The following is a 72,089-nucleotide window of genomic DNA, read 5'->3' as shown; positions in this document are numbered from 1 at the left end:
CAAGAAAGTTTGAGGTCTTCATTTTGAGATCAGTGATCTAGTCCTAAAGATGAACTATAGGACTTAGTACCATAGAGAAAAACAAGGCAAATTTGAACCAAATTGGGAAGGAAATTATGTTGTTACTACATCATTTGGGTCTGGAGTATATCAGCTTGTGACTCTAGAGGGTGAACCACTACCCATGTCCATCAACAACATGCATCTTTGCAAGTACTACACTTGATTCTATCTAAAAGTCTTGAGAAAAATATCAAAAAAATTGAAAAAAGTCCTTTAAAAAAATAAAAAAAATGGCAAAAAGTCCTGAAAAATATTTAAAAAAAAAGTCATGAAAAAGGAAAAAGAAAAAAAGTGAAAAAAGTCATGAAAAAATGGATGCCTTGATGAAAACCTGGCAAATAGGTGCTTTGGGCAAGTACCATGGTGAAAACCTGGCAAATAGGCGCCATGTGTAATCAGTTATTGCTCCTCCATCTATCGAGATTCCATCTAGTTTTTTCCCCCTCTTTTTGTCATTCCCTAATCATAATTCCAAGACATTTTTAGCTCCTTGACCATGGCTCATGAACTAGTTAATATTCATTGTTATCTTACCTAACGCATCACCAGTCTGTACATACTCTGTCATTGGCCTTTGTAAATAGTTTGTGTCTTGTCTAGGGGCATATTGCCTACATGGCATGAGTTTGAATTTGAACTAGGAGCATATCCCTAATAATAATTTATCCATTGAACCTATCGATAACGGATTGGAGCTAACACTTTTATATGCTTTTATGATCCTAAAAAAACCCTAAATATTCAAAAATGATCCTAAAAAAATCCTAAACATTCAAATATGATCCTAAAAAAAATTCTAAAAACCATAAAATATCCTTAAAAAAAGCACTAAAAATCATAAAATGTCTTGAAAAAATATTAAAAATCATAAAATATCTTGAAATAATCACTAAAAATTGTAAAATGTCCTGAAAAAAACTAGTCACACAAAAACATCAAATATCCCAAAAACCCTAAAAATCACAAAACCCATAAAAAATGTGTAATAAACCTTGTACATAATCATCACTTTTGCATAAATTTTTTTTCTTTCATAGAATAAAACTCAAAGCACTGCACTTGCATGACAATCACACCTATCTAAGCAATGTGAACCAACAATCAATCCAACTTGTCACTATGAACCTATCAACTAAATCAATAATCGCAACCATCACATTATCAACCTATCAAAAACTATTTGAAGACATCAAACACTAAAAAGCATGTAATAATGGACAAGAATAGCTATTGGTTCATGTTGTTTAGTGAGTGATTTATTTTTGCTTTGTTTTTTCTTCGATCATGTTCCTATGCCACTCGATTATATAAATTGATCTATGAGAGTGGCCAAGATGGTTCATGGTCATCTTTTATTTTCTATCTGTTAAATGTACCTTTGAGAGTTTGGGGCATGTATATATGCCTCAGGAAGGACAAGGTCATTTTCTATCTACATCATGCTTGTTTACACAGAAGGTTTGCATTTGCGCTCTAGCCCTTTATGCCAATATGTGTTGCATTCCATTTGCCATATCAAAATAAAGCTCCATTTGACATATAGTGCACTTTACAAAAGAAAAAGTCTTCTCATCATACTACCAATTCCTCATCTCATCTCCTCTCGCTTTTGTGTCTTCTTCATCCGCTAACTTTGATACATCAAAAGCATTGTTGTCCTACATTCCTACATATGTCAAAATTCCAAAATGATCCAAAGCAATACATTTTTGCATAAACATGGCATTTATATTATCTTCACATTTCATTTACATTCATTTTACATGTCATTTTCATTTTATTTGCATTTATTTTACATTTCATTTACATTCATTCCATATCCTTTACATTGCATTAGGCATTCATTCATGAGAAAAACATGTGGCAAAAATATAACTTGGCATTTCCTATGCATCACATGTGATAAATCAACACATGATGTCATCATACAAAAGTCCATATAAAAAAGCATAAATGCATCCATATAAAACATCTAAATCATATGCATAATCCATCCCATATAGCCATCATAACATAAGTACATCTCATAAATGTCTCACAAAAGTATCAGAGTACATGACCATGGTTTGCATCAATACTAATTACTCATAGGCGTGAACCATGAAAGAGCATAACAAAAACCAAAAACCAAAATAGAGAAGCCCCTTTATACATGAGTATGTCAGTGTCATCCTGTATTATCCCTTGCCTCATGACCTCTGTCCAGCCTTAAGGATGATCCCTTTGCTCTCTGTGGTGGCCTCATAGACCCCATCACCTTGACACTGCTCTATGTCCTATGTGTCCGATGGGAGTGAGATCTTGATGCACAAAAACTCTTTACACTCTACCCTATCACACCACTCTCTCATACTAATCCCTCTAGTACTATGCTTCCATGTGTACCCTACTCATCATTGTCGCCATCTCCTAGAAGTTTGCATTTATGATGCTGCTAATGAACTCCTAAGACTCTTTCACTACCATCTCTACCTTGCGCACCATGACATCTCTCTCAGCCATAGCTCAATCTCTATTTTCTATAACTACATCTCTCTCCTATCACAACATCCCTTTCTACCACAACTTGATCCAATTGAATTTGTAGACCTCTGATCACCTCCATCAACTCTAACTGGCTAGGCCCTACTTTTACTGGTACTAATATTCTCCAAGTGTACTCCACTAGATCCCCCTCCACATCCATCATAGCTGCCTCCCCACCTGTGTCATCCTCATCACCTCCTTCACCACCATCATCCGTAGCCTCCCAATAGTCATCCTCATCCTCTCCCTCATCACCACCTCCAAAATTATCCCCACCCCCACTATCTCCACCCTCCTCCTCATCATCTCTCTCATCCTATCCCTCAATGTCCTCCTCAACATCCTCATCATCACCCCTTGCATCATCCTCAAATCCTCATCTCGCCCCTCCTCATCATTTCCCTCATCTCCTCCTGCCTCATCTCCCCCCTCCTCATGACCACCTTCATCACCTTCATCTCCTCCCTCCTCATCCTCTCAACCATCCTCCTCCTCATAATCCTCCTCATTCTACTCTGTCTAAGACCTCACTCATGGTACTAGTACTACTGGATATGTCAAACACCTAGGATGACGCTATGCAAACCATCTATCATATGATGTCATTATACTTGCATCCACTACATCTACTACTACTTCTCATATCCTTGGCTATAACTCCTCTAACTGTGCATATGACACCTATGTCCTGTAGGTGCTCCCCACTCTCGAACCTCTACTCTAAACTGTGTAAATAATGCTAGGCCCATCGATACATCATGTATCTCAAAAAACTATTTGCATACCCCCTCTAGTAGGTACATCTCTATCACTAAGTGCCCAATCACTATGCACCCTATGAGGTAGGACTCCTACTTGTAGTACAATAGGTGAATATCATCATCATCCCATCTAGGGAAATCCCTATAAAGTCTCTAGATGAACTATATCATAGTGTCTAGCTGATGTCAGAAGTACCTTGCATATCCTAGTGGTCCTCGTGCTAGTACACCTCTATAACTGTATGCACATGGCATGTCCTCTACTAGCTCCCTCTCAACAAGTGGCCAGAATACTACAATGTGCTTGTAAACCCAAATTTGTAGCGATGTACCCTCAGTACTAAATGACAAACAACATCTGTATGCCACCTAATGTAGATAGTAATACAACATCCCTAACATGCACGGCCCCCAGGAAAACATAGTCCCCTCCCTCACCATCTGCTCTAACACCTGACCCCATCTGATGGGAAATCCATGTCCTCGCCTATCTAGTATCAATAAACCACTAATCACCTATAAAATCACCACTATCAATTGCTCATGGTGTGACACTAATAGGTCCCATCTAATCTCATAATCATAGATGCCTACCTTTGCATCTCCACATCCAAACAATCGGTGTAAGGCTGCTCGTCCAATTGCTAGGTCATATACTTCTAACTTGTTAGAAATGCTTTAGAATAACTGAGAGGGGGGGTGAGTCAATTATTCAAGGTCCAAATGTCCAAATCAAACCTTTCAACTAGTAAAGTGTACATATTAAACTATTTATTCATCCAAGCTTTAACTTTCCTATTCAACAAGTTACTGTAAATCAACATGCAAGAATAACACATAAAAGATCAAAACATAACACAGTGATTTATGTGTAAACCCAATTTGGGAAAACCACCACTAACATGCTACTCAATTCTCACTCTTTTTAAGTTAGTGCCCTATGAAATGCCTACCCTATTAAAGGCTACAACACATAGTAAAATGTGACCTAGTTAGAGGATTTAACCACTTTGTTAGAAGTGGGCCTGGTTAGAGGACTTTAGAACATTCACTTGGAATGTCACCCTATTAAAGGATTTACAAATAGCTATTAAACCAACCTAAGTCCATAGGATTTTCTTTTACCCTAACTAATACAATTGCTAGAGAGTAACAATAAGGGGTTTTTGACCTGATTTCAACATACAACTTAACTTGCAGATTTCAGATCACCATTTAGCTCATAACATTGCCTGGCTTTCAGTCTCTGCAACTCTGATAACTTGTCCTCTTTTGAAGCTTTCTCTCCTTGAGTCTCCATGTTCAATGTACCAATGCAATCATCTCTCTTTGACCACTTATCAAAGCAGAGTCTCTATACTCTGGTCTTCCTTCTCCTAGATGCCTTCTTCTTGACACCCTTCAACCTCTTCACAATTTGGCACACCAACAACTCTTGCTTCTTGGTCTGTGACTTCTTAAATAGAAGTCTGGAATTTCTTTTTCCTACTCAATTCTTCTCTCCTTTAATTTCAATTCGTATGGATTAGGTAGGATTCATTGAATCTAACCCATATTTTGTTACTTCTAGAAACATCATGAAGAACCCTCTTGAATTTGATCAAAAATGGTTTACATAGAATTTTGTGCCATTAGCTCATCATCCTTATCCTCTGACTAGTTCAAAAAATTCAAGGTAACATACTTGTCTACTCAGATTTGGTGAATCTTTGACATTTCCAATAATGTAGCAGCTCGACACTATTAAAATTCTGGTGCTTGGCACATACTGTATTACTCGACATCAACTACATTTTACTGATGCTCAGTACCTATTGTGAATTTACTTGAAATCCACCAAGTTTTTTGTTTACTTGGCTCCTTCTATATCACTTAACACTTGAACTTCACTCGATAGCTGAAGTTCACTTGGCACACACTATATTTTGTATTTTCTTGGCTCTAATTGAGAATTCGCTTGGCTTGAACTAGCTTGCTCGACACTTACTAAAGAACTTAGTTAAGCTTTGTAGTTAACCTTATTCCAATTTATACTTCTAGTGTTTATAAGTGTGACCAACCTCTGTATCTTCAAGTATGTTATCAATACATCATTTAACCATTGTCTTAACTGATCTTTTTACTTCTTTACAAAGCCATAACTCAACCTTTCCTTTAGGTGCTTTTGTTATATTTTGTTGATTAAATCCTCTTCATCAATCAACTAAGTGATAGTACTTGGATCTTATAAGAAATTGTCATTCCTAAAAATTGTAGGTTTGACATCAATGAAAAAACAATGATTGAAAACATTCTTTTAACAAAAATTTCCCTCTTTTAATCAATCTTCTTCTCACAATGATCTTTTCAATCATATTTCCAACATAACTCTCCATGAATATGGCTCCTAAGGATGTGCCATATGTCCTGTAAAGTCACACTTGCCTCCCATGTCGAGAGATGGAATGAACCAGTCTTTGAATGCCATCTCTCTATCAAAGCTATTAGTAGAGCCTTGTTCTCCCTCACCTCTGGCATGAATGTAACATGATATAAACCAAGCTCAACCAAGATTCTTGCTCACGACTATCATTTGGTGATTTAACACAAGACTCTATGACCTATTTCCCCTTGTTCCTAATAGGGACAACTCCTCCTACATAATCATATAGCCTATGTCAACCTCCCATGGTTTTGCATCTAATTTACCCTACTTTCAACCAAAGTTTGACTTATTTTGACTCTATTTTGACTAAGTTTGACTTTTCTAAGCATTTTTGACTACATTGAATTATGTTTTGAACTCTTTCTAGAGTTTTGAACATGTTTACCAAGTTTCAAGTCATTTCAAGCTCATTTGCATCATTTTGCCCCTATCCCTATCTAGCTATCAACCTTTTTCCTCCATCTGAGCTAAGTTTGACTAGGTTTGAATTTTTTCTAACCATCCTATCCTTAGTTAACCTATGTTTTCAAATATTTCTAGGGTTTTGGACATGTGGTCCAGGTTTTGGGTCATTTTGAGTCCATTTGCACCCTTTCGGGCCCTTTACACTGTTCTTTGTTAGCATCTACCCAAGTTTAACCTACATCTACCCTAAGTTTGACCAAATTTTTACCACTTGAACCACCTTTGGTTGCATCTTAACATGTTTTTGACATCCCCCTAGGGTTATCCTAGTCCACCCCAAGTTTCATCCTAGACCATCCGAACCCCATTTAGACTCCCAGAGCATCTTAGGGCACAGTTGGGGCTTTCAATTGCACCCAATGTGCACTTGGTGATACCAAGTGCACCCAATGCACACTTGGGCATGCCAAGTGCATCCATGGTGTAGTTGGATGCATTTTGAGTACAGTTGGGGCATTTCGATGCCCTAACCTAGCCCCAAGACCCCCGTTTGACCCCGTTTGACCCTAATAGACTCCAAGGTTCCTAAAAGGTAGGAAAAAGCATGGAAAAGCATGAAAAATAATAAAAATTACAAATATGGACTCAATGTACTCATCAAAGGTCTAGCATCTGCCCATAGTGGAAGGTACACACTAATTCACCATGGTGTTGCTCCCTGGGTAGTCAGTCCATTCTCCTTGCTCCAAAGCTCTTTTCTTCCAAAAGTGAAGGTGAAAATGACTTTCAAAACCCTCTCCAAGCCCTTTTATAGTGTGTTTCTACCTAGATGGATGTGCAGGAGGCCTTTTCTGTGTTGGTTGTGATCCCCTTTTGCACTCTGGAGCCCATAACTTTCACATTTTAGCTCCAATTTTTGATCTGTTAATTGTTATGGTTTGGTTTTCTCTTTTTTGATGAAATCAACCTATCATATGCCTATTTTGGTCAATTTATCAAGGGGGCATAAATATATACCACCATTACAGGGGCATTCTTTTATGGCTTTTTTGTTAGCATTCTTTGACACAATGCTTTAAATCACGTTGTATCCAAGAGGGGCAAAATGTAGATGCTCAAAAATGGTTCACATCTATGGTTTCATCACTTCTTCATACTAATTCATCCCATTTTCTCAATCCATTAATTTTGATCTTTTGGCCAACTTGATCATATCTCAACAGTGTCTGTCATCATTAGCATCCTCTTTTACATCAATTTCATGTCATTTCAAAATCATTTCAAATCAACTCAAAACCATTTCAAATCAACTCAAAATAATTTCAAATCAACTTGGAATCACTTAGAATTAGTCATAATCAACCCAAAACATGTTAGATATTGTAAATCAATCATCATTTGTCTGATCCTAAGCATTGTTATGGCTTTCAGTGCCTTGGAAACCTATCAATCTATCAAATCTTATCAATCTAACCTGAGTAGTGTCATGGCTCTTAGTGTTAGCTAAAATTCTTATTCATATCATCCAATCTTTGACATTTTTGAGTCTCTTAGTGTCAGATCATAGTATTTTCAACCATTTAATAACATTGACAATGTTTGTCGATGTTATTATGATCAACCTTGTCAATCAATTTTGATCCTGTAGAATTTTACAAATTCAGTTAAATGTTATGTATCTTTAATTCATGTCATGTGTCATTGGCATGCTATCAATTTTGATCAATCAATCAATTTGACCATGGCTTTGGTCTATCTATCATCACCCTAGTCAATCTCCATTATCGTCACATTTCAGCAAAGGATACTGTCGGACTTATTTAATCAAATTAGCCTCTTAGATACTCATGAGCATCCTTAGGTAATGCTTTTGTGAAGATATCAACTATTTTCTCTTTTGTGTTAACATATTCCATCTTCACCTCTTTATCTTGAACTAACTCTCTCAAGTAATGATACTTGATTACATTGTTCTTAGTCTTTGTATGCATCACAAGATTCTTTGATATATTTATAGCACTTGTATTATCACAATAAAGTATCATGGTTTCAGTGATTTCCTCCTTCATACCTTTGAGTAGTTGTTTGATTCATACGATGTTTGTACAATTTACTACAACAACAATACATTTAGCTTCAACACTAGGTTGAGAGATGCAATTCTATTTCTTGTTAGTCCATGTAACCAACCTTTTTCCTAAGAAAAATGCTCCTCCACTAGTGCTCTTTCTGTCATCAATATTTCTAGCCCAATTAGCATCAGTGTAGGCTCTCAATTCAAATTTCTCATTTTTCTTGTAGTATAGACCATAGTCTTCTATTCTTTTTAGATATCTCATTATTCTCTTAATAGCCATCAAATGATTCTCCCTGGGATTAGTAGAGAATCTTTAAATTATCCCAACAAATAATGAAATATCAAATCTACTATGTACTACATATTGTAATTTTCCAAGCATAGACATATATAATATTTGATTCACCTTAGTTGAATCATCATTGTTTGATAATTTATGGCCTGTCACCATAGGTGTGCTTACTGGCTTTGAATCCTCCAATCCAAAAGTTTTTAGTATCTCCTTTACATACTTTGACTAAGTGATGTAGATATTGTTTTTCATTTGATGTACTTGCAAACCCACAAAGAACTTGATCTCTCCAAACATAGACATCTCAAATTCTTTCTTTATTTCATTTGCAAAAGGCTTACGTAAAGTATCTTGACCTCCAAATATGATATCATCAACAAAAATTTTAGATAGTAAAATAACTTTGCCTTTCTCTATCTTCAAGTACAAATGATTTTTATCATTAGTCCTCTCAAATCCAATCCTCACAAGATAATTATGAAGCCTTTCATACCATGCTCTTGGTGCTTGCTTCAAACCATATAAATCTTTGTGTAGTCTACATACCATGTTTTTGTTATTAGTATCAAAAAATCCCTTTAGCTATTCTATATAAACCTCTTCCTCCAATATACCATTTAGAAATGCAGACTTAACATCCATTTGATTGAAACCTTTATATGCAAAGTAAGCAAACGAAGTTCTTACTCCTTCCAGTCTTGCAATAGGGGGGAATGTTTCTTCATAGTCTATCCCTTCTTCTTATCCATATCCTTTACAAACTAATCTTGCCTTGTTCCTTGTGACTTCAATATTTTCATCTAACTTATTTTTGTATACCCACTTGGCGTCAATCACATTTTTATGTTTTGGTTTAGGAACTAGAGACCATGTCTTATTTTTCTCAATTTGTTCAATCTCTTCTTTCATGTATTTACTCCAGTCCACATCTTCTAATACATCTCTCACTATTTTAGGTTCTTGCATGCTCAGAAACATGTATCATTTCTCAACCTGTTCCTTGTCATTGGTCTAGAATCTATATCTCCAATGATTTGTGCAATAGGGTGATGTCTATTGACATGCTTAGACAATCTTGGTTTTGCACTATTTTGCTCATTTGGTCTCTCAACTTTTGAATCACTATGTACATCTCTATCAGGTAGTTCAACATCATTTTCATGTACACTAATCTTTGAATTAGAATGTACCTCAACTTCATTCTGTAACTCGACACCTAAATGTAGCTCAATTCCTAAATGCAACTCAGCATTCATAGTTTGTGACTCGACAGTTACTAAAACTTTTTGTGGATTTGCAAATTGATTTACCACATCTTCATCCATAGGCATACCTTCATAAAAGTATAAATATGATTTTTATTCTTCCTGGTTCCTTAATAGGTTCAGCCTTATGTACTTCTATATATTCATCAAATTTTTCATTTTTGCACTTTTCACAACTTTGTTAGTGTTAGTATTTAAACACTGATAAGCTTTACTTCTTGTGGAATAGCCAAAGAATATACCTTCTTCACTTTTTGCATCTAATTTACCATTTCTAAAATTCTTAAGAATATAACACTTGCATCCAAATAACTTAAAATATTTTACATTGGGTGGGTATCCATACTATTGTTCAAAAGGTGTTGAATGAGTACCTTTCTTGACTTACACATGGTTCAAGGTATAGACAATTGTACTTACAACTTCTCTCCAGTATTTCAAAGCAACATTTTTCTCCATCATGAGTGTCCTAGCATAGTCCATTACAGACCTGTTCCTCCTTTCAACAATTCCATTTTGTGGAGGGCTTCTAGGAGCAAATGTCTATCTTTTTATTCCTCTTTCATTAAAAAACATCTCAAACTCATTTGATGTCAATTCTCCTCCTCTATTAGATCTCAAACATTTTAGACTTTTACTTGTTTCCTTCTCAACTCTTGCTAAGTACCACTTAAACATTTGGAAAGCATCAAATTTTTGTTTCAGAAACATAATTGTCATCAGTCTAGAATAATCATCAACAAATAGCATAATGTACTTATGCCCTTTGTAGATTTGTACTTCAATTATGCTAGTTTGTGGTGACTAATAAGGAAAGTACTAGCAGGGATTCAAGAAGGGATTCAACACCTCATGTATCTTTGTTTTTCAATGTATATTTTCCCTGAGTTTTAATTTGAATTATTGAAGTTGTGCATCAATCTTCTATCCTTTTCTATCTATTTTTCTATTATGTAACTATTTATTTCATATTAATGTTTGTTTAAATGTATTCTTCTTTCAAAGAAGTGATGCATTAGAAGTGATTCAAAAGATGTTGAGAAATGATTTCATTGAGGGGCCATCTAGATACTAGTAAAATATGTCATATTATCCATATTTCAAATAAACATATTTGGTATTACAAAGGAAAAGAAACTAACCAAGGCACTGACAAAGTATTATGTTTGAGATGTTCTAGATTGGTGTTAATGAAGTAGTGGAGAAGAACAATTTGATGTAGAGATCAGTGGGTTTTCTCATTAGTACTATTAAATAAGGACAAGATCTTTAAATTAACAAGATACTAGGCTTTCCTTAACCAATTCTCTAATTCCATATAAAAGATCTTTAAATGATGAATCCTCACTCCACACCTACTTTTCTCTACATATTAAACATCCCCACTCTTTGTTCATTATGATGTCAACATTTACTTGGTTTTGATCATTCACACTTAGAATGCCTACAAGAGCTCTCTAACCTTAGGCCCTAGATGATATCTAATTTTGTTCTCAAACTCCCATTTATCCTATCAATGGGAACAACTCCTCTCTATATTACAATGACCAAATAGCTTATGGAACATTGACCTAAACCAAAATTTAATCTTGTTACAACCATCAATGTCTCTATCCACCAACACTATAGGAACAAGCATTTTCTATCCCCTTTCACTAAATAACTTCCATTCCAACTCACTTTAGAAGCAATTATGAACTTTCAAAAGGCTTTGTTCCTATTCTTCATATACAAGATTTATTATAGACAACTTCCTGATCAAACTAAAAAAATTTACCTTCTTATTGTCCTCTTTGATAGGCTCATGGTAATGATGGAATAGATAGAAACATTACTAATAAATGGAACACAAACTATAAATGTTTGAATAGATAGACTAATGACTTGATATTTATAGTTGGACTATGGAAATCAATGAAATTAAAATACAACTTAACCTTAAAAATGGAGGCAACTCATTTTCTTTCAAAGTGGACAAAATAATGTCAAAGTCCATACATAATTGTACCACAAGAGATATACCAAGTAGAAACTTCACACCAAGCCTATTCACATCCTTAAATTCAACATCATCACCTCATTCAAAACCCATGTAAATTACTACTATCAATAAATAAAATTGAGAGGAAGTTCATCTAAGAAGAAAAAATTGATCCAAAAATACTACAATTAAATTTGGTTCTAAGAAGATTGCCCTCAAGAATTCTGAGGGGAAAAAAAATGTACGTATCCAAGTTAATACAAAAGGGAAAAATACATCTTGAAGATTGATAATGATCAACATGCAAAAAATTATTTTTTATAAGTTATGACAATTTATTGAAAATTGACAATTTAAACATCTTGATTTACCCCATAATTCAAGATCTAGCCTTGCAACACAATAATCCTCTTATCTGGCATACAAACCTTTTTTGAAAAGCTTCCCCTTGATATCTACTATCTCAGAGACTTGCAGGGAATCTCGTTCTGAGTAGTATCTCCTCTTCTTAGAAGGAATTGACCACAAGATAGTTTGAGTCTTCATTACTCAACATGTGTAACTTCATCATAAGTTACACAAGGTTCTATCTCCCTTGAGTGTAATTTATCATAATCCTTAAGTATTGGAAATTTGTTTAGCTCTACCCTTGAGATTTGTGACAAGGGCTTAACCACCTCATGTGTACTATAAGTTGAGTGGTTGTATCTGGCATTGATAGATCAATCTTTTGCTACAATAACAACCCCACTCTAACAAGTGGTATCAGAGCTTAGCCACATGTTTGAATCCTTAGACCCTCTAGTAACACTATGGGGGAGATTATTGGAAATTTGTTTAGCACTCTCCTCAGGATTTGTGACAAGGGCTTAACTACCTCCTATGTACTATAAGTTGAGTGGTTATATCAGGCTTTGATAGATCTGTCTTTTGATGCAAGGATAACTCCACTCTAACATTAAGAACTTTTAATCTTAGATTGATAGTCAGGTAAGATCTGTGCACCCTTTTTGTAGTCTCACTAATGAACAATAACCCTAGAAAAATGGATTCTATCATCTTATGATAGAAAGAAAACTTCTAGCTATGATGGCTATGAAGGCACTTGTAAAAAAATGACAATTTAGTCTCTATAATGACACTTAAATTAGATAATTTAGTCTATGCAACTAATACTAGTCACTTTAAAACATGAAACATCATTACTATGCATGCTGCAACAATCCACAAAGATTCCAATCTTCTCATCACCATCCTAGGGTAAGAATGATCATTCAGAAAACTACAGAGAGTGGATCTTTAATATAAAAGTCTCATGACTATTAGTGGGGTCTCCATATTTTTTTGTTGACCTATCTTGAAGTAGTTTTAAGGAGATTAGAAATATTTAAAAATAGTCAAACTATTCATAAGAGAAATATTATAGCTAGTTGCGAAAAACATACATTATATAATATTCTTCATCTTCAACACATTAAGCACATACAAAGAGTTGGTATGATAATGTTTTCAACATAGGTGTATTTAAAAAGAGTTGGTTTGATTCAACCCACAATTGTGTTAAGCACATAACCTACACATGTATTAAGTAGAGAGACAAAACTACTCCAGAACCTAATTGATACTTCCATACAATTTAGACTTAAAACAAACAACATAGTTACATTCTACAATTATATTTTTGGCAAATGAGCTGTGGATGAAAATCATATAACTATTGTATTTTCCTTTCTATTGCATGTTAAGAATTACAAGATCAATGAGATATGAACTTGCTTGTAAATGATAAGATAACTGATGCAAAAACAACAAAATTGTGAAGTCTATATAAAAGCTCTAATACTAAGGTAAACATCTTTTAGGCCTTGAGAAGGATAGATTAAATTTCATTAAATATGAATAAAAGACCATGTAAATAAGCAAATTTCATTAAAAGAGATGATTAAAATTTGTGAAATTGTAGAATTGAAAGAAACATTCAAATGAAGAAAGCACTCATTTCCCAAATTATTTTTTGTTGTCAAAATTGTATAATACTCCAAAATTCTAGTTAAATATTCTATCATCCCAATTTGACCTTTTAACCTCATAGGCAAGGAAACTTGTAGTGTTGGCAGGAACACTTCTAGCCATGGCAGGCTCAAAGCCCCTGTACAAACCTTTGATCCCTTCAGATGCAACAATTTTCTTAAATGCATTGATTGAGCTAGATTACTTTGGCTAGTGGTAATTATCAACCTATATAACATTTCACAACATCATTTGGATATACAACCAACTAGAAAGTAGCACCAACAAGCCCACCTGATGTAAGGAGAGAATTTTGGCTCAATCCAGAAGTATCTCATTCTCCAGCCAAATATTGCTTTATTCCATTATAGAAACCAAACATAACTACATTTATAGGTATTTCTTATGATAAATTAGGAGTGAGATCCTTAAATAGTCCTAAAATCCCCACCTTAGACTTTAAAATATGTTTGGCTACACTGATTGCTCCATTATATTTGATGGATGCTGCTACGTTGTGGATGCACCTATTTTATAGGAATTTGGAAGGGCTCAATATAAATATTATATGCTAACATTCAAGGGAAAATAAATGATTTACCAATAATATATTATTAGGTGCATCAATAGGGGTCAAATTTAGTACAAATGAATTGTACTAAACTGTTAAGGTTTAATCCATGATTCCATGCAATGGAAGGTTGATTCCAATGGGTTTGAACTTTGAAATAAATCTCAAGATTTATATGCACCATGATGGATTCTTAACAATGTAGATTTATTTCCCATTGTATAAAGAAAACCTCAATAGTTTAGCTCAATGCTTGAAGCTTGCTGATGTACTCCATCATTTATCATAAAGAAAGGTGAAGTTTACACCAATCACATCACACTACAACTACACTAGTCCATGTGATGCATGATTGTTGATTGTAAAATGTAGCCAATTGAGCTACAATTATATTCAAACCTAGAAACATAGAAGTGTACAAAGAAATTGCCAAATGTATAAATTAGAAAAAAATCCTTTACCTATTGTTGTCCCAGTAGTAGCAACTGTAGAAGCTTCTCTAGTGGAAAGAGCACTTTGAGCTTGCAATCTACACTTCATTAGCTCATTTGGGCATGCTTGCATTGACATATAAATACCCACCCCTACTCAAAAAATTACCTATTGTTCTATAGCAAGGGGAGCCCCAGGTGCTATTCTAACTAAGTCTTCCATATGCCCTATTGCAGTAAAGAGAACTACATTTAGTGCTTCCTTTGTAGCTAATCAAGCTCCCATTCCTTTGTATAGGCCTTGAGGGCCCTCTACTATAATTATTTGTCAGACAACATCCATGGCCTCAACATACCATGAAGGTTGCTTGGAGGAGGTTATCTTCAGGGCTACTAATTAGTAAAAAATCATAAATAAAATATTATAACTAGATGACAATCATAATTAGGATAAATATTCATAGAAGTCTTCCAACTATTTCCTTTTCAAATTAACATAATATGTTGGGTTAGTAGTTTTACATTTTAAGAACAAAGAAATTTTGCTTATTAGTGAAGCTGCAACTCTAGCCTAAAAAGTGGGCAGGCATCAAGGCTCCAAGACCTTAAGATCATGAGTCTTTATGCTAGGTTTTGGGATTCAAAAAAAGAGTTATCGAGTAATAATCTTGAATAAGAGATGCATAGAAAATGTGTATACTATTAGGGAGAAACAATACAATTTGGAGCATGCTATGCAAGAGTAATGGTAATTTATTTATCTAATTCAGTTGTAGAGCCCAAGTAAGACTTAGAATTGTGCCTATCGGAGGGATGCTCCAAGATCAGTCTATGAAATCCTGGCAATATGTGGTTTTATATTTGATAAGTGGTATGTTTTATAGTGTTCTCTCAATAACTCAATAATCGATTGCTATCCATAGAAAACTTAATATTTAAGAAAAGGTGACAACTCATCTACAAGTATTAACTATAGAAAAATTACATAATGTCAGGAGATAGGAACAATGTCAATAGATTTTACTAGAGGCTTTACATGATTTCTTGTGACACCTTTGAATAGAGTATTATTCGTATGGGCTCATATCATTTATATGGGCTGCTGCAAGTTCCATTTTTAGGGAAGCACTTCAATATGCTTTTTCAGAAACCTAAAAAATAAAAGACATATATTGAATTTAATAAATTTATCAAAAATAGAATAAATTAAATTAGAGGTCACATGTAAAGATACAAATCATTTTCCTTTCACCAATTAAATCTAATCTATTTTCATTATAAATTAGATCACGTGTCAGATACAAACCATGGTCTCTTACATAGTTTTTTTTCCAAGAGAAACATTTCTAAATGCTTTGCATATGCTTAAGCATACTTAACATTAAAATAGAAATACTACAAGTTGATATCTTTTTATCAATTCTTGGTGTGCATTAAGGCTCTACCATTATATAACAAAAATTAAAATCTTCCTTTATCAGGAATAAACTACTCCCTAACAACAAAAAGACATCATTACATTTTTGGTAGCAATGGGATTTTCATTTATGAATATAGGAAATGTAGTTTTTGACATGTGATGTTGCAATATAATGTTCCCTTTCTATCTACAACACACAATGTTTGGGTAGGCTTTTGTCTCGCTTCTTTCCCATTCTCTAGTAATAACAAGCCTTCCTTTCTTTTTTTGAAGTTGAGATTGAAAGATAAGTTTATGTCATATAGTTCAATTTTTTCTCTAGCATGTAGAAATAATCTAGAAAGGCTATTTTAGAATTTTTTTGTTCTCCTTGGAATGGATAGACTAATCAATAAATTTTTAAATGTTCCTTCTATGTTATTTACATTAATAACATTTCTAGCTAAAAAATAGTTCTTTCACAAAATTTGTTTCCTGTACTATTTCCATGTTTCCAAAAACATTTTCTCATTGATGGCCATCATGGATATTATTTTTGGTGTTTATGGACATCCTCTTCCAATATATGCATGCAAATATCACAATAGAAAATTATTCTTTAACTATGCAATTGAAGAGGAGGGACAATAATTTATCTGAATGCAAATGTTTGAATTATATTCTTGTTTGCATGAAACTAGGTTGTAGTGATTATAGGGAATTCAAAAAGTGGTCAAGATATCTCATTGGAATTACTTGTTGTGGCCAAAGAAGTGCACTTTTCTTCAAGGTCTTTGGATGTCATAAAGGGAATACAAAAAATACAGGCTAATCTTCCAAATTTCTATCTAAAACCTATGGTACATGATTCTTAGCTTTTCCAGTCATTCAGATAGAAATGGATGTAATATATGTGGTGGAATGAAACAAAAGCCTAATATACAAATTAAATTTAGAGAGTTACCAACACTGATTAGTTGGTGATATTTTCCAAAGTAAGTCAAATTGTGATATTGATCTCAAGATTCAATTGTTTAGTTTTTTGAGTCAAACTCATTGACATGTATTTCATGAGTAGTGGTTCACATGAACCCATGTCTCATGAGAATGAATGCAAAACTCACCACTCATTAGATCTATTGCTTCGCCTATGTAAGCATCACTTGGATCCAATAAGAGCTATGTGTTCCATTCATTCTCTTTAGAGATGGGTTCATGTGAACCACTAATCATGAAACATGGGTGAATGATTTTAACTAAAAATATTACACAATTGAATCTTGATAGCAATATCAAAAGTTACCAACATGTTGATACAAATCCTTTTTCTACCATATCTCTCAAACACCATGGAAAAATATAATGTACAATCAACATACTTGGTGTTGAATAGCCTACTGATGTGTTCTTGCTCATGATCTAGGTGAAATATCTTAATGACAATGGACTTGTGGCTTTTCAGGATGGTTCCTTTGTTATTGCAGACTATATTATACATTGTACCTATTAAGATAGGTTGGTCTAGTTTCTAAATTTCTTCCATGGCACTTTTCATCATGCACTATTTTATTGTTATTTCAAAAGATTTGGGAAGTACATTATGTCCTTTGTCTATTTTCTCTATGATTACCTGTATTGTTTAGATTACTTAAAGTTACACCCAAAGTTGTGCTCACAATATCTCTTTTTTATAGGTATTTTTAATCTTTCTCATTTCTTGATACAAAGGGAAATGTTATGGTGGATGATGATCATGTAGGACCATTATTGACATAGGGAGACTAAAGGAAACTAGGGCCAAAGGCACACCTAGCTACCAAAGCCACCTGCAAGAGTAAACACAGTGGAAAAACAACATAGAGAATAACAACCAAAGGAGATAGAAGGGAAAAAGACTTATTGATTCATCAAATCATCAACATACATGCCCAGCTATAAGGCATTCCAAGTTATGACCAACAATGCAATTCACACTTTGATCTTCAAGGATCATCTTCACATTCTAACTCTCCACACAAAAATATCCCTTCTCTAACTCCTACTTACTCCTCTTGAATGAACAATAATCCTAAGACTCTACCCAAGACCTCTATAAATACTTGCATGGTCACAAGTTGGCCTATTACAAATTACCATCTAAATAAACCCTTACATTAAATGCATGCACAACCACAAGTTGGATAGCAACAATTATTAAACACAAATACCAAATTAAGTATGCATAAAGTTTGCCCAAGCTAGAACCAAACACAGACAAATCATTCAAAGAAGGACCAAGGAAAATACTATCACGTGGTAATGCTCAACATACACTGGAACTTGGCATGAATAGAAACTCAACAAGTACAAAAAATGTGACACCAACTAGGAACTTGACACCAACAAGGAACTTGACACATATTAGGCACTCACTACTATATTTGGGGTCAAATTGTGATGACAAGATATTGTAAGTGCAATAACCAACCATCTACCAAGTGACATATACAAGAATTGGCTCTTTTTGGATGGACGTCAAACTTTTGGTGTCCTAAATTACAATGACAAGGGCTTTTATTAGAATTACAATGTATAAAGTTGTCATATATTGAAGCCAAACAGGTCAATACACCCTCACAATTGTGATAACTATACCATGGAGGCTCTATCACACATGAGACATTTATGTGATGACTATATTATGGGTCCAACAACTAGCCATGGAACTTATCCATCATAATAGAGATATATTTTTGGTAGCAATGTTGTGGAACCAACGGCTAGGCATCAAAATTGCAATGATAATGTAATAGAAATAAAATGGAATATGTGATGTTGGAGAGAGTTCTTTCCTAACAAATCTATTTCTAAAACTCAACTTTGGTTATGAACGTTATTAGGAGATTGCAATGCTCTTACCTCTATAACTAGTTTTCCTATTATTTTTATCTTTTGGGAGAGATTGGATGATTCTTGTGACTGTCAAACAAGAATCATTTGATTTCTCCAAAAGGAGAAACATAAGAGGAAAACTAGTTATAGGAGTAAGAGCATTGTAGTCCCTTGATAATGTTCATAACCAAAGTTGAATTTTAGAAATAGATTTGTTAGGAAAGAACTCTCTCCAATATCACAAATTCCATTTTTTTCTATTATGATTGCAAAATTTAAATTTACTAGATTGATCTTGCAAGCTGGGAGCAACTGATTGTTCATTTTACTATACCTGATTTGATGACAATTTTATAGGAATTTGTGATCAACCCAACTAATCATTACCTAGATCAATGAATCATAGTGACAAAGGCATAAAATCTATGACTAAAGCCCCTAAGAAAAGAGATTCAAATGATAAATCATTTGAGTGGGTACTAAAAAAAAGGGAGGAAAGGAGAAGATATGATCATGGCCATGATAGTGAAAATAAAAACTATGGACATGTTGGAATGAATTTAGAGAAATATAATAGAATTTCTACAAAAGGTTCTGATTAGAGGAATGAGATTTATGAAGGCACTGAACACAATGATATTATATATGATGCAGAGGGAAAATACAAGAACAAAGATATGGAAGAGAATTTTTCTGATGGTAGAATTGGTAAGCATCATATGTGTGTAAACATTCAAGATAATACAGAGCCTAGAAGGGTTGAGACGATGGAAGAAAGAAGTAATTGGGGTAGAGATGCTGAGGATGATGGGTACAAAGTAAAAGGAAGACAATAATAAATATGATTGTTAAGTCAACAATTATAAAAACATAATAGTCAGAGAATGTTTGCACAAGCATTCAAGCTTCTTGAGATATTATGTTGTACAATTTTTTGGTATATTTGTATGAGCCTACAATATTTGTTTTTTGCTATATTTCAAAATAGATTTCTATTTGCAAATTGGCCAAACAATAATTCTAGGCTTGCCATTTTGAAAATAATTAGAAGGTTGTTTGATTAATATCAACAATGTACTTCACTTGAAACTTCATTTTTACCTTAACATCATCATGCAATGAGAAATTCTATTTAAAAATATTTCTTAAGTTATTCAAAGCTAACTTCTTGTTGGTTCATGGTGGATTAGAATGTATCTAAAAGGAAATAGCGAATTTGCCAAGGTTTTGTGTCAAACTACTCGTTACTTGTTACATATAATGTCTTAAAATAGTTAAGTGCTACCTAACTATGTCCAAGGTGTCTACACGTTGGAGACATACTCCACCTACCAGGCTGCCTACATACCCATATCCATGGGATCAAGACACTTGAATTACTCACTCTAACGAATATGGAGTTATGGTTTCTAATTATTTTGATGTAGTTGTATTCTTATAACCACTGGTGACCTTTAATCACCTAATACAACTCTTCGACATCATACACCAACTCGGGTGAATTAGGTGATTTTCTATAATTAAATTATGGTAATACCTTGGTGAAACTTTTGTGTTGTAGTTTATAGTTAATGTAAGGTTAACCTATATACATCCTAACTCACTCCTTATATAGTTATGTTTAAAAGCTTGTGACAATAATCATTGTGACAAAAGCTTGTTTAAAAGTGCTAATTCATTTTATTAAATGTAAGGTTGATTACATGAACATCCTTACGTGTATAATCAAGGTAAGTTACTTGGAATGTCATGAGATCAATCTTTAAAGTACCTAGAATGTCCTCATCACCTCCTACATAAAATGAATATAGGATGACAAAATTCCTCCTAAGAAATAATGGTTCAAGTGAAATAAACACATTAAAAATGAGAGAGAAAAAGAGGAATTTACTTACCAATAGGCATTTCCATTGCATCTGTGGCCATGCTACTTGTTGAGTGATTTTTATTGTTTTTCTGTTGTATCAAGTTCTCTCTATTTATATACATACATTCATACATACATATACACATATATATCCATATACATATGTGTGTGCGTGTGCGTGTGTGTGTATATATACATACATGCATATACAAAGATCACAAGGGAACATCAACAAAATCCTAGATCTCCACTGATCTCCACCAACATTCAGAGCTCCCCACTATTGTTTGGAGCTCTCCAACCTCTTTCATCCATAGCTCTCCACATATATACATATACATATATATACATATACATATACATATACATACATACATGCATGCACATACATACATACATATATACATACATACATGAAAACACCAATGCACTTTCTAAGAGTTTACAACTGTTCAACAAAATTAATGTTTTAAAAGAAATTGTTGTTGAAATAGTACATAAATTTCTTGACGTGAGAGGTCCACAAGTGAGGGTGTTGTCCAATCTTGAAAACTTGAATGCTGAAATTGATTTTGATAAGGATATTATGCGAGGCACTAGATAGAATCTAGGAAAGTGTTGTAGTAGGTACTATGACATTGGAAACACCAGTTAAATTGGTCTAGTTGATGATTAACTGAGTTGATTACTTCATTATTATATGATCCAATGGTAATGTTAGTTATTATTTTGATATACATGAAAACATTATTATTATTCATTATTATATATACATACATACGTTAAAAAAATAATGCACTTTCTAAGAGTTTACAATTGTGCAATATAATGCACATATCCAGATATCATTAACAATGATGATAATAATATAAACAAATGACCATATAGAAGAAATTGTGTACAAAAAGAGAACAAGGGAAAGGAAAGTCAAAGAACAAATAATATATATTAAATTGATGATATATAACTTTAGAAAGAGACAATCAATAGAAACAATGATCATACAAATTAACACAAACATCAGTAATTAAAATGAATATACTAGTGAAAATAATTTTGGATACCTGATAAGATGATAAAGGAATAATAAAGTAAAGACATCATTAGTACGAGTCAAACAATATATAGCAACTTAGTCATTTGTGAGAAATACATCTGCATATACAAAGATCACAAGGGCACATCAACAAAATCCTAGATCTCCACTGATCTCCACCAACATTCAGAGCTCCCCACTATTGTTTGGAGCTCTCCACCCTCTTTCATTTGTAGCTCTCCACATATATACATATAAATATACATATATATACATACATGCATGCACATACATACATACATATATACATACGTACATGAAAACACTAATGTGATTTCTAAGAGTTTACAACTATTCAACAAAATTAACGTTTTACAAGAAATTGTTGTTGAAACAATACATAAATTTCTTGACGTGAGAGGTCCAAAAGTGAGGGTGTTGACCAATCTTGAAAACTTGAATGCTAAAATTGATTTTGATAAGGATATTATGGGAGGCACTAGATAGAATCTAGGAAAGTGTTGCAGTAGGTACTATGACATTGGAAACACCAGTTAAATTGGTCTAGTTGATGATTAACTGAGTTGATTACTTCATTATTATATGATCCAATGGTAAGGTTAGTTATTATTTCGACATACATGAAAACATTATTATTATTATTCATTATTATATATACATACATACATTAAAAAAATAATGCACTTTTTAAGAGTTTAAAATTGTGCAATATAATGCACATATCCAGATATCATTAACAATGATGATAATAATATAAACAAATGACCATATAGAAGAAATTGTGTACAGAAAGAGAACAAGGGAAAGGAAAGTCAAAGAACAAATAATAGATATCAAATTGATGATATATAACTTTAGAAAGAGACAATCAATAGAAACAATGATCATACAAATTAACACAAACATTAGTAATTAAAATGAATATACTAGTGAAAATAATTTTGGATACCTGATAAGATGATAAAGGAATAAGAAAGTAAAGACATCATTAGTACGAGTCAAACAATATATAGCAACTTAGTCATTTGTGAGAAATACATCTTTGTTATCATTAGCAACTTATAATTGAGGATTTTTGGCAATGATGATTATATGCTACTATGGGTATCTAGTCTGCATATTGGAGTTATACGGTAGTCAAAAAACATCATTTTAGAAAGCATAAAAAGGAGACATGTTTGAAACATTAGTATCAACATTACATAACAATGAAGATTTAGCTTCAACATCAAGCAACCACATGAAGGTAGCACTGAGTATGAAATTTTTTTATGAGTCATGGATACCACTATATCACCCATTGATGGAAGGAAGTGACAATTCAAGGAATGACATTGTACAAGTGTTATATAATAAGGAAAACAAAAGCAATGGAAATCTAATGATTAATTCTTTATTAGATAATGACAATAATGACTTAGCAAGTAGCTCATCAAACTATGTGCATTATCATGATGAACAATATTTTCTTCATCAGAGAGAAAAAAGACAAATTTCTTGAACACATGGTTCTACCAAAAGAAAAAAAAAAAAAAAATAGCCAAGGTTGCTTTGTTTTATTAATAAAAAAAAATTATTTTTTCTAATTGGAAAACAGTCTTTAGTTTTACAAAGATTAAAATTATATTTCCTAAATTATTTGTAGGCCCTAATTTGAGATGCACCATAGTACACATCAGACATTGCAGGGAATAGATTTGACTACTTCAACCTTGGGTCAAGGGATTCTTTGTACCATTTTTGTCTAGTCATCAAAATTAGTTCACTAAGGAGCTATTAATCTACAAGTAGTCAATCTAAAAAAATGATTTTTAAAAATAATCAATAGTCAAGATCCAATTACATGAAGAAATAACATGCACCCAAATAAATATAAATACAATCAAAACTTGGAAATTGTAAAGCTAACAAAAGGGGAAAAAAGAAAGCAATAGAGAAAAAAATGATTTTAAGCTAATCATCAAAGAGGCATGTCAAGTATACAGATGTATTCTATAAAATTTTGATCATGACATTGGTATAGTTGCTAGAGAAGGGAAAAAAAAATTGGTGAAGAAAAGTAGAAAAATAAAAAGATATGATGTGGGAAGCAAGTGCCCAAAAAAATGACATCACCCTTACCCTCTATTGTTGTCATAAGGACTCCATGTAGACTATCGCTGCATGATCAATTTTGTAGCACCCATTTCTACAAATAATTTGATGAATAGTCCATAAGATGGAAAACTATGTGAAGATTGAAATTGTCATAATTAAGCCAAATAAATGTGGATCTAAAAACACAAAAAAGTTTAAGTATAATACATTCTAAGATGTAGGGGTTTTACATCATAATTTACTTTCTAAAGTATAATGAAGACTATACTAGCAATTGTTCTTTGATCTGCCTTTTGATGTATACAGAGGCTGTAAACAAAATATCGATATTCTTCTAGAAAAAGAAAAGTATAAAGGTTTTTAACTTCAAAAACCCCATTCCCAACTATTTTCTATGAATCATATGTTTTGAGATGGTATATTAAAAAATAAATTGTAGAAAGAAATTAGATGAACCTAGATCCCACCAAGCCATGTAATATTGAGCATTAACAAAATATAAATCAGCTTCAAAATAATCCATATGCAAGGGTACTGTAGAAACTGGATAAGAATCTAGTATCCACAAAATGATATGTGAGGAATGGAAATAAATGTGAAGTTTCTTATCTAACAACACTTCTTAGTGACAACTCATCAATTGAGCCATTTAGACAAGGCACGTGAACTATTTAATAGAATGCTACTATAATATTTGTTAAAAAGATTGTCTAGCTTTCTTTCAAAAGTCAAACATTAGTGGGCATCACATTGGAACTAGAGGACATCATGCTCAAGTGGAATGTAGAAAGCTTGTAGAGGCACCATAGTGAAGGGAGGCATGAAGCATTTGTTGCAATGTGTCAATAGAGAGGTCATCCCATGAGATGGACAAAAAATGGAGTGATAATTACATAGAATACAATGATCGTAGAATATGCACAATATGGAAGCATAGAAAAGCACATGAATAATTGGACAAGAGGCCTCAAGAGACTATTTTTTTTGGAAAATTGATTTGTTTTATGAGTAATATTCATACAAAATGAGGCTTGCAGAAATACCATGGAAAATTGTATTTGATCCTACTAGATGGGAACAACTGATTGTTGGTTTTATTATACCTAATTTGATGTTAGTTCTATAGGAATTTGTAATCAACCTAGCTAGTTAGCAACTAGACACAATTTACTAGGTTATGGCTGGTTTCTTTCTAAAAATATCTACTATGATGTGTTTTTGTAAAATTTCTTATGAACTTTGCCCTTTTTTCTTGGTTTGTGTTATTTTTGTGGAGGATCTTGAGGTAAGTCACTTAGTACAGGTTAAGTGAGTTTTTTTATTTTGATTCTGGAATATGTATGCAACTAGATCAATTTTTCTATTATGTTAACATGTAATAAGCACCTTAAAAAAGATATTTAAATATACATATATAGAAGGAAATATAACGAGCTACCTATTTAGAAGGAAACAAAACAAAAATTTACGTAGCCCTTGAAGAAAATAGATGAGCTAAGGAATGAGAACAAAATTGCAGAGCAAGGGCAAGACACAAGAAAAAAATTGTAGAGAAAGGGCATGAAGATTATAAGGGCATGACATGGTAACAAAGTCATAGATCAAGGGCATGACAACAATATTATAGAGCAAGGGCATGGAAATGAAATGTAGAGATCATAATGGAATGACAACCAAATCATAGAGCAAGGGTATGACAATGAACTACAGAGATCACAACAATGAAATTGTGGACCAAGGGCATGACAATGTACATAGCTCTCCACCCTCATTTTGAGTCGTCAATTGGCTTTCCTACACAACTATCCATAATCAAAACAAATGTGGAATGATTTATGTCATGTTTTCTTTATTTTTTTTCTATAGTAATGGGGCATTGCAATGAAAATGACAATATGGGGGATAATTGCAAAAAAACTATGAAAATCAACACAAATTACACTGCCATCATAAATTACCATCACAATTTGACCCCAAATGTTGTAGTGACTACAACTCGGTAGAAACATGAAAACATGTAGGATAGAAATGCAACCCAGGATGCTCCTACATCAATTATATGACCATATTTTTCTATATTTGTTAGCTTCATTTCTTTCATTTGTTGGAGTTCCATGCAACGATTTTACAGATTAAAATCTTTGAATGTTCATTGTATGATCCTTATAATAGGTTCAGTTATTGGGAATACTAGATTGATTCCATTCTTATCCCTTATGAGAAATTGAGTGTACATTATCTCCATACACTAATCCTAAATTCTTCTACATGTATGCTTCTTAAATTTCATAACCATATTTTTTCGCTTATTACAGATCACAACTTTTCTATTCTTTGAGTCACAATCAAAGTGGATAGCACAAATATTGTTAAGAAAGGTATTTCTGCCATCAATAAAGGACATAATCAAATCTATGGAGGACTTTTACAAGCTTAAGGAAATTGCTAGCATGCCCAAACATTATACTCATGATATTTTTGTCTTTGAGGTCACTCTCCAAACCTTGATTTTTTATTTTTTTTCACAATTTTTACAATGTGCATTGATTTTTTCCTACATTAATGTCTCCTCAAAAACTAATCTAGTTTAGTTTTCACCGTAAAGTATAGAGAAATATTTTATTGAAATGACTTTAAAATTCTAAGATGTTAGCTTTCAATATTGTGTTGAGCAATATGTTATATGATAAAATTTCTCTTTGCAATGCAATCAATGCATTTTCACATGATGATCATGGCATTTTGCACTAAACATAGTTTCTTGATAAAATAGAAAGCAACATGTGATACATTCACTCAATTGACTATAATCCTAGTTAATTCTATCATGAGTATCTATACATGGTCATTGCATATTTTTTAAAATGCTAGAATTCACAATAGAAGATACTTTGACATACAACTGCCCATATCCCACATCACTAGTAATAACTTTAAGTATAATGAATACATTTAATCTATAATATAAAAGTGTCTCTTTCCTTTCTACCACAATTCTTCCACATCTAACCCCCATAGAATATATTGAGTTTCCTATCTTAGTGAAGAAGAAATATAAATTTGTAAAGATTTGAGAGTAATTTAAACAACTAATTAACCATCAATGAGAAGGATTAAGAAAAAGAATTATAAGGTCTATCTATCATCTCAAATAATATATATACTTCCAATTCTTACATATGAATCACCAACCTCTCCAAAATTTATGTTGATTGGTGGCTGAAATCCTAGTTCAGATAAATTGCATAACATTAGTATTCCTCTTTAGTCACAAATTTGAATCTTTTTGAAATCATAGAAGTTACTAGAAGATGCTCCTAAAGGTTGATTGTCACCATTGATTGATGGCACCCGCTAATTTGCAATGACTTCCTTAGATTACCATTTACTTCCAACTTCTTCATGTCAGCCTCTTTGTAAATGTTGCTATTTTGAAATTCATCAAATTTATGTTATTCATGGTGCACAAGAATGTTATAACTTTTTCTTGAGTGCTTCTTTGAAGCCATTTGTTGATGTTAGACATGGAACAATCAATACTTTTATTGATTGCAGTACCATGTATATTTTGGTATTGATTATACATGGTATTCCCAATTCTGTTCTCCTCTCTGCAAATAGGTACACATTTCATGTTTATGGAAATGATCTAAGATAACTATTAATAGTGAATATACGTGTCAAGCTAATTTAGTGAAGTGTTACAAGATCAAGTGTTAAACCTTCTGTACATAGGTACACTTCTATATGGATACAATATTGTTCATATTTCTCTCGTATCTAGAGGTTTTGTGGCATAACTTACCAATCACGTAATTTTCTATTAATATTTTATCAAAAAATCCTATAACACTTGACCCATGAATTAGCTTACAATTTGTTTTAGCACTTGATCTTGTAACACTACAATGAATTATCTCATTATGCATCATTATTAGTGATTAAGTACATCTAAACCTTCAAAAAAATTTAGTCTTAAAAACAAGATGGAGTTTGTGACCCATGCATTTTAAAGATTATTTAGGTTCTTTATAAAAATAATTATATCCTACTCTACCTTTGGGAATACTTAATGTAACACATATGAATAGAGCTAGATCACTTCTTCTACTAGTGTGGTGTTGTTATAAACCTTGTTTGTCTACCTTAGCCATTTTGACAATTAGGAGTTAGGAGCATTGGGGTGTTTTAGAAAGTGTTGGAGAAATTATACATCATCACTCTAAGGTCTAGTGAGGTCTAGGATGTGTGTTCACAAGATTGGCAACTTAGTTGCATGTTTTGACAACTTTTGTCAAAAGTTGACAATGTTGTCATTTTGTAGATATGACAACTTTGAGGTGGTTAAGATTTTTTTTGAAATCCAACATTTACAACCACTTTGGTCAAAACTACTTAGAGGATGCAATAGAAGCTTGATAAACCTTTATGTGAGAGAGAAGAACCTATTGTAGAAAAACAACATTTTGATTAATAAAAATATGTTTATATTTTGTAATTTCAATAGTCTTTTTGAGTTGTACAGATTTGTATGGATTCATCTTGGGTTTTGAGCCATACCAAAATTCTCCATAGTAAATTCCCTAAATAATGAAACTAGTTAGAGACCTTGAAATGTTGGGAAATGAAAGTTAGAGATTCTTGAACACTCCTTTCCATTTGAAGGCCCTAACTAGGGTTTTGAGAGAAAAATCCTTATTCCTAGAGAGATTCCACCATGGCAAAATTTTGAACCTTAGTGGAAAGGAAAGTCTGAGGATGTGATTTAATATTTTTGGGGTCTTGGACAAGGAAGGTTTTGCTGATGGGAGAAACAATTAAACCCCTGGGTAGGCATCTCAATGTGACTGCCCAAAAATTTAGTAAATGAATCATAACTTGGCCCTGGGATGGAATGAAGACTTGAAACATAGGATTTGGTTGTTTTTCATGCCCCTACACATGCTCCAATTGGTTTGATGATGATTGATAAGGAACCTGAGACACTTGCCTTGTAAATGGAGACCTAGTTGTTATTAGGCCTAGGATAGGTTTTGTTGCAATTTTAAGGGTTGGGTGATTGGCCATATATCCCAATTTGAAGGATGTTTAAAATTGATCATTTAGGACTTAATAGAGTAGTTAAAAATCACTTTGGAAGATTCCAAGTTGATTTAAGTCCAAATCTCTTTGTTTGCGTCTTGTAGCCCTATTAGGCCAAGAAGGCTAGAAAGTGCCTTAACAAGTATTTGGTGCAAGAGATGACTTACATACCATTAATAAAAGGTGTAGAGTCCTATTTGGGAACCTTATTCCATTTTTTAGAGAGGGGATTCAACTTGTGGTGAATTGTACCTTGAAGGGTACTTGTTGACTATTCAAAGTCTAGCCTATTCTATGTGACCTTGTGACCACTGCTCCTATTAGTAAATATGGACAAATCATGTAAGTAACCCCATGAAAGAGTAATAAATATGACACCCACGTCACTTCATATGCTACTTACACCCAAACTCTAATCATAAACAAAGTGTTGACCAGATTCTTTTTTTGGGCTGCATGACCCCACATTTTACGGGACAGTTTAAAGAACTTTGAAGCCAACATGAATTAGTTTTTTATAGAGGTATCTTATATAGAATTCATCATATCTTGAAAATATTTCTAAAGTAAGCCTTTGAAAGAATTCCATAGAGTAGAGTCTTTGATTGAAAGTTGAAGAAAGTCCTACGCCGCCTCTTGACCATAGATAGTTTGTGATAGGAATCTTCTATCTAGATGACTGCATTTATGGTAATACACTTTAATAAGTAAATTCAAAAATCCAATTTACCAAAACCCTTACTTCACTTTCCACAATGAGACATGATGGAATTATCTACAATGTAAGTGTGTGCCTTCTACAAAGTCATTTCCATTTTGGGACATGATGGAAGCTTCCAAGCCTTATATCGCAATATGCCTTTAAGGTATTTTGAGAATCTAGAGGCGCCAGTTTGAGTATGTACAGACATTATTATTAGCATTGGAAAAACCCTTTAACTAGAGGCTTTTCTTAAAAATTCTATTAAATTTTCTTAAGTTCCTCTGGATTTAAATTGGTAGCAAGGATGCTCTTTGATTTTTTTAAGCATCTTATTTGATCATTTTCTTACTTGTCAGTTAATTTTATGCTGTTGTTTGATCTTGTGTTTTTATCATTTAATGTATCACAATCTCCCACTTTTCATTAGATGAGAGGGAAATTTCCTATCACCTTATAATGCGACTGGTATTATTAATTTGCATGTAGTAGTTGCCCTTATACCCTACATATGTGGAGACATGAGTGCTAAATTTTGAATGATAACAATCTGTTTGAACCAACAAAATCCAATCAAAACATAAGCTATCTAGAGAGCTCTAACAAAAATATATCTAAATTGGATCAGTCATACTCTACATGACTCGACATGGGAAAAATATTATAAGGAGTCTAGCAAAACTAAAAAAACTAGTACTTTGAAAAAGATAAATCATTTACTTTTTAAAATAATGACTAGAAGAGAGTTTTTTGAAAATTTCAAATATTTCTTTGGCTTTCAACTTTAATAATGTGACTTCCTGTTGAACCAAGCCTTAACCTGACTCAACTTGCATTGAGTAATGAGTAAAAAACTCTGGATATCCTTTTGATTACTCATCATAATTTTCTACTCTTATATAAATTGAGCTGAATAGAGTAGTAACATAGTGATGTCTAAAATATATTTATGGACTATGGATTTCTATCAATGATGCATCGAGTTATAGTTCCAAATACCTAGGAATAAATGCAAATAAACCTTGGAGTGGATGCCATGCACCGAACTGCTACAACAGTAAACAAATGTGATCAAGACAATAATGGAAAACCTAAAAATGTCAGAGTAATAGCACAAAATTCACTTTGATCGATGTAGGTGGGTAAAAGTATAAAATTGTGTCACCTTTTAGGCTAACTTATCAGAATGACTGAATTTGAGTATTTCTATCTAAAAATCAACTTTTTTTAAAACATATGATCTAGATAAATTTATTATGGCTAAGTTAAAAATTGTCTCACAATTTTCCAATTAGAAATGTCTATTAAATGCATGTTTTATACTAGTTTGTATCCAATTACTAAAGAAATAAAATTATTTCAGAAAAGTGGCATTTCAATAAATCTTACTATTTTTTATGATAATTTTCTAATAACATATAAACACCATTTTATAGAGCTCAAAGTCAACAATATTATCATATAAAGTTTATAGTGTTTTAATTAGATATAGTATATTGTAATTAAAAAATTCTACAAGAATCTATTTTAACACTCAAAAAGATGTCAATTTTGAGAAAGAATTTTTTTTTAAATCATATCAAAAAAATCTAAAAATTATATGAAGTTCTAGAGGAGAGAGTCCTTTTCTAAAATGTATAATTATTCTCTTGGTTAGAATAGATTTATTTTGAAAAATGTGGTGGGAGATGAAAATAATCAATTTCAGGCGAGTTGAAATTCCAATCATTATAAAAGAGAAAATATAGGTCTAAAGCCAATTTTTAATTTTTATTGTTCTAGATATATATGATATCTATAACATAATCTATGATCAAAGGGAAATACGTTTATTTCCATATAGTTTTGTGGTGGGAACTAGACCCCTAATTTTCAACATTTTTTAGCAGCTAGAAAATTATCTATAATAATTAGGAAAATATATCAATTCTTATTCCAAATAATTATTAAAAATTATAATTGTAAACTTCATCCATTTCTACACATTTCATTACTTGACTTCATTTTCAAATTCAAAATAATCATAACAATTTTATGTCATTGAAGGTGAAAAATTGTAATTTTGTTAGCCTTTTCCTTTACAAAAGGGTGACACAAGTTTGTGCTTTTACCCATGTAAGTTTAATAACATCAACCTAAAAAATATTTTAGATTTTTTGGTTTGATTTCAGTATATTAAGCTCCTAAGAAATTTCATAGGTGGGGTTTGATTTCAAATAATTGTAGTAAGGTATGCAGAAGGGTAGGTTACCTAGTAGGATATTGTGTTACAAAAATTCTCTCTTGTTTAGAGAGGTATCCATCTAGAGCTGCAATATTTAAATCCACAACAAATAAAAATATTTAAAAAGGATAAAATATTTTTAATCCAAAGAGCTTTGTCTTATAATGAATAGAAGGAAATCTAGAATTACTACAAATTAAAAATAACCCCTTGAGAATTATATTTAGAAAACTCTTTTAACATTCAATTAAGCAATCATTTTCCATTGAGTTTACAAATAGAAAATTGATACATAAAATGATTGTTCTATTTTTAAAGAACTTCCATCTTTGAAGCCACAAAAGCAAACAACAATTCTAAGTGTACAGATACAAAATCTACCTTTATTCACCATACAAGACTAAGAGACGACATTGTGGATGAAGCTTTCTTAGGTGAACTTCTAGATGATTTTCCATCTCCTCTATTTCCATTGCAGTCTGAATGTTTTCATCTAATGTGACTACTTTAGTTGAACCAAAATCTTTTAATTAACTCATATAAAAATAAGTTCTCAAATTTCAATAAACCTAGTACAGAAAAAGAGAAAGATCATTTTTAAAATTATAACAATCATGAGGAAAATGGCTTAACAAATTATGAAACCCTAGGTTTGCTACTAGAACATCTGAGAAGAGGGTTATTCACCGATATCGTCAAAGATGATTCAAACATAAATGAAGATAGTAAGGGGGAAAATGATCTACTTTTATATTTGAATATAAGAATGCCCATTTTCTTTTTGACCTATGCAAGTTGAATTTCTAATGGAATAAGACACCCTACCTTATACCATAGGCACCTCCTACAAATAATGCATGCATCATCAGCTTCTACATGCGTGCATTTATATTTATGGAAATTTATGTATGTCCATAGATTATAAATTTGTATGTATAGATGCATGCAAATATGCTTTTGTGTGTGAGGAAACATAACATGCAGTGCATAAAGAAACATTAAGTGCAGTGAATGAAGAAATTTAAAGTACAACACATGAAGAAATGTGATATAGATTCTAGATTTAAACATTCTTCATAAAAAAAATTCAGTCTTGAGTAAGGTAAAATATCATCTTCTTAGTTTCACATTTACTCTAAAAGTAATTGTAGACCATCAACTATGTGTTACAAAATCTAAATTTTTTATTGTAATCAGTAATTAGATTACTTTACAGAATGTTGTTGCTTAGCTTCTGGATTCAACTATGAAAATTTTTGTTTGCATCGACATTGTTCCTTAGATTTTGGATTCAAATGGGTAAATTATTGTTTGCATCAGCTTCTTGGAACACTCTCCATGACCTACCATCAAGTTGAGAGAGTTGTAGGAGTAAAATTGTGAATTGCTAGAGTGCTCTATGCACTATCATAAAGTTCTCAATTTGTTTGCATTCCTAATAGACTAAAAATTACTAAAGGAATATAATGGCACATGCATAGAGGAATTAAGGTATTAATTAGAAAAAGGATAAATTATAATTTATTTATGATTTTTTAATCCAATTTATTCATAAACATTAATCTGGCCAAGGTAAAATACCATATATGCTCAAAATCACCGGCACAATTTTCAATAGATTACAATTTGAACTTACCATATAGATTAGAGTTTCTAGACTTTTCATGACATGCACAATTTGAAATATATAGAAGAAACCTAAGGTCCAATAGATGTTCAATGGTTATAATTCACAAGACAAGAAAAAGAGGACATTTCAATAATAGAGACAGTCTTTTGGCATTTCATCAAGATATTTATGGTGTGGTAGGGACCCAAATTAAATTTAATGTAATAGCTTATAATGTAATTCTAATTTATTAATAATGATCACATGACTTAATGTTCTACAATCAACATTTAGATTGTCTTCCTAGTCTTATCTTTTCATTGAATCTTTTGAATGTTTAGATTGGTAACACTTTCTTAAATTTTTTATTTTATTAAAGAGTATCATCTTTGCTCGTTTTTTGGAAATTTGAATGGATTTCTTGATTCATTGATTTTTATTAGTGAGCTTCATGTTTTGAATATTTTTTAGTGGCACTCTTTCTTTGTGGACACACATTATCAATTATAAGTATGTTTCATGTTCTTAATTGCATTTCTGCTCTCCTTTGTATGCAAAAAATGATTACTAGATTTGGTGAAAGATTTTTGGTATCTTGTTGCATCAATAGATGACAATATTAAGCTTGATATATATTTTCTACAACCATTTTCATGTCACATTGCATGTTCTTCTATTTATAACTGCCTCTATGATTTTGTAGTAGAAATGAAGTAGGGAATTCATTAAATAGTCACATGAAGCATAAAGACAATTGATGACATAATTATAATGTATCTAAATTTGGGTACTAGTAATTCCTCTTGAACATTTGTCTTTTATTGGTGTTTGGTCATTTAAGAATGTCAGTGCCATAATTATGTGTTATATTCCATAAGGTAAATTGTCATGAATATTTTTAGCATGACATTTCTAATAATAAGAATGAATTCTAACTTGTATTCTATTTCCACTTAACCATGACATTTATGTAGGAATCCTAATATTAGTAGTTAAAATGGTGCAATATGCCTAGATATTTTAAAAGATCAGTGGAGTCCAACACTTATGCTAAATATTGCACTACATTCTTTGCAAGCTTTAATTTTAGCACCAAAACCTAGTGATCCTCAAGATGTTGTGGTAGCACAATAAGTAGTGTCAAAATATGTTTATAACATTTTAGTTGTTAATATACCTTGTTTATTTTTCATCTATGTTGCATTCTTTATAGGTTTTTTTTCTCTGTTGTTTCTCATATTTGTAGTACTTAAAAGACTACCCAACTTTTGTGGATATCTCACACAGTTATCTACACATGAGAGTTTTATTGTTGAGTTGGTGCTTAATTTGAGGTTTATGTATTAGTTTATTGGTTTTGGTGTTCATTTATATAATCTAATTTGGTGACCATTTCCTTAATGAAAGCTATTATATGTTGTGGTTTTCTAAGAGAAAGGGTTTTCCACAATAATTTTGGTGTTTACATCTTGGTGGTTGCTCTATTTTTTATTAATGTGGTTTGACAATAGTAAAAGTTTAAAATACTAATTAACCCCCAACACCTCCAATATGACATAGTTTATTGAATTCAAGTAGAACACATTGGCTTTATTGGTCACAATGAGGTATGATTTATACTAATGATTCTCATTGTAACCAAAAGTAATGATGTTTTTTTTATTTTTATAAAATTTTCAAGCTCATCAAATGAACTAATTTGAATTACTTAAAAGAGTTCTTTCTTGATCATCATTAGATTTTAGTTACATAAAAAAATCCTCAATTTGCATTAACTTTGTAAGAGTGGCTAATGCTAATTCTTGCTTGCAAATTTGCAATTTAGGTGTTTATCGAAGATGGTACAAAACTTGTTCGAGATGCATTTCAAATTGCAAAAGAGAAATCTCCTTGTCCCATCTTTATAGATGATTTTGATGCAATTGGAACCAAACATTTTGATAGGTATTGGGATTTTTAATTTTCATTCTTGTTGGTAAGCTCACAATGCTAAATAGTCTAAATAGTGAAATTGTATTGGGTTTTAGGCTTAAATCTGTCAAGGGGTTTTCTTATTGTGCATTAGTTTGCAACATTTACAAATAAACATATTTTATGTTCTAAGAAATTTAAGATCATTTGTGTATGACCTCAAGATGAACTGAAATATTAAAATGTCTCTTTAATATGAGTTTCAACTGCAAGATTTTCTAATCATAGGTCTATGTACAGTTATTCAAGATGGCCTTCTTTTTCACTTGTACTTGAATAATTGCTTCATTAAAATATTTATGAGTTACCTAAAAACAATAAATATAGACAAGTTGCATACTATTACTCTCTAAATATAGCCCATTTGAATCAAATTTATGGTTTTCTATTGGATAAAATACCTATTTCCTAAAGAAAGAGATATGATTCCCCTCCAAGCAAAGGATCCCAACTCTTGGGTAGTAGTGTGATTGTCTTCCAATGGTATTTCTTTGATCATGGTAAAATTAGGGTCATCCCCTTTGAGGTCAGTTGGATTAAGATCCATTAGCATGGACTCTAGTTTCATTTGCATCCTCAAGCTCAATAGATCCTTCATATTTTCTCAGGGTAATCTATTATATATCCATCTTTCTTGGTAATTCAGGTTGTTGTATATCAATCTACCATTTTGGTTTCTTGCATACTCCTTGATTTTCATTTGGATTTATGATTTTAAATTGGGGACTTTGCACTAGTAGAAGCACAAATATGCTTTGTTATTGGCAATGCAATTTTTGGAATATGACTTGGCCATGAAAAGTTTTACAACACACTAGATTCTAACCATAAGAAGCATCATATATGAGAATCTAAGCACATATAGTTGTGCTTATGCCTTGTTTGACATTTATGCAACATAAAATATAAATAGTCAGGCATCACTATATTTTTTGAACTTTAGTTTCTTAGGTTGTAATCCTCAACTTAAACAACAAATAAATTTCATCAAAGAATAAAATTTCAGCTTTCTAGATTTTTATGGCTGCATAATTTGTTTAATTTGTTTAAGATATATAGAGTTACATCTCTTCTGATATTAGCACACTTATTTCACTTTAATCCCTTGTAGCATGATCCAATGAAACACATAAAATATATGATTATCGAGATCTTTGTATGTCCTAGCTTCTACAACCACATAAGTAAATTGTTTTAGTTTCCTTGAATAAGAATTGAAAGACATATTTTATATGTTTATGTATGAAAATGTGAAGAGTATCTATTTGTGTTTATCCAACATTTTGGATAGTTAATGTCTAGATATTCTAAGGTTACTTGAATTGATTTTAACTATTGAGTGTGAGTCTAGGCATTGCTTGTTTAAGGGGATGCTTGTTTAATAATTTGGCTAGTTTACTAGAAATAAAAATGTTTCTTAGATGCATGCCCATACTAAAAATATTTTTGCAATGGCTTCTATTTGAAATAATGGTCATAAATCTTTTGCTAATTGCATCACGCCTAATAAATTAATTTATTACATCATGTTGAACTCTTAACACCCTCTAATACCATGTCATGCAAGTAGAAACCATTGCTTGCAAATAATTTTTTTTGTAGTTTTCACATTATCTTAGTGGATACTAGGGAAATTTATTTTCCAATACATGAATTTTCTCCCTTAGAGGCAATTTTTATCAACTTTATGCTCTTGTCCAATTATCTTTGCAGGAACCCTTAAAGCCATTAGAATACCTTCACTTAGACAATTGCCTTGGTGTACTACAAACATGTTTAACCTTATTTGAGATATTAATAGTAGTGACAAGATGCATATTAATGATTCAAACTTGAATTAAAATTTAATTTTGTAAATGACCCTTGAAATTTCATATAGATCAGGGAGATTTTCTTAAGAATAACATGCTTGTCAAAGAAAAACAGACAAGCCATAATTTTGGAATGATCTAATCTTGTCCCAATAACGTACGATGATAAAAAAAATTCAAAGTACAATTCTAGGCTTGTGTGATGTAGAAACTTTGACGTAGGAATTAATAGTAAAAAAAAATAGTTAAACAATAGATTTTTAAATTTAAAACCCATTACCCTAGTTCCCTTTTCCTCTAGCTGATTTAAGTTTGACAAACTAGAATTATTTTTTGAAATAAAAGGAGCCCTAAAAATATCATCTTAATTGGATGTTTCCTTGTTGCCCCCATTTCAAGAAATACAATTCCATAACCTTTTTGGGTGCTATATTGAGAATGAAATGTAATAAATAATAATTTATTATGTATTCTTTAAAGGTAGTTAGCTCAGTCAAAGAGCACCTACTTTACAAGTAGAAGGATGTTGGTTTGATTCCATTATGCTCTATTGTGACCAAATAAACTACCAAATATGAGACTAAATATGCTACTAAATGTGTGACCAAATATACTATTAAATATGTTACTAAATACACTACCAAATATGTGACCAAATAAATTATTAAATATGCTACTAAATACACTACAAAATATGTGATTAGATATGCAACAAAATATACAAATGTGTGACTAAAGCAACTATCAAATATACTACTAAATACACCACTAAATATGTGATTAAAAAGATGATCAAAATTAGTGATCAAATAAGTGACTAAAATCATTTGGTAGTGTTATAAATGACTAGATATTAACTACTATTAATCACATGACTAATTTTAGTCACATATAGACAAATTTTAGTAGTTCTTTTAGTCACATATTGTTGTTTTTGTACTAATGCATTGTCAATATATTTCTATGAATATCAAGATTTAATTGTGTGATTTTGAGTCAAACTCGATGACCCATGTTTCATGAGTAGTGATTCAACATGAATCCATCTCTCATGAGAATAAATTTAACACTTAGCACTCATTGGATCTAGGAGATGCTCACAGGGGTGAAGCACCGAAACTTCTTGGGAGGTCACCCATCCTAGTACTACTCCAGCCTAAGCGCGCTTAACTATAGAGTTTCCTCCATAGTTAAACCCAAAGCTTGCAACCCCATTTGCATTCATAGTTGAAGTATCTAAAATCAACCATGCAACTTCCTTCCCTTTACTAATTTCAACAACTATTCAAATTATGGTGGGGGCTTCTTTAGTGAGATGATCAGTGTGTTATCTTCATCATCATCATCATCCTCACCACCAAGCCTCAATTTTCTTCTTGACTTCCTAGGCTTGGTGGCAAAAATCATGGAGTAGAAGACCTTTTAGATTTTCTTCATTCCTATCTTTTCTTTCTTCTCTAGGGGTTCATATTCACTTTCCTCTTCTTCTTCTTCTTCTATATCATCACCTTTATCCTCAGTAAGCATGAGATGGGCATCTGTCTTCCCAAATGTCATCTCAAGCTTTTCTATCCTTTTCTTTCCTCTCTTTAAAATTTGAGGAATTTGTATGTCAAGTGATATTCTAGTTTTGGCTTCTTCATAGGTTCCAAAATAGGTAGCCTTAGGATCCACTAGTTCATTGATAAGAGCTTCAACGATATCTTTTGTATCATCAATGTTAACTTCACATTCTAATTATTTTACCCATGCAATCCTAGGCCTGACTACTTGAATATGAAGTTTGTCACAACCAATTAGGAAACAAATGTCTTTCTCATAAACAAAAATCAATTGCTTGGGGATCCTAAACCTATTTGTTATCTTCTTCTTGAATTTTTTAAACTATGTATCCATGATGCCATCAAAATTCTCACCCATTTCACTAATGAAATCATTGATTTGGTACAGCACAAGTTTGTTCTTGATCCATATAGTATTTCCCTTGGATGGAAAGAATTTTTGCACATAGAAAAATAAACATATTAGGAGTGAGCCAAACTTACATGGATTGTTCTCGGATGCTTGGATACTTGAATGCTCACCATGTTCTTACTGAGCTAAATGTGCTACAAATCAGCAAGATCAAAGGATAAGTTGTTCTTCACAACTTTGTATGCTAGGTCAACAACCTCACAAGGAACATTGTTAGGTTTGCTTGAATTGTAGATCTTGTGGGCTATGACATAAATTCCAAATTTTATTTCCGTAATAGTAACATTATTCATCTTCATGCCTCTATCGCCACATTAAGATAGGATTTTCTTAGTTAATTCTCCTTGAACTAGGGTTTTTGTTGTCTTAAACTTTTCCAGCATTGGATAACCAGTAACTTGGTGAGAATCTTCTTGGTGATCTTGATAGTTTTCTTGAGCCAAAATGTCATGTTGTGAAATTTGCTCAATATATACTTGATCCATTTTATTTGAAAGTTCCTTGGAATATATAAAATGGGGGTCAAACCCTTGATTTCCAAATGCCTTTGTTCGAGTTTGAAAGCTCCATTCTGACACAATGCATTGTATGCCTAATATAGCCCAGAATTACCTAATTCTTTCATAGAACAGTGATAAAAAGTGTTAGAATATATAGTCCACCAATATAACTAAGAGAGGGGGCAGGGGGTGTGAATCAATTATCCAACTAATATAATAGTTATCAACCTTATTAAACTTTAATCATATGAGAAATATAATAAGAAACCACAATAAAATACTCATACATAATAACACCATATATGTTTACTAGGGAAACCCTTGATTAGAGGGAAGCCCTAGATGGGGATGGTACCCACAAAATGATGTACTCATAAATATTCCTTCTTAAAGGATGGACCTTGTTAGGAGTATATAACAATATTCAATACATATCAATCCATGTTAGGAGACTTTGAATCCCTGTTAAGAGTTGTAAAAGACAAATGGACCCACTATCTAAACAACTTTAGATAAAGACCAATGAATCCATTGTCCAAATGATCTATGTATTATTCCTTGCAGAATAAATGAAATGAATAGTACTACTCCTTCCTCTTTCTCTATCTTGTCAACAAGACTTATGCTCCTTCTAATCTTGTAGCCAAATCACAAATCTTGCATCCAATAATCCCTTGGATCGCTCACTCACATTCACCAAACACTCTGCTCCATTTCACACTTGTCACTCAATACTTGATACAAAAAACTATTTACAAACAAGGAAAACATCTTTCCTATATATTGTATCTTCAAAATAATTCCTTGAGTCAACCTTGAGGCATTCCTAATTAATTATAATAAGATAATTAATTAATTCATAATTACAATAGCATTGTCAACTCACAATATATGTAACTTCTCACATGTACAACACTAGTGCTTGCACATTTTTTGACATCATCATCATACTATCTTATGTCACTGGCTGACCATGCATCTCCAAATTATATCTCTATCACATGAAATGATACAAACATCAGAAAATGCTTCTTAGGTACTCTATCTTTGTATTACTTTGTATAAATTAGGTATATCTTTCATAGGTCTTCAACTCAGGTACTACACATTGAACCTTAACATTAGGAAACTATATTGAACATGTCCATCAATGTGCATCACCAAAAAATCAAAACATTGTATGTACAACAAAGATCTCTATCTGCTACTTTGTCAGTCTTCAAAAATTTATTACTATGTTGACATCAATGACAAACATAGTCATGAATGCAATATTTCTATACTCTCTAATGTAGTATCATCAAAAATCATGCTAGAAATCTCCCCCTTTGGTATTGATGCAAACATAGGTCAAAAAAATCTAAGTTCCAAGAATACCAAAATAGTACTCTATTATAGCTGCTATTCTCATCTTTTCAAATCCTCTTCATTAATCAAATTTGAAAAGTTTTGGAATACTGCTCTATTTTGCATCTTCTTAGGATTGGAAATAGTTGTTCACATTAAAAAACTTACCATACATTAGAATTATTCATAGTGCACATATCCCCCATTATATCAATTTAATTAGCTCATAATAGATACTCCCCCATATAGGAAGCATCAATATTCAGTCTAGTCTAACAATAGTGCTCAGTACCATTGGACTGATGAAATCTTTGTATCATCTAGTTAGAAGTAGGTAGGGGCATAACCCAAAGCATGCATCTAAAGTAATCAAATGTATCTTTAGGTAAGGGCTTCACAAAGACACTACTATATTTGGACCCAAATTGTGACAAAAGACCATTGCAATTGCGATGACCACCCATCACCCAAGCAAAAATAATAGAAATTGGCCCCCATCGGATGAGTGTCAAAATTTTTCTATTGAAAATTGTGATGGTAAGGGAATCCATCACAATTTTGATAAACAAAGCTGTCATAATTTGGAAAAAAGAAAGGCGAAGATTTCCTCCTCACACTGTCGTATGTTTGACGATTTACTAGTGCAACTATGATGGCCTACATTTTTAGATGGTTGTTGCAATTTTGATGACATTGTTATAGACCTAAATAGTATCTACTATAAGGGAAATCACCATGGTGATGGTGTCTAATGACAATGCCATTGGAGTGACAAAATCTGTTGTTTGTTTCCATCACAATTGTAATGGTATGCGACAACAATGTCATCTGAGTGATAATTGCCCATCAGTCAAGCTGTCACAATTGTGATGGATTGCTGCATTATCAAAAAAAGAAGAAGATGGTCCTATATGTTCAATGGTCTTATCAAGAATCTTAAAGTAAATTCAATAAACAAATAGGGTATTGATTTCAAGAATAAAGCCTTAATGTAGTGAATTTATTTTTATAAACCCATCTTCCTAATCAGGTACATTTAAATTTAATAATGGACACATAAATAAATCATTACAAATTAAAATTGGAAATAAGTATTTGACACATACCTTCCAATATGATTAAAGTTCCTAGATCTTCTCTTTCTTGTAACACTCATCCAATTTGTCTGCAAAATCAATTTCTTGTTCTTCCTTTTTAGTATTATGGCTAGACATCACTCCTCTAGAAACATTGGAAAAATAATTGAAGCCCACTCACTATGGAAAAGAGAAATTCTTTAGGGCTTCTCCATTACTCAACCCATAACACTCAAATGCAAACCTATTAAAAGATAGTAATTCAACATTAAAATGACAACCATTCAATATGGATTTCCAATCAACTAGATTTTTAAAACTTTTTGTGTATACAATCCAAATGTACATAGAATTCCCAAACTTTGGATCGGCCTTGACTAGAAACTCCTTTAAGAATTAACCATTCTCTCCATGATACCCACTCAATAATAGAGCACCTCTAATCAAACAAAAAATTAAAATCCTCCAATAAATCTAATGCAATTGGATACAATCCATTAAACCTCATTTAAAGTTGTAACAATGATCCATTGGAGATACTCATATCTTCCCTTGCACGCTACTTATATTATCTCAACTAGCCAAAATCAATCACCTACAATTAAAGTCCTTGAGAATCAGCACAAAAATGATTATAGGAAAATTAAATATTCTTTCCATCTTCCTTCTTTTTGATCTCATATGTAACCTAGTAATGGTCAACATTGAAATTGTTATGCACAAAACTTGTAGGAAACAAATTACAATTAACAATCATCAATGCCCATATAAAACTATTGAAAAATACAACAAAGCAGGTCAAAACAATCCAATGAACAAAAAAGAAAAAAGAAGGCTAAGTTGGAGCCATTGTAGCTATCTTTGGGTTTGCCAAATGTGTCACTAACTCTGGCTTCTCGTACCATAAATGTGGCTCTAGCTTCTCCCTCTTAGGGGAGAAGTCATTAGTCCTTAAGTCATACTAGCTCATACAATTCATAAAGCTGACACCTGAATAGATTTTGATGCATTTACTATGTCCATATCATTCTCAAGTTCTCATCCTTCTATTCATAATCCAAGTTGTTCTCTCACTCACTTCTTTAGAGCTTCAGGGGGGAATTCTTTCTAAATTTTAGTGTGATGGATGGTTACAAGAGTTGGATTCAGCTCTAGATTATTTGGATGATTATTTACTTGACTTGAACTCAAATTCAAAAATTGAAAAATAAAGAAATGATGAAATATAAGGATTTCAAGTTTTTATTTGCTCCATTTACATTACTTTTCAGATCATGTTTCTCACAATAGCATTAGTCTAGACTGTTTGGAGGCCATGAATTGTGTAGAAAGAACAAGTAGAGGCACATATTATTTACACTTAATTTTTTATGGTTTCATTTTTTTTGTCACTCTTTTGGTGTTTCAAATAATCATGTTTGAGTAGCTTGCACAACAAGTACATCATTTCTTGTCATGGGCTAAAGTGCTAGCATGTTGTAGGTAAGATTTTAGATTTTTTTTAAAGTTGCTTGTAACCAGTCACCAAGGGAGTTATTGGCAGCTGAATATTTGCCAATCTAAGTAGGATATCCATGAGCCTACAACTAGTTGTTCTTCTATAATTTTAGTTGTTGTTGTCATTTGTCATTGTTGCTGTTGTTTTTGTGTATGATGAACTTTTTGGACTATCAATTGATATTGAGGGAAACAAGAATGAAGAAGATGTTTGGTAGGATGGAACCAACCTAATAAATGGCACCACAAATCTTCAATTTGAGGAATTTGAGAAATAAAGAACAAATGAAATGAACTTTAAAGACTTTTGTAAGATGGATTTAAGGAATGAAAAAAATATTATTATTAACATTATTAATGAAAGTTTTTAAAATTTTATTCAATTACAATATCTATCATTTTTTCAATCATTTTTTCTTACTTATGCTCTCTTACATTCTGGTAATAGGTCTTATAATATGATTTTGTGATAAAATTCTACACCTAAATCTAGAAATTTTTTTTTGTAAGAATCCACAATATTTTTAAAATTCTATTCATTATTAATAACTAAAAAATTCAAAAAAAAAATCTTTCACTAATTATCTAATGATAGAATTCATTTGGGTTGATTTTCTTACTCATTAGTAATTCCCAACTCTATCATACCATTTCCACAAGATATGAATATTATTTTCAAATATGAAACAAAATTTTAGGGAAAACCCAATAAAGTTTCAATGATCTATTAATTTGAGGTAATGTGATGAAACTGGGTTAATTGTCCAACACACCTAGATCCCCACCACTTGCATTTATCACCAGAATTAGTCTTCATTAGAATTAGAACATTTTCTTAAATGAAAGCATTTGCATTAGATTTATGGAATGAGATTCAGGTGGTCTTACAATGTAAAATTTGAACTGGTTGTCATTGCAGTAGAAGTTCAACAATTCATTTGAATTTAACCAAATAACTAGTTGTGTATCCAATGCCAAAGCTAGGACCCTATGAATACCAAACAAGTCACTAAATGAGTCACAATTTTTTATAAATTAATTGAAAGAAAACCAGGACTAAATTGGTGTAAATAGTATGTAAATTGATGAGGCAAGAGAAATTAGTTCTAGCTACATGTGGATCTTGAAATAATTCAATCCATTCTATTTATCCTAAACTAGAAAGGCCATATACAATGTAACAAGAATATTCTATATCACTAAAAAAAAATAAGACCATATGTATATGTTCGTGTTAACAATTCAAAATTTTTGTTTGAGCATTTTGAAATATATTATGTGAGTTTTTTCTTTTAGGAAGATTTGAATCAAATTCTATAATTCATTGTCATCATGAGTTATGGAGTGAAATTCTACAATTTGATGTCATGATGACATATTCAATAAAGAAATGAATTTAGGATCAAACGTTATGATTCAATGCCATAATAAGTTATCTAGTAGTCAATTATAGATAGTTAAAATATGATACAAAATGTTGATAAAAGACAAAATCACATAATCTAATTTAAATATATTCAAACTTAAACATAAACTATAGGAACAAAAATGTACTGAACATCAAATTTTAGACAACAAATAATTGGTAGTTTTTTTTTCACGTTGATCACATTTCACACTGATTTTTGTTTCGTCCCATGGAGCATGTCATATAATGTTTTTCAAAGCTACTTCAAACAAGAACATGAACCTTCTCAAAATAAGAAAATTATGGATTACCTTGTAAGGGAAAGAAAATTAGTGATGTAAGCATAAATTTGTTTTAAATGTACTGTACTATGATGTATGCCCCCACATATGCATCAGAAAATATACATTTATAATCCCCACAAATCACATCCAAAAGATTCAAAATTGAACCTTCACTCATCAAACCTAATTTAATCACAATTATGATCAAAACAAATGAGATTTAAAATTAGGCCTTGCACCCATGATAAACCATATTTTCATTAGTAAGTATAATCTGAATAATAGAATACCTTAGAAAGGAATAATTTGAGGCAATCCCATAGAAATCCATTCTTTCAAATGTATATGAGCAATGTTAGTATGCTAATAGAAACTAAATTTAAATAAAGCTTCTACAAACTAAACAAAATTCATAAACTTCAAGATAGACTAAGATGAACTCTCAATTGAGAATATGAGCCATTAATGGACTCTCTCAATGAGAAGCTCTCTTGTTGAGTGGCTTTGTCTAAATAGATAGGATGTATGCTCAATATGCTTCCAAAGGCTTCAATGGATGATTGTGGATTTTTGGTGTGGATAGATGGCTTTAGTATGGATTTGGCTCTCAAAATAGCATTATAACTTTACTTCATGGATTGTGTTATTTTGCAAAGGGGAAGGATCCAATTTATAGGCAAGAGGCTTGAGGGATTGAGGGCTAAGATGCAAGGATGAGAAAAATCTCATGGAGGGCTCAGATTGCATGAGAAGAGAGCACATAGATTGTGCTTCCTTATAGCCAATCAAGGAGTGACACATGTCACATGGTGAGAGGATGGAGGAAAGGGGAAGGATGAGTCAACAAAGGAGGCTCAAGGGATAAAATCTTCATAAAGACCCTCATAATGACTTGTAAGAGCAATAAAAGGGCTTGTAAGAGTCATTTATGACCTAGTGGACTTCATAAAGTTTTATGGTTGACATATTTTGAGGGTGATGAGAGAAAATTCGACTTGGACTTGATTAGGAAGGTTTTAAGCTTGCTTAGGCTTGTGCAAATGATTAGAGGATGGATTAGGATGGTTTAGGATTAGCTTAGGGATAGGCAAGTGGATGACATTTAATGAGGGTGGGTGAAGGAGGAGATATTTGTTAACTTTGGCTTGGGTTAGTAATTCTTAACCCATGTTTAGGGAATGTGACAAGGTTAGGAGGGGATTAGGATTAGGCTTAAAGACATCTTCTAGAAGAGTCTAGACTTTGGATGAGGATAAAGACTTTCTAGAATAGTCTAGAATTTCTTAGGATGAGGATGAAGACTTTCTAGAAGAGTCTAGAACTTCTTAGGATGAGGATAAATTAGATTTTTAGGAAATAAATAAAGTTTTATTTATTTCAAGGGTTTGGGTTGAGGAGATATTTATTAAAACTTTTTTAATAAACATGAGGATTAATATTTAATCTTAATTAAATATTTTGAGTTGGGATTAGGGGTAGGAAATGATGGGATTAGCCTTTAATCAAAATTAAAGAAGGATTAGAAGATTTTGGAAGAGGTTATTGGTCATAAGAAAATTGGCCAAGATTTGGGCAAAAAAAAATTTTTTTATTTATTTTAGGATTTTTGGTCAATTTATTAATTAAATAATTAATAAATAAGGAAATAATGTTTAAATAAGATTTAAACATTTTTGGGAGGGATTTCTTAATTAAATATTTTTAATTAAGATAAAGGGATTTAATGGCATAAAAATTAATTAATTAATTAATTAATTAATAAATGATGATGTCATCAGAACTTTTTCAGAAAATAAAAATACTTTATTTTCTAAAGGATTTTTAGGTGTCTACATCAAATACTTCATACACTGCAACTAAATTTCATAAATCAATGAGTTTGACTATGTTGTCCATCTGCATTTCTAGAAACCAAGAGATTCACATAGTTAGTTGTCATGCAATCATAAGTTAATGTTGAACTTCACTTGGTTTCGATATTCTCTACTAATAAAGGCCAAAAACATGAAGGTGGAAGTTCATTTGATCCCACCCTCCTAACATCTAAATTCCTTGTTAACATCTAAAATTCATTCATTCTATTAATAAATTGCTAACATTCATGAGTTATCACATGATACTATTCATTAACACATAAGTTTCATTAGAACATTCACATTAACATTAGAACATAAGATTCATTGGAACATTCACATGAACATTCAATACAACATAAATAAAACATCTAGACATAAACATCAGTCACTATCAAACAAGTTTCATAAGCTCACATGAATCATTTATGTTTTATTTTTTTGTCCTTCCTTATATTATTGAAGAGGCATATCCATGTCGTCATCAATATTTCTTCTCATGTGTGGACTTGCACTTGTTTTCCATTGCAAGTAAAAGGGTTAAATTTAAAAAGGTTGAGACTTTAAAGATTTTAAAGAACATTGTAGTGCTCTTTACCTTGTCCAACCACATCATCTTGCCCATTGGCTTAGATCTCAACACACTCATCAGAAATAATCTCTATATCCCCTATAATTGAAATACAAGATGTTTCCGTAATCCCAACACATATTAGAGTTAAATTTATATTACTACATCAAGTTCAATTTAAAATATTTATTTGTATTAATAATTCATAAATGAAAAAATGAATGGAAAATATATACCCTGAGTAATATGATCCACATTTGAATTGCTACCTGTACGGTGCTCAGCTGATGATCCATCAAACTGTGTAGGATGCTCGTGAAATGGCTTTGAGTTTCTACAATAGTAAATCAATTGTCCTATGTTAGCTAAAAAATAAATGATACATATATTCAAAATTACATTGAATATTAGTATCACACATTAATTATAAATAGTAAAAGATGTATGACAAGTTAATCAAATTAATCATTGATCTATCAAGAACTAAATAATGAATGTCATAGGCATTGATCAAATAATTGTACATTTCATTCATCTCATTGATTATCAAACACCCCTCCAATGTTAGCTAATCAAACACTCCCTGTCATTGATATTATACTTCATCCATCTCATCATTAGGATCATCATCATCATCATAGTCATGTTGGAACAATTGATTAATTGTGTATTATCTTTGATGTTACACAAAATGTCATATTATTACTAGTTAGTGCATGTCGAGCTCACTTGGGCATTGAGAATAGTTTTCTGTGGCTAACAAACATTCTTGAGTTTGCCTAGTTCATAAGGAAGTATCTACCGAGTTCACTCAGGTGCCAAAGGAAAGTCCATGAAAGATGAGTGTTAATCAAGATCACTTGGTTAATGAAGGAAATGTTGAATGGAACCAATGCTAATTGAGCTCCCTTGGTTACCAAAGGAACATTGTGAATATGTAGTGTTGATTAAGTTTCACTTGGTTAACACAAGAAAATCATTTCTGAGTTAGTGTTTACCGATCAAGGTTGGCTAACAAAGGATTTTCTTGTTTTGGCATATTGAGTTCAATTGATTTTTCTGTTGGTTCTAGCTGACTAAGAAGATCAATATAGATAATTCTAAGTTATATTCTAGCCAACTTGAAAATGTGAAAGATATAAATATAAAGTCAAGTTGAGGATTAGAAGTGTGTTTGAATGGAAGAGAATTGAAGATCTAATGATACCAAGAGGAAGTGAATTAGAAGGATATGCAAAATATCCTTAAGAAGCTAAAAAGACATATTTGATCAAGAAGGATCAAGTATACAAGCTAGAATTGATATCTAAAATCAGAAATTTAGTTGCACCAAAAATCAAGTCATGTCATTGTTACTCTCTAACCATTGTAGTAGTGATCTAAATCTATTAATAGAGTTGGTTTAACAACTATTTATAAATCCTCTAACAAGGTGGCAGTTCTATTACATTTTCTAAAGACCTCTAAGAAGGCCACTCCTAATAGGGTGATTAAATCCTCTAACAAGGTCACACCTAATATTTTGTTTTGTAACCTTTAACAGGGTTGGCTCCTAATAGGGTTCACTTTAGAAGAGTGAAAAATAGGAACTAGTTACAATTGGTGGTTTTTCCCAACTTGAGTTTCCATGTTAAATCTTGGTGTCAAACGTGTTCATGCTATTTCTTTTATGTGTTTGCAACTAAGTTAAAGTAATAAGTAATCATAGACAACATCTCAAGATTTTCATGATAATTGTTTGCCAAGCATTTTTAGTATTTACCAAGTTACAACATTTCTTTATTTTTTGAGCATCAACAGAATTAAGCTTTCATAGAATTTTTTTGTACTGACATCTAAGGGGTTTGGGATTTATTTTTGTAGTAACTGATTCACCCCTCCCCTCTCAGTTACTCCTCTTATATTTCCAATAATTGGTATCAGATCTTTTGGTGCTTGTAGAGAAGGTTTCAAGGACCTAAGCTAAATATTAGGATGTCTTATAGAAGAGAGATTCTCAAGTTAAACAAAGATAATTTTGTATCATGAAAAGGACTTATGAGATTACATTTGGTGACCATAAGTGATTCAGGTTGTAAGTATCATGATGTTGAATATAAGGCTCTCACTAGAACATTATCAGTTGAAGACAGCGTTGAAAAGAAAAATCATAACATCATGATGATTGATATTGCATCTACTCTTAGTTATGCTAAATTTGATGAAGTAAAAGATTGCAAAACAACTCATGCAATATGGACCAAATTGAAATACATTTATGGAGGAGATGACAATGTAAGAAGAGCCAAAGTAGAAAGTCTCAAAGGTCAACTTGATCAAATGAAAATGACAGAAGATGAAAACTTTGCAAAATATGTGGAAAGAATCAAAGCATCTGGAGGAGACATTGATGATAAAATAGTTGTAAGCAAGGTACTCAGAACCCTTCTTCCTAATTATGCAATTAGAGTATCTACTATTCAATAAATGAGATGTGATGTAAATAAAAAAATATCTTTAGATGCTCTAATTGAAAGATTGATAGCTTTTGAGTTAGATAACTATGTTCCTAGTTCCAAAGATATTGAGCCTGCATTTGAAACCACACTCTCACTCAAGAAAAAGAGTAAGAAATCAAAGGCTAATCAATTAGGAAGTGAAGAAGAAATAGAAGAAACTTTTGATAGTGATCTTGAATTTTTTGAAGCCCTACATACAAATAAATACTCTAAATGTAGAGGTAAGTACAGAGGCAAAATTCCTCTAATCTACTTTTCTTGTGAAGAAATTGGTCACATTTTTGCTAGGTGTCAAAATAGAGAAAACAAGGATCAGAAGAAAAGAAACAAGTATAAGGGCAAGAAGGAATTCAAGAACTACAAGGACTACAAAGAAAAAGGTGAGAAATCTTGTCTTATGGCTAAAGATTCTGATAACATTGAAGATGAAATGGTATATATTGCTGTAAAAGATGAATCTAATGATGAAAGAGATGAGATGGCACTTATCTCTCACATTAGAAAGAATTATACTTGGATTATTGACAGTGATTGCTCACATCATATGACTGAAAAGTAAAATTTTTTGAGAACATGAAATACTATGATGGTGTTAGTGTAAGATTCAGAAATAATGAACCTTGTTGCATAAAAAGAAAAGGATGTATCTCTTTGACCAATGAACTTATATGTAATGCTTATTGGGTTGAAGGATTAAAACATAATCTTTTGAGTGTGGAACAGTTGAATAACATTGGATTCAAGGTAGAATTTATGAATGGGAAGGCCAAACTGTTGGATGAAAAAGGAAATCTGGTTGGATTTGGCAAATGAACACAAGGTAATCTATTTTATCTTGATCTCAGTGAAAGTTCATGTTTTATTGCTAAAGTAGAAGAAAGCTGGTTGTGGCACAAAATATTATGTCATGTAAATTTTGATAATCTAGTTAAGATAAGCAAACATAGAATAATAAGAGGTATTCCTAGATTGAAGAAACCTAATATGGGTCTATACAAAAATTGCCAAATTGGTAAGATGGAAAAGACTAGTTTCAAAAGCAAGAACTATCATTCTGAAGAAGTATTAGAGCTTGTGCATATAGACTTATGTGGACCTATTAGAATAGAGAGTTACAGTGGAGATAATTTTTTCATTCTTTTCATTGATGATTATTCTGGAATGATTACTGTAATGTACCTAAAAGAAAAATTAGAAGCTTTTCAAAATTTCAAGTGGTATTTGGCAAGAGTAGAAAAAGAAAGTGGAAAGAAATTGAAATGTTTGAGATCAGACAGAGGAGTTGAATTCATCTCTAATGAATTCTGCATTGAAAAGGAACTAAAAGATAAGTATCAACCTTTGATATACCAAAGCCGAATGGTATAGCTAAAAGAAGGAATAGATCCATCATGGATTGTGAAAGAATATTGATGATAGAAAATAATGTTGCAATCAAATTCTAGAAGGAAGCTTTCAACACTACAATTCATACCTTGAATAGAGTACAGCTAAAGAAAGACTCAAATTAAACTCCTTATGAGCTATGGAATGGCTACAAACCTAATGTAAGGTACTATAAAGTATCTGGTAGAAAATTTTACATCTTGAAAGAATCTAGAAAAGGAAAATTTGATGTCAAAGGTGATGAAGGCATATTTATAGGATAGTCCTGTAGAAGTAAAGCATACAAATGTTTAAATTTGTCTACTCATAAAATCATAAAAAGGGCACATGTGAGAATTGATGAGTTTGCAATAAAGAGTGAAGAAGAAAGCAGAAAAGAGTCTAAGAATTAAAAAAGATTTTTTTACTTTGAACTTGATACCCTACAAAATCTATTTGAAAGAAAGGAGACTTCACCTCCTGAGTCCCCAAAATCTCCAACAGCTACCGAGTTGCAGACAATGCAACCCGAGTCATAGTTAGAGGCTATCGAGCTAGAGAAAACCAAGTCTGATGGACCTATGTCACAAAAAATGGGACCCAAGCTTGATACTAAGATTCATGATGAAATTAGTAAAACTCATTCCAAATCCAAAGAACCTATGTTGGTGAGATATGTCAGAAGGCATCATGCACCTAATTAGATCATTAGAGACAAATCAGATGGAATAATGACAAGAAGCGAATTGAAAGGTACATGTTTACTTGTTGACTTTAAACCTATAAATGTTAAAGATGCTTTGGATAATGAAACTTGGATTGAAGTAGTGAATGAAGAAATAGAACAAATAGAGAAGAAAAAAACTTGGACTCTTGTTTCTAGGCCCAAGGATAAAAATGTAATTGGCACAAAGTGGGTGTTCAGAAAAAAGCTAAATGAAGATGGAAAAGTTTCCAAAAACAAAGCAAGGTTGGTATATAAAGGCTATTCTCAAGAAGAAGGTATTGATTATGGTGAAACTATTTCTCCTATTGCAAGATTAGAAGGTGTTAGAAATTTTCTAGCAAATGCATCTCATAAAGGATTTAAAGTTTATCAAATGGATGTAAAATCTATATTTTTGAAAGGAATTCTCTATGAGGAAGTCTACATTGAATAGCCAGAAGGCTTTGTAGATCCTAGCAAAAGGGACATGGTCTGCAAATTACACAAGGCATTATATGGTCTCAAACAAGCTTCCAGAGCTTGGTATGAAAGACTTCATAACTACTTGATAAAAATTGGTTTTCAAAGAACAAATGATAATAGTAGTTTGTTTATCAAAGAAGGACCAAAAAAAAAGATTGTATTGGCATAAACATTTGTTGATGATACTCTATTGACAAGAAATGATGACTTGTGTAACGCATTTTAGAAGAAATGAGTAAATAATTTGACATGTCTATGTTTAGAGAGATAAAAAAATTGTTGGATTGTAGATTCAACAAAAGAAAGATGGTATCTATATTACTCAATCTAAATATATCAAGGAGATATTAAAGAAATTTGGTATGGAAGATTCAAGACCAGTTGGAACCGCTATCTCTACTAGACATAAGATTTCCAAAATGATGATCCCAAAGAGGTAGATCAGACCACATATAGATCAATGATTGGAAAATTATAGTATGTAGTGCATACAAGGACTGACATTACACTAGCAGTCGGTATGGTGGCAAGATTCTCAACAAATCCCAAAGAAAATCACATGATGGAAATCAAATGAATCATGAGATATCTGAAAGGTACTAAAGACTATGGTTTATGGTAAAAAATAGGAGGCAATTTGGATTTAAAATTATTTATAGATGCTAATTGGGTAGGAAGTATTGATGATAGAAAAAGCACCAGCAGTTGAGCATTCTTTCTTGGTAAAAAACTAGTGTCTTGGACAAGCAAAAAATAAAATTATATCTCTCAATCTATAGCAAAGGCAAAATATGTGGCAGCGGTAGTTAATTGTTCTAATATTGTTTGTTTCAAATTTTTGGATACAATTGTTGAATTGTGTGTTGTCTTTTATGTTACAAAAATGTTATATCAGTTATTAGATAGCGTCTACCGAGCTCAGTTGGTCAGCAAAGCAAAAGATAGATTCTACCGAGCTTACTCAAGCACTGAAGGATTTTATGGTAGAAGATAGTTTCTACTAAGGATGTTATTTTCTTTTGCATGCAAGTTAATGATTGTGAATGCTTAATGATCAGTAACAAGTTAATCTACTAAGTTACAACATTTTTTTGTGTGGCTACCAAGTGACAACAGTAACTAGTTATTTAAGACATCTAAGGGATTAGTGGATTTTTTTTTGTGGTAACTAATTTACCCTCCCCAATTACTCCATCTATATTTCCAACATAAACAACTATTGATAGGTATGAAGATAGAAATCAACAATCTAGTAGTCATATACTATGATAATACTAGTGCAATCAATATATCAAAGAATCTAGTGATGCATAGCAAAATAAAACACATTGCTATAAAATATCATTTCTTGAGAGAATTAGTGAAAGATAAAGAAGTCAAATTGGAATATGTAAATATAAAAGAACAAATTGCAAACATATGCACCAAGCCATTACCTAAGGATAAATTTATGTATCAAAGAGGTAAGCTAGGGTTCATTCTCCTATTTGAGGATCACTAAATGAATTTTAGTGATGCATCAACTAGAGCATGTTGAAGATCAATCAATTGGTGAAAAAATTGAAAAGGGTACATTGCAAATGAATTAGTACTTGAGGTACATTAATATTCATTAAATGTTGTCTTTGGCATGATATGTCAAAGAGGGAGAAGTTCACTATCATATCTCATAGAGATTTTTGTTGAAAAGAGGGAGAAGTTTGCTGCCATAGAAAATTTTGTAAAAAGAAAGAGATGTCAATAAGGGAGAATGAGCTTTGTAGAGTTTGCTATCAGAAGAATTTTTCTGATAGAGGGAGAAATTGTAGGTAGAAAGAGTTCACACTAACAAAGGGAGTTCTCATGGTTGAGAATCAAAATGAAACTATGTATATGCTCCTTACTCTATTTTTGCTCCAAAATTTTGTTATGTTATGAAATGTGTTGCCATCAATGCCAAAGAGGGAGATTGTTGGAACAATTGATCAATTATGTATTTTCTTTGATGTTATTATTACCAGTCAATGCATGCTAAGCTTGCTCAGGCATTGAAGATAGGTTTTTATGGCTACTAAGCATTCTTGAGTTTGCCTAGTTCAAAAGGTAGTATCTATCGAGTTCACTTGGGCACCAAAGGAAAGTCTACGAAAGATGAGTGTTAACCAAGCTCACTTAGTTAATGAAGGAAATGTTGGATGGAACCATTTTTAACCAAGCTCACTCAATTACTAGAGGAACTTTATGAATATGCATTGTTAACCAAGTTTCACTTGGTTAACACAAGAAAATCATTTATAAGTTAGTGTCTACTAAGTAGGGTTTGCTAAAGAAGGATTTTCTTGTTTTGGCATATTGAGTTCAATTGATTTTTGTATTGGTTCTAACTAACTAAGAAGATGAATAAAGATTATTCAAAGTTATATTCTAGTTGACTTGACAATGTGAAAGATATAAATATAAAGTCAAGTTGAGGATTAGAAGTGTGTGTGAATGGAAGAGAATTGAAGATCTAATGATGCCGAGAGGGAGAAAATTAGAAGGATAAGCAGAATATCCTTGAGAAGCTAAAAAGATATATTTGATCAAGAAGGATCAAGTATACAAGCTAGAATTGATATCTAAAATCAGAAATTCAGTTGTATAAAAAATTAGGTCATGTCATTGTTACTCTCTAACCATTGTAGCAGTGATCTAAATCTCTTAATAGAGTTGGCTTAACAACTATTTGTAAATCCTCTAACAAGGTCGCGATTCTATTGAATTGTCTAAAGACCTCTAACAAGGCCACTCCTAATAGGGTGATTAAATCCTCTAATAGGGTCACACCTAATAGTGTGTTTTTTAACCTTTAACAGGGTTGGCTCCTAATAGGGCTCACTTTAGAAGAGTGGAAAATAGTAACTAGTTGCAATTTGGTGGTTTTTCCCAAATTGGGTTTCCGCATTAAATCTTGGTGTCAAATGTGTTCATGCTATTTCTTTTATGTGTTTGTAACTAGGTTAAAGTATTAAGTAATCATAAACAACATTGAAAGATTTTCATGATAAGTGCTTGCCAAGCATTTTTAGTACTTGTCAAGTTACAACATTTCTTTGTTTGCCAAGCATCAACAGAATTAAGCTTTCATAGAATTGTTTTGTACTAGCATCTTAGGGATTTGGGATTTATTTTTGTAGTAACTAATTCACCCTAACCCTATTAGTTACTCCTCTTATATTTCAAACACATAATCATCATCATCATCATCATCATTGTGATCAGTAGTAGCATCATTTGCATCAGGAGCATCATTGACTAAATCTCAATCGTGATCCACTTCTTTTTTCCATTGCATTATACTTTATTATCCGTCCCCTTGGATCATGTCTAACAAAAAATGATCAATCTAGTTTATGTGGAACCTCTGAGTAAAATTATTGCTCACATTGGCTTGAAAGAACATAGGACCCATCCCCAACTAGCTCAAACAACCTTGTATTAACTATTGGAAATTCATTCTCATGCTCAGTAACAATTCTACTAGGATCATTTTGATTGATTCATAGTCTGTACCATTTGACAAAAAAGAGAACTAATTTGAAGGAATTAAAGTCACAGTCAAGTATATCAACCAAAATTCCACATTATCAAATTTCATATTCTCGAGGATGTAAGTCATTTCTAGATGAAATATTGGTCACCTAGAAAACTGCACTTATCTAAAAATCACAAGTTCTCTTTATTTTATCTAAATCTTTGGTGCAAAATTTATAACCATTTCATAACATAGAGTTGTGGCGTTTCACTTACAATAATGTCAAACATGTATAAATTATTGCATCATGAGTTCAAAAACATATAGTTGATTAAGAAACTTATAAAAACTTGGAAATATTTTAAACCATATGCTAAATCTATTTCCTTTTGTGTAACATTAGGATCTCCATTACAACTAGCTACTTTAACCAATGAAGACATGGATTCCCATTTTAATCTATGATCAGAATGTTGACATTGTTCAATCCATACTGTCATCCAATCTTGACTGTTTGTAATAAATAAATGTATTGCATCTCTCTTTAGCAAGCCCCAAAATATTAATGTTTGGTCCACAAGGTACAATTGTTACCCCTTCTTTTGTACAAGACTAGATAGTTATGTTGAATATGGTTCTCATTAAAAATGTCTTTAATCTCATTCAATCTTTGATTTTGTCACTTATATAGGGTCTAAGATATATCAAGAAACATTGGTGAAGGCATTGGCAAATCACTTTGTTGCAAAACTACTTATATTTAATAGCAATTCAATGATACCAATAAGCATTAGCATATCAAACCATGGAACATTTTATGATCACATTTATGGCATTGATGTTTGGGAGCTTTTAATTTAAATTCATATGTGAGCATATTAGGTTCATTGGGATGTCCTTTTTGTGGTAGGATAACTCAACTAGGTGTGTTATATTTAGTTTTTGGTATGGTCACAATTTACTTTCTAAGAAGGGAACATGATTCATCTTATCAACTTAGCAGTTGGGTCCTCAATACAATATTTTTTTGTAATGATGGTCTCGATGTTAATATGACAGGGATCAATGAAGGATGGAGAACTACAAGGGGACATAAGTAGGAAACAAAGAGACCATTGTAATGGCTCAATATCAAATTGGATAGCATTCAAGTCAAAGTATGCCGACTCCAAAACTCTGCATCAAACTTGCTCACATTCAAGAGAGGTAGTTTCAACTTCCAAGCTTGATCAAAAGTTCAATTTAAATATTCCAATGCTATTAAATTCTAAAGATATTATTTAGTTTCAAATGGCCATAATAGATGTGATATTTACATGGTTATTTTCATTAGCTTTCTCAAATAATTTCTAAATAAGTAGTTTTTGCAACAAATAATATTTGTTCAAAATCAAGTAATGTTGTGGTTTGAGCCATAAATTAAGGAGAAGTCTAATTGTCAATGGTAGAACCTCTAACATCACATAGAATCTACCATCATTAATTCTTAATATGACTTATAGATACAACTTCAATTGTTAATCATCATGTCTCTAACAATTTCTTAGTCCAATTTTTTTTAACATCAATTCTAGTTGTTCAAACTTATCTAGTGATATATTTTCACAAGAATCAATCATACTAGACTAAAATTAGACTTCTTCAAGCATATTAAAAGATACAACTTCTAGTCAACATTCTAATATTTTCTTCCATTTAAAACCTTCTTACCTCTTTCATTTAATGATATTTGTATGCTTCAGAGAATGTAACTTCTAGCAGTGTGCCAAAAGGTATCACATCTTAGATTCTTAATTGATAAAATTACTTTAATTCATACATTTAGATCTCAAAATATTTGGATGTTTCTTCATCATCATTGTTGGGAGAAAACTACAATCAAAGAATTGAAAGTGATATCTAGTCATGATGAATTCACTTAGTTTGTTTCTTACGCTAATTTGGTTATTCGTAAGCATTATAAGGTGTTGATGCTATATTAGAAAGAGATCAAACCAATTAGCTAAGAAGAATGACATGTACTGATTCAAAAAATTACCAAAATCTGATCTTGCTTATTTTTAGCATAATAAAAATTCTTAAATTCTACCTATAGAATTCATCACCTATATAGATTAGGAATGTACCAAATACTACATACCTCACTTCATATTTTGAAGTAATCCAAGTGAACTTGTTTGCATTAAATTTGGCAAGCAGAATCCATTTATCCCCATCAACAAGGATTGCAATAGAAAAATCTGATTTTCAATAGTAGACCAAAACTAAATATAAATCTCCATAAATAACTTGCAAAGATGGAGGTTTTAAAACTTATGAGTTGTCCATATATGTTAAATTAATTATTCTAGTCCCTTATTTCTATAGTTAGAGATTCTTTTGGAAGGAAAAATAATCTTCCTTAAGTTATTTAGAATAGAATACACATATACCATAAGTCATAAGCATAGTTTACAAAACATTCAAGACCTCACTTGAAAGAAATAACCTTATGATCTTTTAGCTGAAGTAACCCATATTTTAGCATAATGAACTCTTAAATTCTATCTATAGATTTCATTATCAATATATATTAGAAAAGTACCAAATACTACATACCTCACCTCATATTTTAATACAATCCTAGTAAAGTTGTTTGCATTATATCTGGAAAGTGCAATCCATTTTTCACCATCAGCAAACACTAGAGCAACAAAATCTAATCTTAGAAAAATACCATAATTAAAAAAAAGTTGACATAAGAACAATTGACATAAGTTCTAGAAAATTTATACACTTAACCATTTCTTTTTTAGGTCATCCTTAAATTGATCTCCACATCTCCATATTGCAAACACAAAAGGCCATAGAGTGTCCAAGCTATAGGGTTCAACTAATAATACCATCATCCCCATAGAGGAATCATTTGTCAAGTTGCAAATGCCCACTCTACTCTAAATGTCACTCAAAATCAAGAATGCACGTGCAACTGCATTCTATATGCATTGGCAATATGTGGAGCTAAAAAAATGCACCATGTTTACATATATTTAATAGGTCTATTATGTTTTTAAAATTATAGACCATCATGAACATTAGAGCTCTAGCTTCTATGGAGAAGAGAATGTCCTTAGCAATCCAAAACATAGAAAGTCTTGATTTGCTTGCATGCTGAGAACATTACCCTTGCCTATAAAAGTCAAAGTTATAATGTCTATGATGGTCTATAAATTAAAATACCTAATTAAAGACCTCTAAAAAAAATCCAAACCTGTTGCATTTTTTCAACTCCACTTGATGTCATATGCATATGAATTGAGATTGCATATTGAACTATGACCTCCTACATTTCTTGAAACCAAGAGCTTCAGACAGTTAGTTGTCATACAATCATAGGTTAATGTTGAGCTTCACTTGGTTTTGAGAATAGCTTAATATTCTCGACTAATTAGGGCAACCACATGAAGGTGGAAGCTCATTTGCCCCCCAGCCCACCCCCACCTTCCCTCCCCCCCCCAAAAAAAAAAAAAAAAAAAAATTCCTCATTAAATTCTAAAATTCATTCATTCTATTAATAAAATGTAACATTCGTAAACTATCGCATGATAACATTCATCAACACATAAGTTTTATTAGAACATTCACATTAACATTAAAACATAAGATTTATCAGAACATTCAATAAAACATAAATAAAACATCTAGACATAAACATTAGTCATTATCAAATAAGCTACATAAGTTCACATGAATTGTTTTTTTTTAGCTTTTTGGTTTTTTCGTCCTTCCCCATATTGTTGTAGAGGCGTATCCATGTCATCATCAATATTTCTTCTCACCTGTGGGTGTGATCTAGTTGTCCTTTGCAAAGGTGGGTCCTCTGCAATAACAAATAAAAGGGTTAATTTTTTTTTTTAAATTGAGACTTTAAAGATTTTAAAGAACATTGTAGCACTCTTCACCTTGTCCAACTACACCATCCTGCCTATCGACTTGAATCTCAACACACTTATATGGAAACAACCTCTACATCCCCTGCAATAGCTATACAAGATGTTTTCTTAATCCCAACACTTATTATAGTTAAATTTGTATTACTACACCAAATTCAATTAAATTTTTTTACTTGAATTAATAATTTAGAAATAAAAAATTGAATAGAAAATATATACCTTCAATACTATGATCCACATTCAAATCAACGCCTCCATGGTACTCGACTGGTGTATCAGGATTGACAAGATGCAATCCAATGTAAATAAATAGTGCATTTATCAACAATATATACATATGAATATAAGAAAAATGTTGAGAAATGTTAATCATTCATTTTAATACATATAAATATATTCACTTTAAAGTTTTAAACAAATATATAATCATTGTTTCTGTACGTGAAACAAATATAATGACTTCTATTTTTGAAACTTAATATCAAATACAGTAATTGCTAAAGTATTCAAATAAAAATAAAAATCAATTGACTTATTTATCTTATTAATAGATCCAATAGAAGAACCTTGCACATTTACTGCTCAAAGTTGTTCAGCCATGAATGTATAGCCTTCTCTATAGGAAAATTTATCGCCCTCTTTTGAATTTTTTTAAAAAAACTCGATGGCCTAAATTTTTTCTTGGTATCATGATTTTTTTTAATCAATTTCATCAAGACCAAATTGTTTACAATTTATAAAAAAATTCACAAATTTTTCATTTACTTATACTTACAATTCATGCAACAAATTTTGAATATCCACCTAAATTGAGCTTGTGTTGCCCATGCTTTTATTTTCTTGCTTTAGTTGCCTTTGATGTGTAGGAAACCTATGTGAAGTTTGAAATATGTTAGATCACATAAGTATTAAGAGTAATAATTACATAATTTCATTCTTAATATTATGACATACCTTATTTCCTCTTTAGAAGTTTTTTTAAAAACTCAATGGCCTACATTTTTTCTTAGTATCATGAATGTTTTTTTAATCAATTTCATCAAGAAGAAATTTTTGATAATTTATTAAAAAAATTCATAATTTTTTTCGTTTACTTATACTTATAATTTTTGCAACAAGTTTGAAATATCCACCCAATCTGAGCTTGTGTTGTCTGTGCTTTTATTTTCTTACTTCAGTTTCCTTTGATGTGTCAAGAAACCTATGTGAAGTTTGAAATATGTTAGATCACATAGGTATTAAGAGTAATTATTACATAATTTTATTCTTAATATTATTACATACTTTCTTTCCTCGGGTGGTACTATTTCTCCACAATATATTGTTTTTTCACAGTGACATCCTTTTAAAGATTCTCCCACTCAATAATAGGAATATGGGGGGGTTGCTCATAACATGGGTTTTTCTTCATTTGGGTCATTTAAGTGTACCCATTATACTTCAAAGATTTTCCCTCTTTCTCAAGGAGCCTATGTCTTTGAAAGATGTTGGATCCAAAAAGTGTTGTCATTGCATCAATCAACTTATCCTTTAACTCTTTAGTTTGTAAATTCCACCCTTTAAGAAAATAAAAAAATTGTCAGATTCATAAATGAATTTAAGCTACCTTTTAATTTACTTGAAAAAATCAATCAAAGGAAGCATGATCTATCAATGAAATAAAAATATGATACCTTGTGTGTATGGTTGGCCTAGATATGTGCAAACATCCATCATTAAGTTTTTCATAAAATAGATTATTCCCTATAAAATATTATTGGGACTAGTAGTTATTGAAAGGGACTATACGAGAGGTTAGTGCATTTGATTATGACTGTAAAAGAAATGACCAGTCTTTAAATTACTTGGAAGTTGGGCTACTCTCAAGACAAGACCATATGCATTGCTCATGAGTAATTGATCACAATTCTTTAGTGTTCTTGTACATCTAACACAGGTACACCTAGGAATGTCCTCATTGCCTCCTACATAAAATGAATTGAATATTACAAAATACCCCCTAGGAAGTAATAGTTCAAGTGAAATAAACACATCAAAAATGAGAGAGAAAAAGAGGAATCTACTTACCAGTAGGTGTTGCCACTACATCTATGGTCATGCTGTAACGTGTTGCCAAATTTGTAGTTGGCATTACCTCTTTAGTTATATTCCTTATAGCAGACAATGTAGTGAACATAGGATCAATGGTAGGAGCTAAAAAATAAGATTGATAAAGCACACATGTGATGTACTTGAACCACCTGAAATATCATCCTTTGGAGCATCACCCTTGAACCTCTTCAACATCCTCTTTAAAAACAACACAGATGCATTTTATTTAATGACATAAATAAATGAGTATACTATAAAAACTATTATTAAACATTTGTAATAATTAAAAACTATGTTAATACTTACTGTATATGTCTCAACTAGGTGTATCAACTCATCCTCCCTCTATTGTTATTTGAGGATTCTGAGGCCGAATTGATGTCAATTGCTTTAACCTTCTTGCTAAATCACAAAGCACCTTTTGCATTATAGCCATAGGATTAGCAGATGATACAAAATCAATCATGAATTCATCCTACTCATCATGTGGTTCCTCATGGACTAATTTTTTCTTTCCCTTTTCATGATCAGAACTCATTTGCAAGAACAACATTACTAGCACTAAATTTAAAATCAATCCAAAATAGTAGTGAAAAATAAAACATAATAAAAAATATGCATTAACATATTTCTTATATCTAATTTTTACAACAACAATGAGTTTTACCTATCAGGAAGAAGAAGTCCCATGAGAACCATTTCCACCATGCATATCCTATAGATGTTGATCCATACTGTAGCCCTACATTTCAGAAAAAAATCATTGAGACATGTTAAAAAATGTGTTATTATTCTAAATTAGAAAAAAATAAAAAAATATTAATGGTGTTTTGGATTCATTGATTGGAGTTAATTTTACATGCCACCTTGCCCATGATCGTGGCTTTGTTTGTATCTATGTGATTCAAATTCTAATCAATAAGAAGTTCTTTGCTTCTATGTATTATTTTTATCACACATACAAATACGTGATTTCCCTCGTGCACCTCAAATATGTAATTAGGTCACTATTTAGTTGACGCATGTCGTGTACTATTTATAAAACCTACAATATTCCCTAATGCTATTGTCCTTCCATCAATGTATATAGCCATTGTTTTACTTTGTTCACTAAATTTTTGTTTTATATAATTTACCACGAGTGGATACATACACATACTTTATATATATATATATATATATATATATATATATATATAACCATCTACATCCAACTATTATAATCATATCAAGTTCCAACATACTCCATGAATTCAACAACCTTATTGTAAGAGACCTTTATGCCATCCATGGAAAATAGGCCCAAATCATGTAATGAGGATGGTGCTATGCGATATATTCTCTCTCCAACACAAAAATTAGTCTTTATTGGAGGAGGTTCATTAGGGACCCATTATTTTTGTAGATGTTTGTACCTAAAGGGAAAATCGGAGTCGCCTTCACTCTCATCATCATAAGAATATGACCCCCCTTGAGCAAGGAAAAATTGCATGTACTTCTTCAATTTCTTATTGATATTTTGACCTCGACTCAATCAAGCTCCTTAACTTAGACATACTAAATGTCTCACTTTTTGCTCCTTTCCTATATTTTCCTCGCACAAGGAAGACAAATATCACAAATACCTATTCAATGGTACCTACAATCCATAAATAAGAGAGATAGGTGACAATGAGAGATATTTTACAAATAGTAAAATATATTAATCTCTATGGGGTGTACTAAATTATACCTCATGATCCATGAGACTGTGTGGGATGATCATGAAAGGGCTTCAATTTTTGCATATATAAATCAATTTTCTTATGTTAGCTAAAACATTTATGATACATATACATATGAATTATAAACATTAAAAGGTACATAAAAAGTTAATGAAATTAATCATTTATCTATCAAGAAGACAATATTGAATAGCATAGGCATTGATCACATAACCATACATTTCATTCTTGTCATTGATAATCAAACCCCTCTTCAAGCTTAGATAATAAACCCCCCCCCCCCACCCCCCCTCATCATTGATATTATTCTTCATCCATCTCATCATCAAGATCATCATCATTGTCATCGTCATGATGATGATGATGATGATCATCATCATCATCATTGTCATCCTCATCATCATCATTGTAATTAGTAAAAGCATGATCATTGTGATCAATAGAAACATCATTTGCATCAAGAGAATCATCAACTAACTCTTGATCATGATCTAGTTCTTCCTATATTCCTTAGCATCTTCTTCTTTCATCACATTATACTTTATCAACCTTCCTCTTGGATCATGTTTAACAACAAATGACCAACCCAATTTACATGGAACCTCTAAGTAATATACATTCTCACATTCACTTTGAAGAACATAGGGCTCATCCCCAACTCACTCAAAAATCCTTGTATTAATCATTTGAAATCCATTCTCATGGTCAATAATAGTTCTATTATGATCATTTTGATTGAGTTTTAGTGTGTATCATTTGACAATGAAGAGAAATAATATGAAGGAATTAAAGTCATAGTCAAGTATATAAACCAAAATGCCATAGCATCGATTTTGAGATTCATGAGGATGTAAGTCATTTCTAGATGAAATATTGGTCACCTAGAAGTTTGCACTTATCCTATAAACTCAAGTTTTCTTTGTGTCATCAAAACCTTTGACATGAATTTTATAACCATTTCATAACATAGCCTTTTGGTGTGTCACCTACAATAATGTCAAACATGTGTAAATTATTGCATCACAAGTTCAAAAACATACAATTGATTAACAAGCTTATAAGTACCAGGAGATCTCTTAAACCATGTAATAAATATATTAGCTTTTGTGTAACATAAGGATCTCCATTATAGTGATCTTGTATAACCAATGAAGACACAATTTTCCATTTTAATCTATGACTAGAATGTTGACATCATTCAATCCATACCATCATCTAATCTTTTTTTTTTAGAATAAACAAATGTATTCCATCCCACTCTTTAATTTAAAATTGTGAACAATTTTTAAAAATAACCGATACTGATGGCGATTGGAGCAAAAATAGAGAAATTGAAAGGAGCGAAAGAAAAGTTGTAAAATGGAGCATCGAGTAAGGGGCAGCAAGAAAAAGGAATGCAGAATGTGGTTTATCATTGCCATCAGTTTCAAAGAGGCCATGGATGGAAACAAGGTCAACAAGGAAGGCTTTTTTCTTTGGTAGGAGGGTCTAGGTTTTGATCTATGATTTCTCATTTGGGTAATGTGGAAGGTTAGTATTAGGGTTTCAATTAGGAATTTCATTACTCGAACCATTATTCTAAGAATTTCCCACCCCTTCTAGAGTTTTTGGCTAGTGTTCATCACCCTAGGTTGCACCCTTATTTTGATATTTGTTCAGATCCTCTGCTTCCAATCCCTATTTGTGCCTTTGATGGCTCTTTTATTAGAGATTTTGACCCTAAGATACCTTCGTTTGTTTCCTGGTCAAATTCTCTACCTATTATGTCCCTAAATTGTCACTTTGCCCAATAATATCCCTCTTTAACACCCACATGTTCACTCTTCACAACCACCATTTTTTACTATGCCAAATAATATCCTTGTTTTGGCCAATTGGGGTTTTCCTGTTCAAAAAGAGAACCTTAAATCTTTGAAAATGGATGGTTCAGGAAAAATTTCTTTACAAAGGCATGAGCCCATTCTCTAGTTTGCAAATGGGATCTTGGAATTGTAGGTATTGTATATGAGCAAAAAAATACTCATTGGTATGATCTGGTCTTTTTTACCTATTAATGTTTTTCACTATTGGGGTACTAATAATTGGTTAGGGCTTCTAGATTTGTTCTATTTGGATCATGCCTCGAATTGCTTTGTCACAATTTTTGATTCCTGAATTTCTCATAATGATATCCTTCGTCTCAATTATTGGTTTTGTAATGATACCAGTATTTGTTTAACAAAATGGACTACAAACTTTAACTTGAATGACTCTATTTTTTCTTTTATGCTATTTTGGATGGAGGTACTAGTTTTGCCTTTGGAATATAGAGATTTAGATGTTGTTGAAGCTATTGCAAATAAGATTGGTAAATTCATTCACCATGATTTTACCCCTCATGAGGAATTACACTGATTTATTAGGGATTATATTTTATTAGACACCCTTAAGCCTTTTCATAATTTTATTTATCTCCAATCTAAATGGGGTGCTTGGAGACAACAAATTATTATTTAGGATGCACACAGTGTTTTTTCTTATGCAAATTTGTTAGGTCACTTTACAAATAAGTGTAAAGACCCTGATAGTGTTACAAGCTAGAGTTTTTGTTGCACCAAGAGATTGACCTATTAATGCTTGATACAACCACTAGACTTATAGCACACAAAAGGTGGTTAATCCATGTCATGAATCCCAAAGGGGAAGGCTAGTAGTTAGTCCAACAATTACCCCCTTGGTCTTACCTAAGGAGATTTGAACCTATGACCAAGCTCTAATACTACTTGTTACAAGCTAGAGATGTTGTTGCACCCAAAAATTGACATGTTAATGCTTGATACAACCACTAGACTTATAGAACATAGGAGATGGTTAAGCTATGTCACAAATCTTGAAGGGGAAGGCTAGCAGTTAGTCCAACAAATAGTTCCAATCTGATTATTTATAAGGATTGTACTTATTTTCCTACTAAATGTTCTATGGTTTCTAATCTTTTGGACCATTTAGCTTCTTTTAATGCCTCTTCTGTTGAAAAAGAATATTTTCCCCATACTCATGGAAATTTGGAGAATGCTGCTAAAATTCTCAATCAAGAAGATTTGTTAAACCAAACTCCCCCTATTGTTATTTGTGGATATTTAGTGGAACTAGAGATATCATTTAAGGATAGTAGGTCCTTAGCTATTTTTTAAGGATAGTAGGTCCATAATTAATTGTAGCTTTTGTTAATATGTTAAAAATTTATCTCCCACCCATTATTGTGTTCTTTTTGACTAATGATATTTCTCAAGCTATTATTTTTGAAGCTAATTTCGTATTTAAGTCTCCAGATCTTTCAATTTCTAATTCCATAGTTAAATTCTAATATTTTGTAATGCCCCTCTAAAGCTTAAGAAAGTAACTAAAGAACATGTAGTAATAAGGTCTATAGAGGTCATGTCTATTATTTCTTCTCAAGCTCATGATTTAATGCTTGATTTACAAAGTGATAGTTTGTAGTAGGGTAATTATTATTGTATTAACTTTGTTGCTTAGTTGAATCCCTTGCATGAATCAAGAAATTTATTAAATGTTCAGTTGCTTCCCCCTACTTTATCTCAAGCCCCTTACCAATCTATTATTTCATATGATGATGCCTCTATTGGTTGTAGATTAATGGAGAATTCAAGTCAATGAAATCGTGGAAATCTTCTTCTTTATCCCAACTTGAGAAACACCCCTCTTTGCATGATGTTAAATTGGTTCAAGTTGATAAATATTTAATTGTTCAGACACCACTTTCCCCTAACCCTGTTGTTAAAAATACTAAGACTAGAGGTGGGAAGTCTAAGGAAGCTAAAACATTGGAGGAGATTCAGGTTGGTCTCTAGTCTACTTTGGATAGAAATTTATTTCAACCTAGAAGATATTCAACGAGGAGAACTAAATGTTCTCCTTGTCCTCAATGAAGATCCTATCATGAAATCTTAGAATTTTTAATGCCTCTGAAAAAAGGCATAAGATTAAGGCTAGAATTGATTGTGTGGATGCAAATATTATAATTTTACAAGAAACTAAGTTGTGATGTGAATATCAGGATTTAACTGTGTGATTTTTGAGTCAAACTCGATGACCCATGTTTCATGAGTAGTGATTCAACATGAATCCATCTCTCATGAGAATAAATGGAACACTTAGCACTCATTGGATCTAGGTGATGCTCACAAGGGTGAAGTACCGGGACTTCCTGGGAGGTCACCCATCCCAGTACTACTCCAGCCTGAGCGCGCTTAACTACGGAGTTTCCTCAGGCTGGAGTAGTACTGGGATGGGTGACCTCCCGGGAAGTCCCGGTACTTCACCCTTGTGAGCATCACCTAGATCCAATGAGTGCTAAGTGTTCCATTTATTCTCATGAGAGATGGATTCATGTTGAATCACTACTCATGAAACATGGGTCATCGAGTTTGACTCAAAAATCACATAGTTAAATCCTGATATTCACATCACAATTTGACTAGCTGTGGAAATCATCTCCTACTTATCAAGAAACTAAGTTGTCTTTGGAGTCTTTCAATTTGACTGTGGGTAAGTGGTCTAGATGGCAAAGCATCTGTGTATCTATTTTTGGGGCTTTAAGTGGATTTGCCATATTATGGAATAATACTGTAGTTTTTATTCAATCCTTATAGAATGGATATAATTGGTAATTTGTTAATGAGATCTATTAGATTTCCACAATCTATTCTAATGCTTTTATATTTCTAGATTTGATTGTGTATAGTTTTCTTACATCAACTTTTTGGATCATACTACATGATCCATCATTAGGATTCTAGAGATAAAAGAACATAAGATAGTAGAATGCAGATCCATCAGACCTTAAAGAAAGGGGGGAGGGGATAGGGGAGGAGATGGATATTCTTTCTACTATCTTATGTTCTTTTCTCTCTAGCATCCTAATGATGGATCATGTAGTATGATCTGAAATGTTGATGTAAAAAAACTATACACAATCAAATCCATAAATTTAAAAGCAATTTGTTGTTTTCAGGTTCTTTAATCAATCATATTTTCTCATGAATGTTTATGGACCTACCCCTACTTTGGTTAAGTACCATTTGTGGAAATCTCTCACTTCTATCATTCAACAATATCTTGATTGTAAGTTCATCATTGTAGGTGACTTTAATGTCATTTTAGGAGCTAATGATAAAAAAGGGGGAATCTCTCCTCCTATTTTTTCAATCATTGATTTCAATAAATTTGTGCTGGATAATGCCCTTTTGATGTTTTTCCAAAGAATGGCGCTTTTATTTGGACTAATCATGAATTGGCTTCTCTCAGATAGCTATCAAATTAGATAGATTTACTTGTAATCTAAATTAGAAATTAGACCATACTTCTATGGTGGTAGAAGTCGTTCCTTTTTCAAACTCTAATCATTTTCCAATTCAACTTTCATTTGATTTATTGTCTAACCCAACCCCCATTTCTTTTAGATCCTCTTTTAAGTTTGAATTGATGTGGTTTAGGCACCCATTATTTCACTTTCTTCTTAATTAGTGGTGGTTGGCAGCTCCAGTAGAGGATGGGTCAATGATGTTCACATTTTATAAGAAATTATTGTACATTAAGAATTTGATTAAATCTTGAAATGTGAATGTATTTAAAAACATTTTTCAAGAGAAATCTAGGGTTGAAAAGGAGTTAGCTGACATAAACTAGAAAATATTCGCTAATGGCCTAGATCCACAAACCTATATCAATCAAAAAATCTTCAAGAATCTTGGGCTAAATTGTGTGCAAGGGAAGAAGAATATTGGAGAAAGAAGTCTCAGGAATTATGGTTGCAAGAAGGTGATCAGAACACAATTTTTTTTCATGCTTCAACTAAGAAAAGGAAGGAAACCAAATCCATCTTCTCTATTGAGGATAGCATAGGAAATTTAATATCTAATGGAAAAGGTATTTAGGAGGAAGGTGTTAGGTTTTTCTCAAACCTGCTTTGTCCTTCTTCTTATCCTATTCATGAGGATAAAGTTGATTCTATTCTTCATGTTATTCCTACCTTGATTACTCCTATTGATAATCTATCTCTAATGGCTCCCTTTATATTCCTTGAAGTTAGGTTGGTTGTTTTCTCTCTTTCACTAGATAAGGCTCTAGGGCCTGATGGATTTATGGCTCTTTTCTTCTAGAAAACCTAGGGTGTTATTTTCCATGACCTTCTAGTTGTTCTTGAAGAGTCTAGAAAAAATACATTTATGTTGAAATATTTTAATGCCACAAACATTATCCTAATTCCTAAAAATGATGACTGCCAATCTTTTACAAAATTCAATCCAATTTCATTGTGTAATACTATTTACAAAATTATTACAAAATCAATCTATTTAAGATTGCAACATCTTATTCCCAAGATTATTTGACAAACTGAAGTGGTCCTTCCTTATTAAGGTTCTACTTAAGTTTGTTTTCTCTAAGAAATGGTGTAAATGGGTCGAAGCTTGTATTTTTGGTGTTAATTTCTCTATCATAATTAATGGGGTTCCTATTATCTACTTCCCATCTTCTCAAGGTGTAAGGCAAGGTGATCCCCTCCTGCCATGCCTTCTCATCTTAATGGTTGAAGCTCTTAGTCACTTTATTAATATTTATCATGTTTCCAATTTATGGTTTGAAAGGAAAATCAGGTGCATAAACAACTTCCTACACTAATCCCTTAAGGAAAGTATTGTGCAAATTGATATTAAATCCTTACAATTTTAGATTTGATATTATGTAAACAATAATATTTTAGTCAACCATGAATACAAAAAATAGACAGAGAAAGAAAGTATATAAATGCAAAGATATGTTAGTAGGGAAAAGCCTTTCAGTTAAAAAACACCACCCCTTCAAAACCTACATAATGTATTATCTTCAACACAAAGGTTACAACACACTTCTAATGCAAGTTCTTTTAGGACCTAGAAGACTAATCCAGTACCAACTAAAAATGCACTTTTCACTCACCCCTATCTACAACCTTAAAAAATGCTTATATCATGCGCTTTCCATTCTTTAGGGAAACTTCCAAAGAACAACCATATTAGTGTTTTACCATTCTTTGGCAAAGTAGGAACCCAAATTTTTTTTGGGGGCAATGCCTCGAAACTCGCAGGCTCGATGGAGACTCAAGTGTATAGTACTCAATGATCAATTGCCACATGTGTTCACATCTTCACCCATCATCATATCTTCCAAAGATAGTTCTTACACATCGTAGGAATTTTTCATAACCATTACAATCATGATCTCCTTACACACAATTCAAGATGTGGATACATGTAAATGGAGTGACACATCAACATGCCAACTAGACATGTACACTCACACTTAATTGCATTATTTGCAAAAAATACATTTACAAAAAAAAAAAAAGAATAGGAATTATCCCAGGTTGAGACACCTCATTCCTCGCATTCTCCCACTTGTCAAACACCTTGTAAGAGAAATAAGAATAGAACAGGAACTAACTGCTATCGGTCGAAAGGCCCATAGACTATGAACACCATCTAAACCTCTCTATGCCCATTGGTTTTTTCAATGCATTTGCAACATTCTTTATAGTTTCTACCTTCTCCAAATTTCCCATTCCATCTTCCACCATATCTCTCACAAAGTGAAATTCCACATCAATGTGCTTTGTTCTAGCATGGAAAGTTGGATTCTTTGCAAGGCCAATAGCACTTTGACTATCACACCAAATAGTAATATGTCTTGCATCAACTCCAATATTATAACACAATCTCCTAAGCCAAATGGCTTCCTTACAAGCATGAGTAGTAGC

The 72,089-nt window shown here is 32.0% G+C and overlaps 1 pseudogene; it reads right to left on the bottom strand.

Moving 5' to 3' along the window:
• Positions 1–13,841: 13,841 nt before the first annotated feature.
• Positions 13,842–62,613, bottom strand: LOC149535813 (mitochondrial carnitine/acylcarnitine carrier-like protein pseudogene; annotated as a pseudogene).
• Positions 62,614–72,089: the final 9,476 nt, after the last annotated feature.

This window comes from Cupressus sempervirens, chromosome 10, assembly GCF_028749045.1.
Source record: "Cupressus sempervirens isolate cs-2001-9-10 chromosome 10, ASM2874904v1, whole genome shotgun sequence".
NCBI lineage: Eukaryota > Viridiplantae > Streptophyta > Pinopsida > Cupressales > Cupressaceae > Cupressus > Cupressus sempervirens.
The sequence above is the reverse complement of the archived record's forward strand: the minus strand, read 5'-3'. Positions and strand labels throughout refer to the sequence as shown.